Genomic DNA, 65,071 nt, shown 5'->3' on the forward strand with positions numbered 1-65,071 from the left:
TGAACCACCATAACGGCTTTAACTTCTCTCTCTCTCTCTCTAAAACTGTTTGTATGCACTTTTGCTGTCAATGGGGTATTCACCCTGATTCTGAACTCTGTATTGGTGAAGTTGTGCTGCCTGTGATCCCTGACAAAGTTCTTGGGGCTTATCTTTGGTTGTAAGTTGACATTTATACCATACATCAAGCAGCTTGGAGAGCGAATCGATGTTCTATGCTAAAGATATATCATGCTCTTATTCGATCGAAACTCGACTATGGATTACTGGTCTATGGCTCTGTCAGACCATTGGCCCTAAAGATGTTGGTCCCTATTGATCATCAAGGACTTCGGCCCTGCACTTGGGCTTTCTGCACTTTCTCAGTTCAGAGCTTATACATAGTCTCATGAAACTTCTTTGCATCTCCACCATTTGCAACTGTCTTTACTATATGCTTCAAAACTTCGTTCCTTACCAAAGTATCCCACCTGGGGTTGTGTTTTCCTTTCTCGGTGGGCCATACTTTTTCAGAAAAGACGATCTGTCATTGCTCGTTTTGGTCTTCGTATCCAGGTGGAGTTGGATGAATTGGGTCTGTCCTTGGATAACATTGCTGTATCCCCTGGTCAGCCCATCTTACCATGGCTTATTACAGTCCCCAATTGTGACCTATTTTTAAGTCATCTGAGAAAAGTAGACACTCCTGATTGGAAATACTGTCTGCTATTTGCTGAACATCTTTCAAACCATCCTTCCATTCCTATTTATACATATGGTTCGAAATCAGGTGACCGTGTGGGCTCTGCCATGGTTTGTTGTGATTCGGTGGTTGCGCATAGAATTCCCTCTACAGCTTCTTTGTTCACTGCCATGGATCACATAGAAGCTAAGCAGTACTCAAATTGCACTATTTATACTGACTCTCTTAGTTCTCTACTGTCCCTGAAATCGCTTTATGTTAGTTCTCGCCGATATTCAAAACCGACTGGCCCATTTCTCTTTAACATCTACTTCTATCCAGTTTTTCTAGATTCTAGGCCACGTTGGTATTCACGGGAACGAGCTCGCCAACACCTCAGCTAAATCTATCTGCTCTGGCACTATCACCGCTGTGCCTGTTCCATACCTGAACTATGGTCCTGTATTCAAGGCTCGGTTCCGTGCCAGTTGGCAGTCGACTTGGAGTGAGCAACGTGAAAACAGGCTTTTTCCAAATAAAACCCTATATTGGATTTTGGCCGTCTTGCTTCCGTGAGGATCGGATAGAAAAAGTTCTAACTAGACTACGCATTGGTCACAGTTTTTTGTCCGTAACGTTAGACCGTGTTATTGGCGATGGTGACACTTCTCGTACTTCAGTGGTTGGGATTTCTGTAAAGAAGAATATGAAATCGAAACTGGCCATTAAGGCTTTATGATTAAGTTGATTAAGGTTAGATTTGAAATTAAAGGCATCTTTGATGAAATGTAAGCATTGTTGTTTTATTTAGGCGATGGTGACACTGTACACTTTAGAAATGTTTTTAGTTTCTTAAAGGCCGTTAATCTTTTTAATGCTATTTATGTTTTTTAATTCAAAAATTAAACTTTGTTTTATTTTACCTTAATTTCATTTTATGAAATTTAGTAATTTTACTTTAATTTTAACTTTTTACCGGATGTTTGGCGCAGATTGCCTAGTTGCTTTGCGCCATAAAATTTCAAACCAACCAATTAATCTGTTGTTTCATAAAAAAATAGAAAGTCTAGAAAACGTTAAATACCATAATCAGCTGCGCTGTAACTATGTAACCGTAGTTTTTACATCATAAAAATAGAGGGTTTAGACTAGTTCATTTTTAAACATTACATTCTTAATCTACACTGCGGAATTTTCAAAAACTAAAACACAGTAATAATAATAATAATATTCCAACCACGCTATTTATTGTGTACATTGTCGAGTTTCGGGCAACCCTGAGCTGTTCAGGCTAGCTGGAACACAACAAACATACAAATGTGATGTGATTGGCATTCTGATATTATGATACTATTTTTTTTGTAATTATTGAAGGCCCCTTGAGGCTTATGTTAAGAATGTAATGCTTAAAAAGTGAATGATGCCTGATACTAATGTCTTGTTAAAAAAAAACAGTTGTAATCATTCTTGGTCATCGTGTGAAATGCGTACACACTATAACAATTGTTATTGATTGATTATAATGGCTCTTATAAAACGTTTATTTGTTTGCTTTTTGCGCAAAGCTATTCGAGGGCTATCTGCGCTAGCCGTCCCTAATTTATCAGTGTGAGAATAGAGGGAAGGCAGCTAATCATCACTACCCGGTGTTAACGAATAATGGGATTGACCGTATAATTATAACGTCCCCACGGCTGAAAGGGCGAGCATTTTGGATGCAAGTGGGATTTGAACTCGCGACTCTCGGATGACTAGAGGAACGCCTTTATACGTTTGTCTATGCCGGGCCCACTTATAAAACAGTGTACCAGTCACTTCTGTGCTTTGTATCATAATAACCTGAAGAGCTCGTTGTCAATGGATGTGGCAAATTTTGTGTGGTTAGTATACGGTTAAAGACAGTCTTCAAATACTTAAGAAACTGATATACCAGATTAAGAATGTGATATTAAACAGTGTAATATACCTAATACTAATGTATTTTGACAATTGTAATCATAGTTAATCGGCTTGTATAACAAGCAAAAACACCGAAACAACTCGAAGTTTGTTCGAATCAGTAATTTGTATTATTATTTTACAAATAAAATTTATTAATATCTTTATATATTGAATTGTTTCTGGAAGCTTAACTAAATTTCCAGGTGGAATAGAAGGAGTAAAGGAATGTAAAACGTTATTTTATAATAACAATATTCCATTAATAACATTTCAACAAATATGAGTGTCGTATACACTTTTAAATATATTGGTTATATTTTGTCTTTGTTCTTGGTCGAAACATATTTTTGTTCAAATGCTATTGAATACCAACGTTTATAGAAGATTTATCATGCATTAAATGTTAAAAGTGAAAATTATTTACTTTTCTCAGGTATGGTATACATAAATTTAAAATTACTTCTGTTTTCCTATTATTTATGTCATAATAGGCCCAGCATGGCTAGGTGGTTAAGGTACTCAACTCGTAATCTGAAGGTCGCGGGTTCGTATCCTCGCCACGCCAAATATGCTCGCCCTTTCAGCCATGGGGGCGTTATAGGGTTACGGTCAATCCCACTATTCATTGGTAAAAGAGTTAGCGGTGGGTGGTGATGACACTATACCAGTGTCAGTTAAAGTAGTTCACGATGTTGACTGTGAGTGGTGTTCACTATCTGTCTTCCCTTTAGTCTATCGCTTCAATATTAAGAATAGCGCATGAGTAGGTTCGGGGAAAATCAACAACCCAAACCTCCATTAGTACCAACAATAATACAGAGGAAAGGTGAAACGGAAATTAAATGGCTACATAATTTAGGAACAAGACAATACGTGAACCAAGTTACTTTAGGAAAATATAATGATGTATGCGACAGCTAATTTTATCACTGATTGATTTCAGGGGAGGATTAAAGGTTAAATTTATGTGCGTCAATACTTTGTAGAAGAGGTAATGTCAACGCTTTTCAAGCGGGTTACCGAAGCAAGAGAAAGGATAACGGGAGAAAAAAAAGAGAGTATTTTAGACTGTCGTAAGGTTTAAAATACACATATACAAGGGTTCTACTCTATAACTGTAAATATGATCATAACTTCGTTATTATAGTGACCAATGGTGAAAATAAAGAATATTATGTCATTATGTTCCTTAACTAAATATTATATTACGCATTATAATTTATCTCGGACGAGTCTCCAATTTATTATATTAAGTACGTTAGATATTATGATTTCAAATAGCCGGAAATTTTAATTTCAATTTAGAAGTTAATTGAATATCAACTTATATCAAGTTTAAGAAATTTGCCAACAAAATTGATACAAAAAAGTTTCTTTCTTAACACAAATATATTATTTTTATATTATTATTATATTATATTATTAAATTATATTATAGTATGTTATTAAATGTACAAACAACAATACAATTTAAAACAACGGTTATTACCAATATTTATTACAAATAATGATTTACACACAAAAGTTTTCCAAACTTACAAATAATACTGAGTCTTCTATCTGGTCTGGAACTAAATATTTTATCGACGTTTCACAAGAAGCGAATTAATCTTACGTACATATGTACAATTCACTTAACGGGGAAGCTTGCTAGATGCTTCACAGGTACACGCAAGATTTTCATCACCGAAGTTTTACATGTCTTCGTAGAAATCTTAACATTCGTTGTTAATTCTCTGAAGTTAAATGGTTTATAATGTTTGAAATGTATAAACGTTTCTGGTCATATATCTGCATCTTCCCGATTAATAAGCGTTTATCACGATTATAGCTTGCGAGGTTTATAGTAGACTGGCAGTAGCGATCCAACAATATTAAATTGTCTCTTCGCTTTTAATTTCTGAACTTTAAGGAGATGTTCTCGAAAGTTCACTTGACAACAACTAGTATTATATACACATACCTTTACATTGTTTATTGTTTTGTTGGAGGGTCTATTACAAATTTAGATAACAGGTGGGACTTTCGCAATACACATTTAACAGTGTAAGTTACATGCATTTAAAATATATATTTAACTACAACAAACATTAAAATAATCACATAGTAATAAATGTGTTACGCTAACACATATGAAACATAATACTTTCTAATAAGGATATATCAGAGGCGGAATTATCTAATTTTAAGTACATTATTTTTTTAGAGTAATCAGTTTAGGCGTGACCCCTACTTTTTGGGCATTCTTTGGCTTACTAGTAGAAATTGATGCAAATAAGTCCTAAAATTAAGATTTCTTTTTACGAATTTCAACATTAAATATTTCTAAATAACATAGAGAAATAGTATAATATCATCGTAAGTAACTTTCTACAAACACAAAGATCATAGATAATCACACTGTAGGGCAGCTCTACTAATACGTCATCTTTTGTGTGGTAATGTGGTTGAATGGACAGCGAAATATGTACGATTACAAAAATTAAGGAACAGATGAAGTTCACGGATTGTGAAAAATACAGTCGTTTGATATGAAAAATAGCATTTCAGGGCCTAAAACGGCAACATTATATTAACATAAAAATCATAGTTTAAAAACACAAAAAAACAAACAATGTTATCCAAAAATCTGAAACGGTAGAAGCTGACATAAGTTGAAAAATTATACTTGGAATCTCTCAATTACTATATTTTATTAAGTTTAAAAATTTACTCTTCTTGAAAAACAAAGGCTCTTCATTCTTTCGAAATAAAGAAATGCCGTTTCTTGACTCACAGATGCTTTAATGTAATTATCTACAATTACTTTTATTGTAACTTCAATGTTGGTCCGAAACAACTCGTTAGAACAGTCACCCGTGCCAACTTTGCAATCACTAGCTTGTGGGGATATGAATAGAGTTTCGAAAGTGGTATTCCCGGGATTCCGGGGAAGGCCAAAAACACAAATTTCGATGCTATGGAAAACATTCTGGAATCGTTTTAGTGCCCTTTTTTCGGAGGATACGCCAATCTGTTTACCAAATCTGATCTTGCTTGCTCCAAAATTATTGGATACAAACAAACAAGCTCACAGCGTGATTAAATAGGATTTCAAGCGTGAATGATGTTTCTTAGGATTTTAACAATGTGTAAAGTACGTTCATGAACAAAAATATACTTAAATTAAGAGTACTCAAGCGTATAACGATGAGAAAAGAGGCACATTTTGTTTGCTTTAGACAAACCTGATCCAGCATGTTAAGTACGTTAAATATCGGGAAGTTCTCATTGACTTGTAATATCTTATATGAGTTACTGGACTTTTTTTTATTTAGCAATGAAAACTAAAACGACTAGTTACGTCAAGTTATTTGGTTCGCGTGTGTAATTGTAGAATTACAACTACACTTGTGGGTGGTATCTAGTAAGGAAAATGGACAGCAACGGGAATGGTACGAATAGTACTAGAAGCGACACAAGACTGTACATTAACCTCTAAACAGCAGTAAAAGAACTCGGCAATACTGCGGAGCTTACTTGAAGTATTTTTAAACTTAATTACCTTCAATGTTGAATAATATAAAGATGAAAACTTGCTTATTTTTCATTTCTTTAAGTGTTTCAGTTGTGGTATGGGGTGATTACACAGGTAAGTTCTATTCAACATCGAGTAAAATGTTATTACTCCTCTTAACATTTCTTTTTGGGGCTTGGCAGAGTATGAAGGTTTATATGCTCGACTCGCAATTTGCAGGTCGCGGGTTCGGATCCCCACACCGAATATGATTACCCTTTAAGCTGCCAAAGCGATATAACGCGACGGTCAATCTCTTTTTTTAATGCTAAAGAAGAGCCCAAGAGTTGGCTGTGAGTGGTGTTGACTAGCTACCTTATCTCCTTTCTGTAACTTCAAAATTATGAATGACCAGAGCAGGTGGCTCTCGAGTAGTGTGCGTAAATTCAACAACAAAAAATTTAAAGGTTAGAAACATTTGTGGTGGATTTAATATTAGTGATAATTTGATTTTATCATTTGCTGTATACTGATTACGAGCCTCAGATCGTACATAGTAATAAACAAGCCCATTGTCTGCTGTTTACGAATTACAGTTCGTTTCTTCAACAATAACGTATTTTTATGTTCAGTTGTAGTGTTTCGAACGTTGGATTGGTTTGTTTTGTTTTGAATTTTGCGCAAAGCTACACGAGCGCTGTCTGCGCTAGCCGTCCCTAATTTAGCAGTGTGAGACAAGAGGGAAGATAGCTAGTCATCACCACCAACCGCTAACTCTTGGGCTACTCTTTTACCAACGAATAGTGGGATTAACTGTAACATTATAACACCCTCACGGCTGAAAGGGCAAGCATGTTTGGTATGACAGGGATTCGAACCCGCGACCCTCGGATTGCGAGTTGAGTGCCCTAACCACCTGGCCATGCTGGGCCTCGAGAGGAATCGAACTCCTGATATTAGCGTTGTAAATTCGTAGACTTATCGCTGTACTAGCGGGTGGCAAACATTGTTGATTCTAACATTACATTCAACTTTGTAGAATAAAAACTAGGTGCTATGTCACAGACAATAATTTATTATTTTTTTTACGATTGATCATAATAGGTTAATTCGTTTTAGACTGAAGGGAAATACCAATGCCACTCACATGGTATTTTTAATGTGAAAATTAAATTTTTTAAGACATTGTAACATGATTTCTAGGGTCATAAGACTATTTATTACTCGAACTATGAGTTAACTAACTCCTAATTCAAAATGTTCTTTGTGAGTTGTTTAATGATATCATGTGTCTTTCTGTTAAGTCATTACGACAATGTAAACAGAAACTCGATTGTAATATCTTCGTTTCACACTGTGGTAAAAAGAAGTAGAAAAGATAAATCCTAATTATTATTGTTTTACGGCATGAATATGTAGTAAATCAAAATTGTTTGCAGATGAAATACAATTTATAAAAATTAAATATCAATACATTATAGGCATGGTACCAAGAAATTATTTTAACAAATCTATTAACTTCTAACTTTTATAGATTTGAAACTTCTAGCATGGTGTTCTAATTTAGCGTCATTTTCTTAGCTCTTTTAGTAGTTCTAGACTCCTCTCTTTCTGATTTAATTGTAAACAATTTTGAAACATAATCGACCGACATCTTTTAAAAGCATAACTTGCATTTTCTACCCAATGATACAATTATTATAGAGTGCTGATTTTAACAAGGAAGAAGTTTAGAAAGGTATGAATTACGTAATAACTATTTAAATAGTGTTTGTAGTTCTATTTAAGATAATTCTATTGAAAACTGTTTAGTTTTGTTTAATTTCATGTGTAAGGGCGGAACTTGGGAATTTTACATGGCAGAAATTTTAGGGTAGTTTGATTTCTACTTTAAGATGGCTTAGTAACGTCGAAACGTTGTTCTCTGCTAATCAATAAAAGTATTAATACTCATACCAGCCGTTTTGAGATATATTTTTATTTCAAGTGTGTTTCTCGTCATCAAAAAATAGATGTTTGTATACGGTGAATAACGATAAGTTAGGTTAAATTTGGCTGACCTGTATCGCACTATTTCACAAAGAACTAACCCACACTATGTTAACAGATATCACAAGAAAAACTCATATGTGGTACATATTTAATAATAAATATTTTTCAAGTAAAACTAACTTTAAGGAGGCGCTTTATGATCTTTATAGTTTTATTAATACTACCTTTTTAAGCAACGTTTGTTTGCTTGTTTTTTTGAATTTCGCACAAAGCTACTCGAGGGCTATCTGTGCTAGCCGTCTCTAATTTAGCAGTGTAAGACTAGAGGGAAGGCAGCTAATCATCACCACCCACCGCCGACTCTTGGGCTACTCTTTTACCAACGAATAGTGGGATCGACCGTCACATTATAATGCCCCCACGGCTGAAAGGGCGATCATGTTTGGCGCGACGGGGATGCGAATCCGCGACCCTCAGATTACGAGTCGCACGCCTTAACACGCATGGCCATGCCGGGCCCAAGCAACGTTTGTCTCGTCTGTTCAGTTTACATTTAATGCTGTGTTTTCTCTTGTTTTACTTCTATTAGATGAACAACGGCTTCGTGAGAATATTTTGAAAGACTATAATAAATATGTCCGTCCTGTTCGCAATGAGAATGAAAGTATTCAGACGTACGTTAGTTTCATTCCAAGGCATATTTTGCAATTGGTAAGTTTGATAATGTAATCTCCCTTCGAACTATTTATATTTGAAAGTACAAGATACAACGTTTAAAATTCATCACTGCAAATTCTTAATTAAAAGAGCGGTAAAACTGAGACCTTTTCACGTCTTATTCTTTAATAATTATTTCCATTAATCTAAAGATGAAAATCATATTTAGTGTGTCTTAAGCTTAACTTGGTTTTGACGATATTATTATAACAAAAACCTTTCTTAAAAGGTTGAAAGTACCGGAATTAACTGTGTTCAACTGGTGACTGTATATCTCAGTTTGACCTTACAACAATTTCCCTGGTTTCCTTATTATTGTAATGCAACTTTTCTTCCTAAACCTTGATTAATCGTTTTGTAAATGCTCTATTTTTATATTCAAGGATTTCTCTACGTTATGATATTTCAAGTTTTATTGTATTGCGTACATCTAAGAATTTAATATAATGAGTATTAAATTTTGTGCTTGTTGCTTAGATTTCTCGCGTAAGAATAGATTTAAAAACTCGATATTAAATTAGATTTATGCTTTTTTGTTAGATTTCTCCCATACATCTAAGTGCAAAAACTGGAAACTGGAAATTTGTATGATTTGTTTGTTAATTTCCCATATAAGATTAAGTGTCAGTAAATAGGATTTATGCCATGCTTGTTAGATTTCTTAAAGAGTACAAACTCACAACGCATAATGTTTATGTTTTGTTTGTTACATTTCCCACATAAAACTGAATACAAAACCCATTAAAAATATATCTTCGGTATAGTATGAAAAAACGAAAACACTGAAATCTTAATTGGCAGTTTATCATGTTGTGGTATTCGTTCAAAAAACATTAAAATGGACACTTGAGTTATCTCATTCTGAGTAAGAAAACCTTTAGTTTAGTTGAAACCACATTAACTTTAATTCGTAAAATATCCTTCCTAACCTCCAGGTTTCTTCAGTCTAATATGTTGGTCAATTCCATAGGTTTAAATTTAGCTCTCAAAGCGAACACATAATCTTAAAATGGCGGTGTTTGTCAAGTACGAACAGCGCATGTGTTTCTAATGTTGTTTAATGCCATGAGTGGTGTTTAAGGCAAGTAAATCGTAACGAATCAAAATTATATAAACCGAAAACAGACTAGAGAAGATTTTTCTATACATGAAATTGTCGTCTGTGATTGACTATTAATATTTTTCTTTTTCTTTGTCAGGACGAGAGGACTCAAGTTCTTACGGTTGAGGGAACATTGGTTATGGTACGTTTCTCACAGCAATGTTTTGTTTCTAGATTTTACAATTTAAAGTACTTTGCACACAAAAGTAAAAAGTTGAATTTGAACATTGTATAAAATATTATAGATATTATATTATATGATTTCACCTCAACCATTACATTTCTTTTAAATGGTTTGGTTTGATTTGTTTTGAATTTCGCGCAAAGCTACACGAAGGCTATCAGCGCTAGCCGTCATTAATTTAGTATTGTAAGACTAGAGGGAAGGCAGTTAGTCATCACCACCCACCGCCAACTATTGGGCTACTCTTTTACCAACGAATAGTGGGATTGACCATCACATTATAACGCCCCCACGGCTGAAAGGGCGAGCATGTTTGGAACGACGGGGATTCGAACCCACGACCCTCTGATTATTTTAAGTGTAGGAAACGTTTTGTGTTTTACATGTAAATGAAGAAGGTACTAGTTAACACATTGTCGATTAAGTGTGCTTTTAGAAAGGAGTAATTATAGAATATGTTAGTAATATGTGTATCTTAGTTTCTATTTCTTTATACATAAACGTAAGGCCCGGCATGGTAAGGTGGTTAAGGCACCCGACTCATAATCCGAGGGTCGCGGGTTCGAATCCCCGTCACACGAAATATGCTCGCCCTTTCAGCCGCGTGACGGCCAATCCCATTATTCGTTGGTAAAAGAGTAGCCCAAAAGTTGGCGTGGGTGGTGATGACTAGTTACCTTCCCTCTAGTCTTACATTGCTAAATTAGGGACGACTAGCGCAGATAGCCCTCGTGTAGCTTTGCGCGAAATTCAAAACAAACCAAACGTAAATTTGATCTGGCATTGAAATAACTCTGTTTTAAATAAAATCAGTATCATTTTATTGACATCCACTGCTCTGTTTCCACTTTTACTTCTAAAAGATGTTAACATTTGAAAAGTGGTCTATCATTAAATTTTACTGAAACGCTTTGAGTTTTTGATACCACATGGTACATACAGGACTACTGTTTGTAAGTTCAATAAGAAACGCTATGAGTTTATGATGCCATATGGTGTATATAAGATTACCATTAGTTAGTACAAAAGGGTAAGTATGAGCTTATGATAAGATATGGTCATGGCCGGATTATTTATCAGGCAAAATAGGCAAAGTGACTACGGCCTACGAAAATTATGAGTCCATGAAAAATTTTCTTAAAAGATAATCTTTAGAGGGCCAAAAAATAATAACCATAAAAACATGAAATACAAATTTTATTGTAAAAACTTTACTACATCTTTAAGTTATAATATATTTTTGTATATACGCATTAGTTTGTCTACTCACATTCACATAAGTATACAACCGATATTTAACTACAGTGTATTAACACTGTAAATAGTTAAACAGCAAGTATACATTATACGGATATAAATACTTAAATTTGAAACCAGAATTTACAATTTATGTATTTATAATTTACCTAACTTTTGGTTTAACTTATACGGCTGGTAGGGCCTACGAACAGGAGGTGCTTCGGCCGTACGATCATCTTAATTCGGCACTACATATGGTAATACAAGACTACCCTGAATTAATACAAAATTAAACACATAGAGATTTAGTGCCAATTTCTTTAAGAAACTTATACTTTTATTTTCACGTGTATTTCTTATATTCTGTTATATCGCTTTGAATCAATTACTCTCTTAAACGAGTTCACGTATTTATCACTGAACCATATGAATTGTTTCAAGAGAATAACCTAACAGGAGGTGTTTAAAATTAAAGTATAATAACAAATATTACTAAAACACAATCAAAAGTTCCCGTTTCCAGTGATGGTAAAATTTTAAGTTAACCAATACATATAAATTCTTTCATGGCTTTTAAGAAAGGTTAATTGTGTTGTATTATTGGTTTCACTCATGTCCAAAGCACTGAACTACTGAGAAGTAATTGTTGAGAATTTCAGTCACGCTAAGAGGCGTTCAACAACAACATATGGTAAATCTTCATTATTTGTGTGTGTGTAAATTACATCATATTTTGAAATGTGAATGACAGTGTATATAATTCCTAACAATTTATTGTAGAATATCCTATTTGTGAAATAAATGTGGTATCAATATTATTCTCGTCTGTTCTGCTGTCATTTCAAAAGTGTACAACTTTTGAAACAGGAGACAGACGAATGCTCTGACGATCTCACGGTTCGTTATATACATAAGAGTGGTCCTCCTGGTGAGACAACGGTAAGTCTCCAGACATGTATCGCTAAAAGCAGAGGTTTAGTTCCCATCGGTGGACAGAGAAGATAGTCCAGTGTGGCTTTGCTCTAAAACATAACACACACACATTCAGTAACGAATATTAATGCATTAACCTGTTTGTTCACTTAAATGAAAAATGGATTTAATTTGAATCGGAGTTTTGTCTTCAATACATTAGAAAACCATGAAAACAGTAAGTATTAAACCTGGTAAGAATTCAGGTAGTAAAGAAACAAGTGTGGATTTTAAAGTACTTGCTTCTAAAATATGCCATAGAAGTTAAGATTATAAAGTGTTAAAATGAACAGACAATTCTTGTCTCCTTCAGCTAAAATCACTGTTTGACATAGACAGCGAAGAATGATTTGCAATATTACTGAAAATAATGGGATAAATATGACAGTAGTTAGTACTCCTCGTTTGTATTCAGTTTTTGTGTTAGAACCATGTGAAATTTTGTGATGCTGATCATGAATTAACAGCCACCATGTGAGAAAGATAAGAATTAGACTACATGTCTGCAGTCTTACTAGCTGGCTGTCCGCTCAGTAACTCACACCTGACACGAATAAAAAATGCCTAATTATTGTCTACATAATAATTTCTTTGGCATTCTATCCGTTTAAAGCGCATATTATTTCACAAGTAATCATATTATATATTAGTAAAATGAAACGCTTTCTATATTTCAGGAGTGGAGAGATCAATTTTTAACTTGGAAGCCAAAGGATTACGGATCTATTCAAGTATTCCATCTGCCAGACCATAACATTTGGCAACCAGATATATTTTTATATAACAGGTTAGATTTATCTCATGTTAGCCTAGTGAGATTAGTTTAATGCTTTTGTTTCTATAGAAACAAAGCGGTAAATATAGAGGTAAGCGTTTATACACAACACATTTATGTTTGTTGATATTAACGTTGCCTTGTGTGCTCTTGTATAATACAAGTACAGGAATGTTTGTAACACTGTTAATAAAAATACATTTACAAACAAGTTACGAGTTAATATACTGAAACTATAAACTTTCATTTCTTAGATTCCTTTTGAAGAAAGGTTTTTACCACGAAATTATAATTTTAATTATAATTTTCAATGCGGTTATTTTCATTCTTTTCGAAGCGTTAGAACAGAAGACTATTTGTAGGGTTTTTGAGTCCTTTTAATTAACCATATAGTAAACCTTAGTTAATTTAGGTAAGTTAAAAAGGCTCAAAAACCCCATAGATATTATACATGCATCTCCGTTATAAGAGGCCTAACTGTATTTCTTTTGTTTGCTGACTCAAACTACGCTGATGAGCCTTGGATATACGAAACTGGAGTCCGCACAAAAGGTGCGACCACACGAAAAATGCCTTAAGCCTTTACGTCGCAGATTCTATCTTTAGTCTTTCCTTTGGTGTAAATGTGAATAAATCTGTAACACACAAACACACACATATATAATCAGAAAACGACTTAGTTTTATGTGTTTATGATAAATTTTGTTAGTATAAACTACACTTAAATGTTTCAAAGTTTATAAGACGTTTCATTACTGCTGGTATGTTGAGAAATATGGGAAAAATAATGCCTCAAAACAAGACTAAACATTTGCTTACAATAAAGACTGAAACATTGTAACAATAATATATTTATCTGTCTCCAATGTTACGGAGTCATACGTTTTTAAACATGATAATAATAGTTCCTGATAAAATAAACAACATATGAACTACATGTTTGGCCGGCATGGCCAAGCGTGTTAAGGCGTGCGATTCGTAATCCGAGGGTCGCGGGTTCGCATCCCCTCGCGCCAAACATGCTCGCCCTTTCAACCGTGGGGGCGTATATATAATGTGACGGTCAATCCCACTATTCGTTGGTAAAAGAGTATCCCAAGAGTTGGCGGTGGGTGGTGATGACTAGCTGCCTTCCCTCTAGTCTTACACTGCTAAATTAGGGACGGTTAGCACAGATAGCCCTCGAGTAGCTTTGTGCGAAATTCAAAAAACAAACAAACAAACTACATGTTTTTACCGTAATGGGTGACCAAGGAAACATTTATACTACGAACGTATTTATGTTGCTGGCTGTAGGTTCTCCAAGTTCGTTGACTACAACCAGATTTATATTGCTGTAGGTTCTCCAAGTTCGTTGACTACAACCAGATTTATATTGCTGTAGGTTCTCATGTTAATTGATTACGACCTGATTTATGCTGCTGGCTGCAGGTTTTCCATGTTGGTTGACTACATCCAGATTTATCCTACTGGCTACAAGTTTCACCATGTTAGATGAATGATTGGTCCATAACTTCGTCAGCTTGTCTATCAAATCTTTATCACCTCCACCCGTTCATTTACGTCAGTTACGGTAATGGAAAAAAATAGAAAGAAGTCTTCCATGAATGATAAAAGGGTTTCAACCAGTGAGTTAAATTTCGTTAGTACAATGCTATGATTAATGAGTTTGCTGCGACGAAGACATGAAGTTAGCAAACGTATGTAGTTAATATGTGAGATTAGACCTATTGTTGAATTTTGGCTAGACTGATGTGGGATATGAAGTAATAAATCATTTTTTTTTATTATTAAATAGACTAGGCTTAGCGTTATTTTTTGATTTTTGGATAATACAAAATAACTTAGCCAATAGCAGAAGCCGTTACAATAATACATGTTTTCAGTTTTGTAATGACTTCTGTTATTGGCTACAATGTATTCAGTTTATATTTTTGGAATGTTCTATTTTTATAGTGCAGATGTAGGTTCGAATGTTGATCCTAGAGGAGACACAAATGTTCTCGTTTCTTATGAAGGATTGGTAAAGTGGAATCCACCTGTTACCTTTAAAGTGTACTGTCCAACTAGTCTTAGAAGCTACCCCTTCGATAAACATACTTGCAACATGAAGCTCGGTTCGTGGACTTTAGACTCTAAAAAGCTCAATGTATCTTCTTTGGAAAGGTAAGAGCTTATATGATCACGTATATGATCTAGTAAAACTGAAATTATTAATAAGAACAATAACGATGGTTATATCATGTAACATTCACGGCATTAATTAAGTTTACAACAGTAATGTTCTTTGATCATAAAACAAAACAACTATTTTGTAGCCAATAACTTTGTTCATTTTCTCTCTCATGTTGAAGGTAGCGCATGAAAAAGGAAAATTCGTCTTCGAGTCACCCTATTTACTGCACAATTCCTCATTATTAACAACGATTTTAAATTACTATAAATTATAAACGGAAATGTGTTTCATTTCCTAAGTGTGTTCTTTTAATATTAACAGTCTAAGAATTGTCAGTGTCACACAATTTTATCATTATAGTCTATTGTGGCCAAATAATAAACAAAGTGTCCAACATGAATATCATACACATATTAGGGTATTCAACCTGTATGTTTTTTTACAACTTCATTATTAATATCAGATATTTTATCAATAAAGGAAATAATTAATAACATTATTTGTGTAAAACAAAATGATATTGTTTTAAAACCTTGTGATGTAACACCAAAATATCAACGTTATTTTAAGCATATTTTCAGCTTTCTCATGCGGACTACTTTTAGACAATAAGACATATTCACGTGTACCCCGCTAGTACCGCGGTAAGTCTACGGACTTACAACGCTAAAATCAGGAGTTCGATTCCCTTCGGTGGGCTCAGCAAATAGCCAGATGTGGCTTTGCTATAAGAAAATACACACACACATATTCAGGCAAGTTATCATTAAATAAATTAGACTTTGAGCAAATTTATCTTCAAAAGAATCATTTCTAGATACTAGCAAACGGGGCCCGATTGTATTTGACAGAGCTCTGAATTCCAAATTGGTGTCTTGAAAATTCAGAATAGAAAACAATATTCGATATCATTTTGAAACGCTGAAAAGTTTCACGCCTATGAGCCGGAGCTTCGAATCTTTTAAATACCTAGCGACATCTATGACCTCAATAAATTTTGTTGTAAAAGAATGATATTGGATATGTTTTATTTAGGTCAAACATGTCTACAGAGGATTTCTGTTTGTTTGTTTGTTTTGGGAATTTCGCACAAAGCTACTCGAGGGCTATCTGTGCTAGCCGTCCCTAATTTAGCAGTGTAAGACTAGAGGGAAGGCAGCTAGTCATCACCACCCACCGCCAACTCTTGGGCTACTCTTTACCAACGAATAGTGGGATTGACCGTCACATTATACACCCCCACGGCTGGGAGGGCGAGCATGTTTAGCGCGACGCGGGTGCGAACCCGCAACCCTCGAATTACGAGTCGCACGCCTTACGCGCTAGGCATGCCGGGCCCCAGAGGATTTCTAGGTTATATAATAAACGAAACTATTTACTAAAAGACGCACTTTAATTGAATGTACAAATAATAATCGGATATTTAATTACCTTACGAGGAATATCTGACTAATAAAATCTATAAAACCATAAGAATTAGTTGAAAAATTGTGTTCTCGATTGGAAAACGCAATGAAGATAGTACATTTTATTACTCTTTTAATCCGATGGTTGCGGGTTCGCATCCTCGTCGCACCAAACATGCTCGCCTTTTTAGCCGTGGGGCGTAATAATGTGACGGTCAATCCCACTATTCGTTGGTAAAAGAGTAGCCCAAGAGTTAGCGGTGGGTAATGATGACTAGCTGCCTCCCCTCTAGTCTTACACTGCTAAATTAGGGACGGCTAGCACAGATAGCCCTCTTGTGGCTTTGTGCGAAATTAAAAAACAAAACAAAACTCTTTTTAAAGTTTCATTTAATGCTAGACAAACAAATTTAACTTTTCTATGTTTCATTTAAAAAGAGAACGTTGTGAACCGGAAAGATGATGTTCTAAAAACATTTGTCTTTGGGTCGATTTTAATCCATAATCAAAATAATCATCGTAATCACGCGCTTACGCGGAAGGGGGGATATTTGAGGAGGATTCGGCCGAATTCCCTACTTTTGTAACGTAAAACATTATTCTTATATGGTTACAGCGCCAGGTATTTGATGTTTTTTACCTAGTTTACATTATTTTGATGAAGCATTAGCATTACTTCACTTGAAATAGTTGCATGCTATCCAACATCCGTAACATTAATATGCTTTGCACGCTGATATGTTGGTTTTTGATTTCACAAAATTGAACATTCTGCGGCGTACAGACCCGGTAATACTGAGGGAATACTGAGATGTAACACATTCGTTATTAGAGTTAGGAAATACTGGTGTGTAGCAGATCGGTCAATAGATTTAGGATGTATTGAAGTGTAACAGGTTTATCATTAGAGTTAGGATGTATTGAAGTGTAATAGGTTTATCATTAGAGTTTTGATGTATTGAAGTGTAACAGGTTATCATTAGAGTTTAGGGTATACTGAGGTGTAACACATTCGTTATTAGAGTTAGGAAATACTGGTGTGTAGCAGATCGGTCAATAGATTTAGGATGTATTGAAGTGTAATAGGTTTATCATTAGAGTTTTGATGTATTGAAGTGTAATAGGTTTATCATTAGAGTTTGATGTATTGAAGTGTAATAGGTTTATCATTAGAGTTTTGATGTATTGAAGTGTAACAGGTTATCATTAGAGTTAGGGTATACTGAGGTGTAACACATTCGTTATTAGAGTTAGGAAATACTGGTGTGTAGCAGATCGGTCAATAGATTTAGGATGTATTGAAGTGTAACAGGTTTATCATTAGGGTTAGGATATATTGAAGTGTAATAGGTTTATCATTAGAGTTAGGATGTATTGAAGTGTAATAGGTTTATCATTAGAGTTTTGATGTATTGAAGTGTAACAGGTTATCATTAGAGTTAGGGTGTATTGAGGTGTACATATCCATCATGAGAACTAAGACATACTGAGGTGTGACAATTAGCGCAAAGAGTGTATAGGAATCAAGTTGTATATATTTTAAATCAGCGTTTAAAAAACTATTTATTGAAGTTTGATATACTACTTTACATTTTTCAGGGTTGTTGTAAAACCTTCTGAGGTCACAAGTGTTCACTGGAAAGTTGAACAAGTTTCCCAGTTTTGGGAAAGTGTCGTCTTCGTACCCGATTCCTACAACGTTGTTCACGTTTCTTTGGTTATTCAGAGAGTGGCGCCCTTATATCATCTGACCTGTGTGATGCCTGCAGTTCTAAGTGTTATTCTTACAGCATCAGGTCAGTGGTTCACAACCGAAACATGTTCGTTAATCTTAAGAATTACATTAACTAATTAATACAATTAAAACACTGTTCAAACACTCAACTGCATTAAGTTTCTTTTATTATTTAGCTACGGAGGCTAAAAACAAGGAATAGTTAAAGAAATCATACACATCTAATATACGGCCTGTGGATGCCTCAGAAAGCGTTAAAATGTGGAATATATGAGATTATCAGTTTTTCAGTGTGTTATACTAATGTAACTAGTGTAAAGTTAAAGGTTTTTCAGAGGAAATGAATGTGTTGAACTTGACGTCCCTTTTCTCTGTTTACACTTGAAAACTATTTCTCCAAAGATAATCAGCAATGTCCGTTGATTCAACACAGTTTTCTCTTTTTTCTCCATTATTTTATAATCATACCCATATTTGTTGGTTTAGATAAGAACTCTGGGATGAGTTCAACAGTGAATTTTTGCAGTAGTAAGTGTTACGTTTCTGACTTATTAATGTTTTCAAAATAACATTTCCCTGAAGCGAGAATGAGTCTCTAATCAATGGAGGCAGGATCTCTTTTCCTCTTTTTATAAATTTTTACCATTTCAGTTACTGGATACTTTAATTAAAGAAAAGACAATATAATAAAAGCGCTTATAACTAATTCTTAATGGTCTGGAAACCAAATAAAAGATAAAATCGGCCATTTCAAATGAACTGAAAGACACAGAGTACCATCTTACCTTAATACCACGTGGAAAAGTAATATAAAGATTGCGCGTAACTTGTTTGCTTACTAAATAATGTACAAAAACTTCAAGTCATGGGTCTTAAGTGAAAAATTTCTACAAAAGTAACATAAAAATCTCTACAAAAACTAAATTATTTCAATGTATAACAATAGTTATTATATCTCCGTTGTTATTATCATAGTTTAAGGAATGATTATTTTCGTTTAAGCTACCATAGAAACAATGATATATATTTTTTTAATTCTGAACTCTTTTATATATAGAACCAATGTACACTGCGAAAATAATTTCAAGAGTTTGGTAGCAACTGGGCGTTAGTCAAGTCGGTTACAGGACAAATTGATGATAGTAAATTATGTCGAAAGACAGGTCGTCGACTGGACAAAAGTCGGAATACAACTTGTTGAGCAATCAATCTGTCAGCAATTGCGTCATGAAATGTGCGTGTTTTTTTAGAACAAAGCCACATCAGGTCATCTGTTGAGTCCACCGAGGGGAATCGAAACTTATTTTAGCATTTTTAATTCGTGAACTTACCTAGGAAGGTCGAAACGTTGTTCTCTGCTTAGTAAAAGTGTTAATACCCGTACCAACCATTCTGAGATGCATTTTTACTTCAAGTGGGTTTCTCGTCATCAAGGTGTGTAACCACATTCCGTATTCGTTCATTTCTTGTCACAACCTTTTTACATAAGTTTTTCCGGTTGTTTCGCTGGTCAGTATTTATCCGTATCAAAGCAGCTTCATTGTCGTGCTGCTACTTTCTTATTTCGTTCAGCAAAGAAAACATCAACATTCTTCTCTTGTTTACCATTTTGTTATATTTGTTATGGCATCCCTCTGCAATATTACTCCTAATAAGGATTTATACAGTAAAAATAGCTCCAGTCTTGCCAAAAATTCGAGCTAATTATTTTATTTCGATAGCCATAAGCACTCACCTAGTCCACTATCGGCAATACTACCGGTGCATTCGAAATATTGGTATGTGAACGAGTCTGTATGCAAGTAATAATATTGTCAGCAAATGTCGACGAATTGAGTGTCGCCAATTTGTCCTGTCGCCGTTTAGCTATCGCTCAGTTGACTCTGAACCACTTGAAGTTTATTGTGATTTTTACATTCTATATACGACAACCCACAACTACTGTTGTTGAATACCAGTGGCTCCTGACACAACTACTGCTATTAAATAGTATCAATGGATACCATACAACTACTGTTATTAAAGTACATAAGCAGAGAAAGATAATCACTACAGACCATGCCTAAGCCTAAAAATGTAACGGAAACAGTATTTTTCTTAAGTTAGCAGCTTGAGCAATACTGTAAATTATATAGAAATCAGGTTGATGTGAAACATGCCGAGATCACTTGAACAATTTCATTGCTCAAAAAGCAAAAAACTGACTAAACTTATCAAACAAAAGGAGTCCATGCTGAGTAACTTACAACGGTATTGACGTCTTCAGACCTTTAACGACAACCTTGCAAGACAACTGGCGAGCGTCCGTTTCACAACTAAATTGAAAGTTCAGAAGATTAAGTGAACGACATGTCAGAAGACACACAAATTTCACGGTTAGGTTGACTGTGTTCCTCTAACCCGCCATCTGAAAATGAATCGTTTCAAAATGATGGGGACATCGCACTGATTGTTTAGTGAATGTCTTGTTCACAACGAATCACGTCTCAAACGGAAACGAAACTCAGTTGCAGGTGGCGACCCCCAATTTTACAAACGGAAGACACCATATTACGTCTTCAATGGACGGGTCCAGGTAGAAATCAGCATTAACGAGACCAGTGTGATATCTATGGAATTCGAGGTGACACCATGAAAGCATACGGTTTAAGGATGAAGACAAACGGCCATCGGTGTTGCTATATGCAGATTGTCAGAACCTTTGCCTAATGGAAAATAACACTCTGTAACGACACTTGACAGCACGAGATACACTTCCAAGCAGTGTTGAAATGAAAAAACTTTGGAGTAAAAATGGGCTGTATTTCATTGATTCACACAATTTGAACAGGCCAGTAATTATATACGATTTTCAGTAGTTTCTGAGGTGCTAATACTTCTTACTAACAGATATGTTTTGGTTATTTTAATTTTTTAAAAAATTAGCACCAAATATGCATTGGTGAACATAAGCTCCAATGTAAGGTATTTTAATATAGATTACATAACTGAATATGTGACAATTATTTTAGATACAAAAATAACCAGGAGATGTCGCTAATATCAGGTACTATAACAGTAGCGGTGCTTTTATGAAATAAGTGAGAACGTCAACATTTAAAAATGTGCAATAATTTATTGTATGGAGTTAAAAGTAAAACATACAACTGAAAACTCTATGTGTTTCGGTGGATCATTTGTTTGTTTTTTGAATTTCGCACAAAACTACTCGAGGGCTATCTGTGCTAGCTGTCCATAATTTAGCAGTGTAAGACTAGAGGGAAGGCAGCTAGTCATCACCACCCACCGCCAACTCTTGGGATACTCTTTTACCAACGAATAGTGGGATTGACCGTAACATTATATCGCCCCCACGGCTGAAAGGGCGAGCATGTTTGGCGCGACGGGGTGCGAATCCGCGACCCTCAGATTACGAGTCGCACGCCTTAACACGCTTGGCCATACCGGGCCAGTAAATGGTTCCCCAGGTGTTTCGGTGGATAAAAATCCCACCATTTTCAGGAGACCAGAAGAAACACGGGAAGTTTTATTTCTACACAATTTCCTGCGTTTTTTCACTTCTTCTGAAATTGTGAAAATTGTTTTCATTGAAACATGTAGAAGTTTAACTGTATAAAGTTTTCAGTTGTGTATTTTACTTTTAACTTGATACAGTAAATTAATGTACATTTGAAACGTTGGAGTTCTTAGTTATTTTATGAAATATGTGCACAAGAATGACCACAAAATATACTGAGTAATTGTAATTTCATAGCGAAATTATAACGTAGTTAATGGCTTCATTTTAGTTTAATTAATGAAATATTATATATATGTATATATATTGTATGTTTTGGGGTCCAGGGTTCTTCTTTGATTCTCGTCATGCCAGCCGTTACATTGTTGGCCTAGTAAATTTTGGAATAGTGACGTTTTTGCTACTTCATCTAAGTGTAGCCCTACCTGCCGGTTCAGAAGTACCAATTATTGGTAAGTTTGTTATTTTGTTGTTATCCACAAAGATACCTAATTGACTTCCTGTTCTTTGTCCACTGCAGAGATCAAATTCAGAATTTTAGAACCATAAACTCTCAGCCTAATTGCTGTTTTTTTTTGTTTGTTTGTTTGTCGTCAAGTGCAAAGCTAACACAATGGGCTCTCTGTGCTGTGCCCACAACTGTTATTGAAAGCTGTTTTAGCGTTATAAACCCGCAGTGTTACTTGTGGGAAATTATTGGTGAGAATTATATATGCCCATTAACTCATTGAATATTAGAATATTTAAATACATGTATATAATATTATTGCTTAGCATTTTAATATATTTATTTTATAACTTATAAAGCCGTAACGAAAGCTTTTAACGAACTATTGATGAAAAACCTCTCTCTTTTAATACAAATTAAAATACTTTTGTTTCACCACTTGGATTCACGACCTAAAGTTAACTTTCGTCGATTACGAAGAAAATAGTACACAAAATAAAAAGTGAAACATACCAATCAACTGCATTATATGACAACCATAAGTCTTATTAAATCAGTACTGTTAACATTTTCAACGTTTTAATTTTTATATCTTGTAATGTATATCAAACCTTCTATCAGTGCCTAAAGTAAAGCCCCACGCTAGTACAGCGGTATGTCTCCGGATTTACAACGCTAAAATCAGGGGTTCGATTACCCTCGGTGGGCTGAGCAGATAGCCCTTTGTGGCTTTGCTATAAGAAAACACAAACACAGTGTTGATTTTTATAATTAATTCAAACGCGTCTATGAAATTCAGATATCATTTTGATAGGTACTAAAAAGGAATGTTTTATTTTCTCCATGTTAATTGGTATTAGAAATTTATCTCGAAAATACACCCTGGCAGTATAAAATACAACAAGAATAAGAAAATATCAAATATTGAACTAACATTTTATTCAAAACTTTTATATTTTTAGTACGATTCTGTGGAGCGTGTAACATCATGGCTGTAGCTTTCTTGGTTGTTACGGTTATCGTCAACTCCGTGGGACGAAGAAATGGAACACCACCTACACAACTCGTCCGTTTATTTAGGGGGGCCTTAAGTAAACCACTGTGTCTTCATGTGTTTTCCAGAGACGACTTTTCTTCCGAGAGAAAAAATTATGCTGAATCGAGCGATGGAACCAATGAGATAGTGGATGATAAGTCCCAGCCTCATCTACGTCAAGACTGGTTGTTACTGGCTGACGGTCTTGATCGTGTATTTTTCTTGTTGTTTAGCGTAGTGTATGTAATCATATTAGCTGCAACTCTAGCAGCTTGAGTGGTGTTGAAGTATATCTACATCACGTAGTATAGACATGTATTTAAGACGTAAGAAATATATTTTTTTTTGTAACGACAATTATCCTAGGACTAAAATTATATCAATTTATTGTAGAAATTTGAAAGCGAAAAATAATAAGATGATTTTCACAATAAAATATTTAATTTATTTAATTTCTCTTTATACGTAATTTAAATGTTATTTAGGATCAGTCCAACAATGCTTTGTTTTACAGTTTTAAATTTTTAATTAAGAAACAGCTTTCTACGGGGATGCTATCTTCAGCTATGTTTAGAAATTCTTTTAGTGATGCTAGAAAAACACGCAAATTCAAGAAATCAACTTTACACAAAAATATACCTATAACCCGAGCACTTTCCAAAGGTGTTTTTCTTTTTCTTTAGGGGAAACTTGAGAAAGAAGGTGCACTTTTAGAAATTCTCTTGTTGACCTTTCTCTTGTAACATTTTGTGCAATTATAGAATTAAACTTGAAGCAATATTCGTTGCTTCAAACACGCCATGTTTTCGTTACATTATCCGCGCAACTCTAATAAACAATTTCTATGAAAATCTTGACAGTGGGTGGTGATGACTAGCTGCTTTCCATCAAGTCTTGCACTGCTAAATTAGGGACGGCTAGCACAGATAGCCCTCGAGTAGCTTTGTGCGAAATTCAAAAACAAACAAACAATTTTATGAAAAATCCTACAGTTGCCTTAGTGTCAGTTCATCTAAAGTTCGTTTTGTAAAGTATATAAAACACCTGAAAAAGAAGAAAAAATGGTGGTAATTTTGTACTTCTGCCACTGTGCGTATTTATGTGTTGGTCAGTAAGATTTCTCGGAAAAGACTAAGTGGAGTTGGAAGAAAGCTAGTATACATTTGATGTTTGATCTAACTTAGAAATAATTAGTTTTTTTGGGACTAAGGTCCAGGTCATAGCAAAATGAAAATTGTTTTGATTGTTTTGAATTTCGCGCAAAGCTACACAAGGGCTATCTGCGCTAGCTGTCCCTAATTTAGCAGTGTAAGACTAGAGGGAAAGCAATTAGTCATCACCACCCACCGCCAATCCTTGGGCTACTCTTTTACCAACCAATAGTGGGATTGACCATTACATTATAACGCCCCCACGGCTGAAAGGGCGAACATGTTTGGTGCGACAAAGGTTTGAATCCCCGTCACTCCAAACATGCTCGTCCTTTCAAACCTTTCAGCCCTTTCACTGCTAAATTAAGGGCAGCTAGCGCAGATAGCCCTCGAGTAGCTTTTCGCGAAATTCAAAACAAACAAACAAAACAAATACATGTTTACCATACACACAACACGTGATTATTGTTTTGATTGTTTTGAATTTCGCGCAAAGCTACACAAAGACTATCTGCGCTAGCTGTCCCTAATTTAGCAGTGTAAGACTAGAGGGAAAGCAATTAGTCATCACCACCCACCGCCAACCCTTGGGCTACTCTTTTACCAACCAATAGTGGGATTGACCATTACATTATAACGCCCCCACGGCTGAAAGGGCGAACATGTTTGGTGCGACAAAGGTTCGAATCCCCGTCACTCCAAACATGCTCGTCCTTTCAAACCTTTCAGCCCTTTCACTGCTAAATTAAGGGCAGCTAGCGCAGATAGCCCTCGAGTAGCTTTTCGCGAAATTCAAAACAAACAAACAAAACAAATACATGTTTACCATACACACAACACGTGATTATTGTTTTGATTGTTTTGAATTTCGCAGTGTAAGACTAGAGGGAAAGCTCACCACCCAAAATCCTTGGGCTATCTGCGCTAGCTGTGCGACCTGAATCCCCGTCACTCCAAACAGTGTAAGACTAGAGGGAAAGCAATTAGTCATCACCACCCACCGCCAACCTTTGGGCTACTCTTTTACCAACCAATAGTGGGATTGACCATTACATTATAACGTCCTTTCAAACCTTTCAGCCCCCACGGCTGAAAGGGCGAACATGTTTGGTGCGACAAAGGTTCGAATCCCCGTCACTAACGCCCCCACGGCAAACATGCTCGTCCTTTGAAACCTTTCAGCCCTTTCACTGCTAAATTAAGGGCAGCTAGCGCAGATAGCCCTCGAGTAGCTTTTCGCGAAATTCAAAACAAACAAACAAAACAAATACATTTTTACCATACACACAACACGTGATTATAGGTTCAACTTGCTCTAAAAAAGGCAGTATCACAAAATGATTAAAACTTATACTTTATAGAAGATTTTACTTCCTAAACAAAACATTTCTCTAATTTGACTTTATGCAACAAAATAATTTACACATATGTTACTTTATCTCATGTTTTACAAAGGTGGAGCCCTAAAACGGACATTACATTTCCTTATCGTTAATTAGAACTACGAGGACATTTCGATAATTAAAACTTACTTAATCAAGAGACTGAATGTTTTCAGTACTAAATTATTATAATTCCTGTCCTAAAAAGGACTGTATCTTACTCAATCAGACGCACACAATATATCAATATATGTTTACAATATCATACAGTAATTAGAACTTTCACTTTGATTTTACACTATATTTTATATTGTTATTAAAACGCTTATTATACAATAACATGTTTGCTAATTTGTAACAAAATAATTTACACATATACTTAATTACTATTATTACCAAAGGATTTTAACAAATATTCTGTAACAGAATTCTTAAAATATTTGCCACTTCACAGTGGCACAACGCTATGTCTGCGGAGTTAAAACATTAGAAACTGGGTTTCAATGCCTTTGGTGGACACAGCACAGATAACCCATTATGTAGTTTTATTCTTAATTTCAAGTACTATTAAAGTTAAAACTTTCATTGAAGATATTCATAAAAGAGTTGCATAACAGCGGAAGCCTCCATGTTGTGTATAACACGATAACACTGAAGCCATTATGAAAATAACGTTTAACTTTATAAAAATCACATGTCTCTAATGTGCGTTAAATCTATCTTCTTTAAAATAATCCGGTTCGTGAAATGTAAAGATTAGGAAGGACTTCACAGATGTAGTTATTGGAGTTTCAAGGTTAAAAAGGACTTTAAAGAGACAGCTGTTGGGGTTTAAATATTAAGAACGATTTTAAAGAGACAACTGTTGGAATTTCAATATTAGGAATAATTTTAAAAAGACAACTGTCCATAAGAAGAATTTTATGGAGATATTGTTTGAGTTTCAAGATTAGTAATGACTTTACAGAGACAACGGTTGGAGTTGCAACATTGGGAAAGCTTTCATTGGAGAAATTGTTAGAGCTTGGATATTAGAAAGGACTTCATAGGGGTAATTGCTGGTTTTCGTCAGACAGAGGTCAGTCAGTGGTGCAACAACTTTAACTTAGTTTGGGGTGAACTTTCTGCTAACCATACGAGGGATCTGATTTCCTGTTTTGTTGTTGGTGTTGGCGAATCTTCTGTGCAGGTTACATTCTCCTTTTTCATGGCTATCTGTTGGTCCTCTACCTTGTGTCCAACAAACTCCAGCACAGAATAGCCTATGTTGCACTTAGATAGCCTGATAGTCAGATCTGATGTCCTCAGTCATTTGAAAAGCTAAGTTTCTTTATGTGGTCCTAACATCTGGACGTGTAAGAGGGGATGTCAAAAATATACTATTTGACGTTGTTACTAAACCTAATGGCATTCTCTTAAATTGGTAACATCCATTCAGTATCACAAATACTGTTTTTTCTTTACATTCTTTCTTCATTGGGATTTTCAGTAACATTTACTGAGGTCAATGTTTGAAAATAACTTGGCACTGTCTAGTTTTGCTATGATAGCCTTTGGGTTACACAGAAGTTTGGAGTCATATTTCGTCGCTATGTTTTCAATTTCTGAAAGCCTGTGCAGAAATGGTTTTAGCCATCAATGATGAACAATAAGCTGAATTCAAAGGCATAATGCTTCCAGTTTCTAACATTGCCTCAACTTCCTGCTTTATCAGGTTTCTCAAGACATAGACTCATAGAGCAACTGATAGAGCATTGTTTTGATAGGATCCTTAGTAATAGTCTCGATCTTGTGTTGCACAAGGTCTGTTTTGCCTGTAAATACATTTGCATACTGGCACAGTAGATCTTGTAGTTCCTTCTTCTGCTTGCCATTCAGTTTTTCACTTATGTTCATATTTCTGTACGTGTCATATCCACCCAATGGTCTTAGGTCTAGTCGGTGTTCATCTTCTACAACAAAATCATCATCTTCTGGTCCTGCATCTATGACAGCACCACCTGTCCCTCAATAGCAGCACCAATTAGATCTTCTTCTCACTCGAAGTACCTCTTCAACAGATTGACTTGGCATATCTTAGTCTTTCCAGCCACTTTTACGTTTCAGTCAGTTTTGTTGAGAACTTCTTGCACTTCAAAAGGTTCGTCCTTTTCACTGCAGGATGGTTTGTTGTTGTCTATAAGAATTACAACCAAGACCTCCTCTTCGACCTGTTAACAGCATAAAAGTATTCCTGACTGTCTTGAGATGCAAATAAACTATCTTGAGAGAGTTGATAAATTTTCTCCATCCAATTTCTGAGATATTTTTCTCACTTCTGACTTTTCTCTTGTCTATAACTCTTTCAAGATTTGCATTGGACAACATACTGTTCTTTTATACAGTAACTCAAAGGGTGAAATCCCTTTAATCAGTTGTGGATTTAGCAAACAAATAATAGTGCTTGCAGTCACGTGGTATCTCCTAGTACATCTTCTTCAACATGCCTTTTGAGACTCCAATGATTCTCTCACAACGTTCAATACATTTAGTGCTCTACAGTGGAGTAAAGTCTTTCCTAATGTTTACGAGTCTGTGTACCTCTTGTAGCAGTTTTCTCTGTTTGCCTTTCAGAAAGCTCAATTTGCAGAATACTTCTTTGGTATGTTCTTTAAACCTTTATTGACAGTTTTACAAAGGTTGTACAGGGTTATTATTGTCTACACTGTTATCACATTACAATATACGATTATTGCACTTTAAATGTCACCATACTATATGGATAAATTCAAGATTACCTAGTATGTATCTTTCTCTTTTCGTTTCACTTAGCTTCCTATCATATTTTGTTCACGTATTTGTAAATAGCTCAACTGAGGCCTAGAACTTTCTCCACTCTAGTAGATATGTGATGTAACAATACTTACTTAGCAACGAGAAAAATGGACCCGGCATGGCCAGGTTGTTAAGACGTTCGAGGGTCGCGAGTTCGAATCCCTGTCACACCAAACATGCTCGCCCTTTCAGCTGTGGGGGCATTATATGTGAGGGTCAATCCCACTCTTCGTTGGTAAAAGAGTAGCCCAAGAGTTGGCGGTGGGTGGTGATGACTAGCTGTCTTACACTACTAAATTAGGGATGGCTACCTCAGATAGCTCTCGTGTAGCTTTGCGTGAAATTCAAAAACAAACAAACAAACAAACGAGAAAAAGAAAATCAAAAGGTTCGAGTAGCTTGAACTCAATTTACAACAACTGAATTACACAAGAAGTAAATTTACGTATACAAACTTGCCACCACTGTCGCTTCTAAAATAACTTTAACGTTTGGGCTTTATAAACTAAATAATACTATCGTATTAAAGTTAAAATGAATAGTCATGTATATCTAACAGAATTGATATATATGGTTTGTAAAATATATATTTAAATCTGTGAATATAACTATTATAATCATTAAATAATTAATTAAGTATATTTTATTTGGGATAATTAATTGAAATATATACATATATATATCTTATTTTTTAATGTGTTACTTATATAATTTTGTACAAAAGGTGAAACTTTTAAATATAATAAATTATGCACATAATAACAGACTATGTGTGACGGAAGTTAATTGTATTTTAGGAACTGTATAATTAATCTTTTTAGTTGTTTGTCTCGTACCTCGTTGGGACGGCGGTAAGTTTTCGGATTTACAATGCCACCATCAGGGGGTTCGATTCCCATCGTTGGACAAACCGGATAGTCCGATGTGGATTTGCTATAAGAAAACACACACCCATTCTTGTTTGCTCTTTCAATATTCTCAAATGACTGAAGAAATGAAGGTGTTATGAGCCAAAATTTTATACTTGAAAAAACATACACACAATAATTCAAAACCATTCTATGAGATTCTATGCCGCAGCTGAAAAATACAAAGAGTAAGCACTTAGTGTCCAAGAATCCAAATTACAAGTATTATTAATTTTTTAATATATGGAAAATACTATGCCTAATAGAACAATTAGAAATAGAAATCTTAATATGAAGAAAATTAGGGTGAAAACTAAATTTACTTTCAACTTTGTGTTGAAGAAATATTTAATAAAAATTGTTTGCGTGTCATAGTGATACTTTGAGTCGGCGCATGATTTTCTTCAATGGAGGTAGGTAGGTAGGTACTCAATATTTATCGGCACAAGATGTGGTACAGTATAGGTATAGGGAAATTAAGGTAAAAAGTAAAATATGTAAAATAAGGAACTGCCAGGAAGACTGAAGCAAGAAATATACCCTTGCTGTCAGTCACCTGAAGTTGGCTTTTCCAGTCCTGGGCTCAGTTTGAAAGAAAAATAAAAACTAAAATGTGTAAAATTAAGACCTGCCAGGAAGACTGAAGCATCAAGGTCGAATTTGCAGTCAGTCACCCGAAGTTGGCCTTTCCAGTCCCGGGTTCAAGTCAAAATAAAAATTAAAATGTGTAAAAGAAATCATGTTAAAACATTAAAATGTGTAAAAAAAATCATGCTAAAACACTATATAGTCCGATAAAAACCTTAAATTAAGTGTAAAAGACCAATGGCTCTTAAAAATGTAAAAACATGAGTGGAATGTGCAGTATCACCTATAACATGGCCAAGGTCAAGGGCAAACCCGCCTTACAAATATCTTTAAAATTGTGTCGTCGTTCTAGGTTGTAACGACGGCATGATAATAAAATGTGGATGATTGTGATCTGAGTGCCACATAGACCACACATTGGTGTAACAGTACCAGATAAAAAGAAGTGGTGGGTTAAAAAAACTGTGACCAATGCGTAGCCTAGTCAAAACAACCTCCTCTCTTCGATCCTTACAGAAGCAAGAGGGCCAAAGACCTAGAAAAGGTTTGATTTGATAAAGCTTGTTATTTTGTTGCACAATCCAGGTTGCCTGTCATCTGGTGTACAGTCTGGATTTAATAACTGGACCATAGTCCATGTATGGGATGGGTACTGGGATGATAGATCCAGAACAGACAGACTTTGCTGCTCTGTCGGCCAGCTCATTTCCACAAATACCAACATGACCTGGTATCCAAAAGGATGACAAATGAGAGAGAAATATGGGCCAGTTTGTTTTCGATATTAATGAGAAGAGGATGGTGACTATCATGGAATAATTCCAGGGCCAATAGACAGCTGAGTGAGTCTGTATATATTGTACAATTTGTATATCGCATTATTTCAATATGATTTAGGGCGAGAGAGATGGCATACAATTCGGCAGTGAAAACAAAAACTGTAGGGGGGAGCCTGTGTGCCACAATCAAACTGTCACAAACCATGGCAGAGCCCACTGAGTCACCCGATTTGGAACCATCTGTATATATAGGAATGGATGGATCATATGAAAGAAGTTCAGCAAAGAAAGAGCGATATTACCAATCGGGTGTATCTGCTTTCCTCAGATGACTCAAAGATAGGTTACAATTAGGTGCAGTAATTTGCCATGGTGGAATAGGCTGATTTGAAGAAACTGCAATGTTATTCGAGGATCGAGGATAAATCCAATTCTTCTAGTTGTGCCTGGATACAGAGACTAAAAGGAACAATAGCAGATTTTCTGTTATTAAAATGCGTGGTCCATTGTGGTTGGAAAACACAACTCCAGGTAAGATTCTGTGGTGAGGATGGAAGTTTGAAAACATACATTAGAGACAGTTGCAAATGGCGAATATATAGAGGGGGCTCATGAGATTCCACATACAGACTTTGCACTGGAGAAGTACGAAAAGATTCAATGTAAGATCGAAGCCCCTGGTGCTGGACAGGATCCAACATTTTCAGTGCTGAGGTTCTGGCAGAACCATAAACCAAAGACCCATAGTCAAGTTTGGATCGGACGAGGGCACGATAAATTTTGAGCACGGAGTGTCGATCTGCTCTCCAAGAAGTAGAAGAGAGTATCAATGCTCTTAGACATTTGATACGAAGTTGCTTGATATGCGATATAAAATTTAACTTACAATCAAATATAAGACCTAAGACCTTTGCCTCAGGGACGACAGGAAGTACAACATCATCAAGACGGAGTTCTGGATCTGGATGGATTCCTCGTTTGCGACAGAAATGCATATAAACGGTTTTGGAGGGTGAAAATTTAAAACCATTTGCCGTGGTCCACTTCAGTATCTGATTGTTCATTAATGGATCTTATCTGAAGGAAATCTAGTGCAAAGAAAAATATTTTAATACAGTTTTAAAATAAATCGTAATGTTTTTAGACATTTTACGTATGAAAAATTTAATATTTGGCCATAACTTGTAAATTTATACGAAAAAGTAAAATATCTGATTTAACAAACTTCTTTTCAACCTTAATTCTCATCAAAAAACTGTTAAAATTTGTATGACATCTGGTAAATGGAACAGATTTGGTCTTACAAATATGCCACTGTCTTCGGTTTTCGAAAAAGACGTACAAACAAAGATAAATTTCACATTTAGATTAATGGTTCTTATAAGGTGCAAGTACAGGAGATCTTGCATTTGGTAAATGTGTTTAAAATTTCAAAACGATTTCAAACAGATGTTTCGCTATCTGAGTTTTGAAAATACAAAGCAAGTAGAAAAAGAAATTAGTGAGAGTTGTTTTCAAATTATAAGACAAGGCTAAGTGTTACATTAATCTCAGGTAGCATACTTTATAACTTTTCTTTCAGTAAAGTCATGAACACGTAAATTTAAGAGCAAATCATTTCAAAAAATTAAATGTTACATTTCGTATGCTACTATTAACAAAATAATGTGACTGAAATTAAATTTGATGTTGCAGAAGGAATTTAAAATGAGCAGTTAAATTCGAGACCACATAATATGTTCTCAAATTCTTAAATGTAAATTTTAAGAATAATTTGTTTTTCCCTTATCATGCGAATAATGGTCACAATATTTTTAAGCCAAAGGACTGAGAAAAATAAAACAAGAAATTAGAAGAAATTATATTCTTTAGAATTTAAAAAAGTAATAAAAATTATAGCTTTAGAGTCATCAGAACCACCGAAACAGTCACTTTTAACAACAGATTGAAAATTCATCTTGATAATTCTAATCTCTGTTCAAAATCCCAAATGTAATAGCAGACACTCAATTAAATTTTTTATAATTCTTCTGGATTTTTCTTGGTTAAATTTCTCCACCAAATATGTTTCATTAACTTTGCTGTTTCATTCATGCGTTGCACGATGGAACGTTGTACTCTAAAATAAATTAAATATTACTTTATTTAACAGTATATTTAATTTTATTTAACATACTTCACATTTTGCTATATTTCTTCAAATTCCACGAAGTGTAAATTTCAGACGTAAGATTTCGCAGTGTTCTTAAACTATTAATATTTGTTTCTTTGATGTTAAGCGAAATAAATATGAAATTTTAGTTTTTATTACTAAATGACTTAAGAGTAGGTAAGCTCTAAATAATTATTACAGCAGACAATATTTCTTTTTTCTGAAAATAACAGAATGTTATTCTACAATGATTTAAAATTCTTGTAATCAGTCAGGTTTATTTATTTAAATCTAAAACGTTCTAGACATGTTTTGTATTTTTATCCTTCACTTGTTCTTCATTGAGGAACACAACGACAACAAGAACAACAAAAATCCATGTAGTTATAACAGCATTTTGTTTCAAAGAGTGCATGTGTGTAAAATGATATAAAGAAATGTAGAAGTGGGCGGATGATAAAACCGACAAGTGAGAAATGTTCCAGTCGAAACCGATACCATCTTATGGTTAGGTTTGTTTATTTGACGTGTTAATGTCGTGATACGATACCAGAGAGCAACAAGGTCGAGGATTTGCTATTTCGCGTATTACTATCGCTTATAACAAATTTCCTTCCTGTATTATACCAACGTAAAAACAAATACTTAAAAATAAAAAAAATATATATACACAGACTTTTGTGCGTGTGTAGAGTGAAAAAACATTTATTAATTAAACTCATTACCGTGTAGATTATGTGGAAAAGCACCAATACCAAGCAAAGTGAAAAGTTTAAAACACAAAATAATGAAAATACAAAACTTAAAAGCAAAATAAGTTTGTTTGGGAATTTCACACAAAGCTACTCGAGGGCTATCTGTGCTAGCCGTCCCTAATTTAGCAGTGTAAGACTAGAGGGAAGGCAGCTAGTCATCACCACCCACCGCCAACTCTTGGGCTACTCTTTTACCAACGAATAGTGGGGTTGACCGTCACATTATACACCCCCACGGCTGGGAGGGCGAGCATGTTTAGCGCGACGCGGGCACGAACCCGCGACCCTCGGATTACGAGTCGCACGCCTTACGCGCTAGGCCATGCCGGGCCCAGCAAAATAAGAGAAGTAACTTTTCACGTAACCGTGATTAAGAAGTATTTCAGCTCTTATTTTTAAATATTGAATTTTCTATTAATCATCATTTGAGAAATTGGGTTTCAAAGTGAGATAGAGAAGTAATGAACTACATAGTATAAATTGTACATGATAGTTTAAACTGATTTAAGTTTATGATACAGTCTACGCCATTTATATTTAGACTTTAACCCTTAAACAGCGGGAATGTTGCAGGTAGCAGCATCAATTGATCATGGCCGCCATTTAATGGTTAAAGTTGTACTTTATTGTTGTCAAACAGATTACCACCCTTCTGTGGTACAGCGATACGTCTACTGGCTTACAATGCTAGAAATCTGGTTTCGATACTCATGGTTGGCAGAATATAGATTGTGTAGCTTTGTTCGTAACTACAAACAAACAGATACATGAAGAACTACTTTCTAAAACGCATTACCTGTTGCAACTCATTTTTGATACAAAAACTTTCAAGTTGAAAACACAATTCAAATCTGGGAAATCTAAACACATTAAAGTTACTCAGAAGCACTTCTATGATAAAAAGATCAAGGGTCAAGATTTCAATGTCAGACAGAAGGAGTTAATTTTGCTTCCTCTAGACAACAGCAAAAGTTAAAAGGACTATTGATGTGCAGAAAGTGGTCGCCAGAAAGTGAAAGTAAATTAGAATACCAAAATCTGTCATGTCAATATGCTGAAGTGATACTTCGAGATGGAAGAAAACCCAATAGGTGCAGCTTTTGAAGCAAATATGGATATTGCAGGTGTGGCTGTCATTGATGCAGACCTTGAAGACAGTGGATTTCTTATAGAAAATGAACATTTGCTAGACCCAAAGCCATTGAATGCAGATGAGATGTACAAGGACATCAACATAAGTGAAGAACTGACCGGCAAGAAGAAGAAAGAGGAACAAGATTTATTGTGTCAGTATACAGATATATTACGATAATTTATTTGTATTGGAATTTTGCGAAAAACTACACTAGGGCTATTTGCGCTAGACGTCTCTAATTTAGTAGTGTAAGACTAGAGAGAAAGCATCTAGTCACCACCCACCGCCAACTCTTGGGCTACTATTTTACCGACGAATAGTGGAATTGACCGTCACATTATAACGCCCCCACGGCTGAAAAAGCGAGCATGTTTGATGCGACGGGGATCCGAACCCGAGACACTCAGATTACCAGTCGAACGCCCTAACCATTTGGCTATGTTGAGCCATATTAGGAAAGACATCTCCGTTAATTCAAGATCAAAATGAAGACAAGTTATCTTGTCAGGATGTTACCTTACCAGAGGCCTTATGAAAAGAGGGACCAATAAAGGAGCTGCAAATGTTGGTTCAAATCATTATTTAGCTTATTTAGTTATTTAGCATTTAGTAATTACTTAATTTTCATTACAAACGTCTTAAAGTAATTAATTTAAAGGCGACAGTTATATCAAATTTTGTTACATAACTCTCTAACAGTCGTACATTGTCTTTTGCTCATTGCCTTAAGTGGTTATTGTAATATAAAATCGTTTAGCAGTTTGTAGAAAGTTTTAGGTGTCAGGATAGCAATGTATATATATATGTAGGCAATTAAGCGAGTGCAAGGACAGTCACACCAGTTAGACTGTAATTTTTAAAGTGAGTTTCACAATGATACTATAATAACAGAAATAAAGGAGCATAATTTCTCTTTTCAAAGAGTGTCTTAAAGTAATTTAACTCTCCTGTCTTGACTTTGATTAAAATGAGATAATTATTTAAATTTCTGGATATAAATATAGTAACAGTAACCAATGAGGTTACGTAAGTGAAATTATCGCAGACTGTATAGTGAAAAGAGTTGTTGTCAATTGAGCTCTAAGTTACTAAACTAGTTTGTGTAGACGTCTAGCAAGAAAGAGAAATAATTATTTAAGGCTTTAGATATAGCTCTGATATTCAATAGTGAAACAAGTTTTAATCCACACGTTTGACTTGTTTTGAATATATTATTTTAAAACACATTAATTGTGTACTGTCCCTTTATTATTCGGATTTATCGCCAAGAAGTTTCAGACACCTACTGTAAAGGAATCCTAGCCCACAAGTTTAAAACCCAGTGTGTGCGCGCGGAAATGCGTGAGTTGTTGAGTTTATATGTATATGGTTTCTTTTTGTCTATATGCGTTATTCCCGAACGCAGGTTCTGTCTATGTTAGAACACCTCATACCCATTCAAAACACATCTAATATTGTACATCACTTTGTAGACATGTCTTGGAAATTTGTGTGTATTATTTATCATGGTTTTCAAAAGCAAAACACATACTGAGGTTTAGTTTCTTTCACCTTAGTTTTTAGTCGCGATCCTAATAGACCCTTACTTTAATTAGGTACATATAACATTAATATAGAGTTTCAACATTTTATTTACAAAGTGGCACGGAACATTTTATTTCAGAAATTCTTATATTGTAAGTTATAAGAATGTTGGTGTGGATAAATATGTAGAGTTCGAATGTTTTTATGAAAATATGCCCCTTGCAGGTCTAGATTGTAAAATAAATTTGTCTTGGCATAAAACATTGAAGTGGAAGAATAAAGTTAGCCATAATAATAATACAGAAATTAACCTCATGTTACGAACTATAGCAGTAATTTTGTAAAATATATTGCAGTTGGACAAGCAGCAAGAGAAATTCTCACGGTTCTCTCGCGAGCCATGGTACAAACAATCATCCTGTGCCATGTAGATGATGATTTCGTATCTCACCCCTATTGACACACATTGGAACTATCTTCAACACACTTTGGAACAAGCCAAGCATGAGCAAGTGGTTAAGGTTTATTTTTTTGAATTTCACACAAAGCTACTCGAGGGCTATCTGTGCTAGCCGTCCCTAATTTTGCAGTGTAAGACTAGAGGGAAGGCAGCTAGTCATCGCCACCCACCGCCAACTCTTGGGCTACTCTTTTACCAACGAATAGTGGGATTGACTGTCACATTATAACGCCCCACGGCTGAAAAGGCGAGCATGTTTGGCGCGACGGGGATGCGAACCCGCGACCCTTGGATTACGAGTCGCACGCCTTAACGCGCTTGGCCATGCCGGGCCACGTGTGGTTAAGACACTTGACTCGTAATATGAGGGTCACGGGCTCGAGTCCCCTTCGCACTAAACATGCTCGCCCTTTCAACAGTGGGAGCATTATAATGTTACGATCAATTCCACTATTCGTTGGTAAAAGAGTAGCCCAAGAGGTGGCGGTTGGTGGTGGTAACTAGATGACTTCCCTCTAGTCTTACACTGCTAAATTAGGGACGGCTAGTGCAGATGAGGCCCGACATGGCCAAGCGTGTTAAGGCGTGCGACTCGTAATCTGAGGGTCGCGGGTACGCATCTACATCGCGCCAAACATGCTCGCCCTTTCAGCCGTGGGGCGTTATAATGTGACGGTCAATCCCACTATACTCTTGGTAAAATAGTAGCCCAAGAGTTGGCGGTGGGTGGTGATGACTAGCTGCCTTCCCTTTAGTCTTACACTGCTAAATTATGGACGGCTAGCACAGACAGCCCTCGAGTAGCTTTGTGCGAAATTCAAAAACAAACAAACAGAAACAAACGGCTAGCGCAGATAGTTCTCGTGTAGCTTTGCGCGAAATTAAAAACAAACTTTGGAACATGTCGCCACCTTGTCTTTCTCACTAAAAGGCGGGGCAGTTGTTACACTTTATTTTGTAAATGTTTTTTGGCAGGATGCATTCGTTATATAATTTGCTTAACATGTTTAATTTTCCATTCTAAAGCGAAAAATGATTCTTATCGTGATGTTAAGGTTATATTTATATGTTTGTTTTTAAATATATAGAATAGCTCAAGTGGTTAGGTTTCATTTTAGTTTTGTAAAGTGTTTGTTTGTTTGCTAAACGTTTCTCTCTTTGTGCTTTTTCAGTTCGTTAACAGTTTATGTAACTACTGTGATAGGGAATCGATTTAGGTTAGTGAAGCAGTGGAATAAGTGTACGATATCTTCATCAGTGTACAATATAACTAGTCCTCTGCAGAAATTACTAAAACAAAAAACAAACCAGTTTTGCTGTAATAATGTTTATGAACAATCGTTTAACAAAGTGCGAATAGAACTCACTGAGCTCCTGTATTTGTATACCTAGTTACTGAAGACCCACTTATAATAAATAAATATGCAACATAACTTCAAAATCTTTATTGAAGGAGCTCATAAATGAAGTTGTTTCAAGATCTGATATATTTATAGAATTTCACTCGTATTGGAAATAAATCAATATTATTTGTGGTAATGTGTAGCGTGAATGATGTATAAAAAGAAGGGAATACTGGACTTAATAAGACTAGTGTAATTACTTTAAAACTGAAAATACCACGTTTGCCATTTAAAATTATAGGAATAGGAATTAAAATATATACATAGCATCAGTGAGTAAAGTGAAAATATGGAAATAGAGGAAGAGTACCCAGGATCCAATTTCCCTCTCCTGTAGAAAACTTCTAAAAATGAGCTATAATGTACAACATTTTATTAAGTATATACTTGAATGACTGACTGTGAAAAGGGAAGACGTTGACCTTACCTGTCGCACCCTGTTCCAAATAATGTGAACAATTAGTAGCAATTGGATTCTTGCTCAGTAAAGATAAATGAAAACATATGAACTTATCTGCTTTCTTTTAGATCCTCCACAAATATTCAGTTATACTATAATATTGTTTTAACATTTCTTCTCCTATGCAGTCGAGGATCCTCTCCTTAATAATTTAGTTATGTGGACGATGTGACTGACTTGTGTCTTTTTAGCCCAAAGCTATCGGGCTACTGCATATGAAATGTCAGATTTTCATACGCAAATTTGAAACTCGATTTTCAGTGGCTGAAAAACAAGCGTTACCATAAATTAGAACAACATAATATACTGTCTAGTTTTTTTCGAGCTCAATTTTTCTAATTTCAGAAACTAAGTAATATTTATATTGACTTTTGTTAAAATTTGGATAAAATTGATATACGAGTTTAAGTTTGATCACAATGTGGTGACACCAGCTCGTAATATAAATCACACATTTGGTGATGGTACAGTTAATGAATGCACAGTACAACGCTGGTTTAAAAGACTTATCTCTGGTGGCCAAGCCTTGAAAATGTACCTCGGGCCCGCCCTGAGACAGTCCTTAATGAGGAAGGATAGAAGACCTTAGTTAAATCACATACTTTGCAAACCGTTATAGAACTTGCCAACAAAATGAATGTTCATTATTCAATAATTGAAGCAATTGGTGTGTTTGTATGTTTTATTATAGCAAAGCCACATCAGACTATCTGCTGAGTCCACCGAGAGGAATCGAACCCCTGATTTTAGCGTTGTACGTCCGTAGACTTACCGCTGTACCAGCAATTGGTAAGGTGAAAAAGTTTGATAAATAGATACCTCACGAACTGACTGTAAACTATCAAACAAGTTGAAATTTGTTCCTTACTCCTTACACGCAACAAAAACGACTCGTTTCTCCATAGAATTGTCATCTGTGATGAAAAATTGATTCTTTACGACAATCAACGACGATACGGACAGTGGTTTGACTACGAAAAAGCACCAAAAGCAGCTCTTCCTCCTAAGATGTTATGATCAGTGTTTGGTGGTCGCCAAAAGATGTGATTGAAGGATTCGTTGCATCACAGGACGTCCAGTTCTATATAGATGACATTTATAAACTTACAACTCGTTGACATTTTAGTCTAAAAGAGTTTATTCTGATTAAATAAATTAAAAAAACAAAACTATGTACTTATTTCACATTTTCCTTTAAAAATCCTCGTTGCACCAAATTGCTCGTTATGGGGTTGTTATAATGTAACTCTGAATCCCACTATTCGTCGGTAAAAGAGTAGCCCAAGAGTTTGAGGTGGGTGGTGATGACTAGCTGTCTTCCCTCTAGTTTTACACTGCTAAATTAGGGACGGCTAGCGCAGATAGCTCTTGTCTAGCTTTGCGCAAAATTCAGAAATCAAACCAATCCTTTAAAAATCCGTCATTTCATATGCAACAGCCTCGCTGTCCACCGCGAAAAATCGAACTTCTGATTTTAGCGTTGTAACGTACCGCTGACCCAATTTGGACTCTTCATAGCGTTATTAAATTAGATATGTGATCAGCATTCCCTGTTAATTATTTTTCAGTGTTGAATTTTAAAAATGGCAATGGTTAACTGAGATTCATAAAGCCGTTGTTAAAATAATTTTGTTTACGAATTTATAATAGATCACAAAACCTATATGGTTAAAATGAGACAAACATGAGATCGGACTTTTTTCCATAATTTTCATCACTTCAAGCTATCTTTTTGTTGATTGCATTGCGTGTTGTAACTTCGTATTACACAACTTTTAGCAATGTATAACATGTATACTATGAGTAAATTTTAAAAGTGACCTGAAACTGCTTTATTTGGTAACTACTAAAGGGCTAATCGAATTGTGCAGTGTACATAGGACTCTAGTAAAACTCAAAAGTTACATTTACAGGTAAGCAAGTTATTAAATGAGTTATTGATTGATAAATACATTTTAAATATAAGTTTTCTTAAAGTTTAACAAGTTGTGAATACTCGCTTATCAGCTTATAACCGTACTATGTTACTAATATTACATGATTATTAGGATTTTCAAATATTACTGTATTAAACAACAAATTATACAAGAAAAAACTGTATTTAATGTCACAAGTGAGGTACCTTTAACTTAAGCACAATGTTAGTATTTTTATCTCATTTGGTAAACCGAGGAAAGGAATGGTCAGTAAATAACTTAATTTTCTGTTGCTATATTAGTATTTAATATTGGTGTCATCTCGTATTGGTACAGCTATTATCATCAAGGTATTGGGTGTTGTTGACGTTATGGTTATAACAGTATTACGGTAATGCTACTTTACAAAAGAATATTTCGATTGTTTGTTGAGTTTGGAAGAAATGAGAGATTGCTTTTAAGTTTAAGTATAATAAATACAAGGTAATGCGTCAGAGTTATTAACATTTAAATTATAACTGAGTCGTACAATTTTTATGGAAGAAAAGGATCTTGAGGTTTTAGTCGATCAAGTTATTGAACTGTTTTTAGCAGTAGGGCAAAAATGATATTAATTTTAATGTTACTTGTAAGGTGTATGCATTTACAGAAACATTGATATGGTTATAACTCTAAAGAGGCTGAATACAGTTTTCTATCGACTTTTTGTTTATATTTTAATTAATGTTAAAGGTCATAACATTTCAATTAATCTCATTTTAATTCTTTTACTTTAGGCTTGATAATAATAATATACCATAATCTTAAGTATAGAGTACATAACATTATATGAAAATGGTTTCTCAAAAGAAATCTTGATTCCCAGCAAAAAAACTCTTGGAACATTTGTATAAAACGTAAGTTTATTTTAAAGAAGATTAATCTTTTCAATTTAAGTCAATAATTTATTTTCAACTGAGACTACAATATACATGTAAACCAAAACATTCAGGATCCCATTTTATGTGTTTCATCTCTTTTTGACTTGTTACAAGAACAGTAATGTATCATGTTTTATTACAGTAGTTTATCAAATAACCAGGAATATTTTAAGAGAGTTTTAAGTTCTGTTTATGATGTATCTTTGATTATTTTCCAAAAGCACTAAAGTTATAGCTCTTCAATTCTGAGTAATTTGAAAGGTAGTTGTGTTTTTTTAGACAATGGAAATAACCATATTTTGCCAGTGTTGTGTAACTGTTACATAACTTTTGTTTTTGATTTCTTTTTCAGGGATATTTTGAACATGGCAGAAGCTGTTTCAGTATTATCTTACAATAATTTTGAGATGGAACCTGAAAATGCAACTAAAATTCCACCTATTATTAAAGAAGAATTCCCTGATAAAGAAGTTTGTGTCTTTTACCTTGCGGGCAAATGTCGATTTGGTACAGAGTGTAGAAACAAACACGAAGACTCGTGTAGTGATTTGACTAATAACTATGTATCTTCCAAACCAAGACAAACAACTCAAAGACCTCAAGATAGATTATCAAAGAAGCAAAAATTGAAATTATTAAAGCAATCTGTAGAAGATGCAGAAACACATACAACAAAGAAACCTTCCATGAAAACAGCCACTGATGTTATTTCCAGAATCCAGTGGGATGATTTGCTGTGTAAAGAATACTTTAAAGTAGGATATCTAGATAGGTTTCTTGGAATAGTTGAGAAACCTTTTCTTGCCTTTGACTGGAGTGACCCTTCCATTGTAGATAACTACACCTTGGCAATTCCGAAACATCGAATACATTATTTTAAATATAAGCATAAAAAAGTATGGGACAAAAATGAACGCCTGGATATAATTTTTGGTTCAACAGGAAGTGAAATCAGCATTAGTGACTTAATAAAAAAAGTTGATGAAGAAGAGAAGATAATGAAGAAGGAAGGAGTAGAAGTTGAGGAGAGAGAAACTGGAGATGATCTATCCAGTATTTACTCAGATGACAGTAACAGTGATGATTCTTTTGAGATCCATATTCAAGAAAGAGCAGAAACAGGTGATCCAGTGACCTCATTTTACACCCATGTCTCTCAAGTGGAAGAGTACAACTATCAAAGCAGAGCAAAAAGTCAGTTTGAATCTTACCACGATTATATTCAACCAAATTTCTTCATTGCAGTAAGACTTACAGAACCAGATGTATTGGACAAAATTATGGAGGTGCGTGATCATATTCAGTCTATTGAGCCAGTACTGAAAGAGTGTTTCATGAATCGAGAAACTTTTCATCTCACTCTTTCCATGGTATGTCTAGAATCTGTAGCAGAAATAGATCAAGCGTCAAGGGCCATCCACCTTATAAAAGATGAGTTACATGATTTTATAAGCCCCCATATAAAGCTTCAGTTACAAGGGCTTAATAACTTTGAGCAGAGAGTTGTTTATGTCTGTGTAGAAAATCAACCTTCCTTCATTACTTTTGTTGAAAAAGTGCAACAACTTTTAGAGCGTGAAGGTGTCACTTTGGCAAATAATTATAGTTTTGTTCCTCATGTGACACTGTTAAAAGTCAATAGACCTGTTTCGAGATTAAGACATACCAAATACATAGACCCTTCTCTTTATATGAAATTTGCACAAAACTACTTTGGTTCCATGAAAATTGGTAATATTCATCTTTGTGAAATTGGAGATCACAGAAGAGAAGATGGATTCTATCAATGTGTCACCCAGTTAATTTTATAGAAACATTTTCTTTTAAAGCAGTTTAAATGTTGTTCATGATATTTGGAAAACTTGTTTTACATAAATAGTGGTTCCCAAACCTTTTTGCATAAAGACCATCTGTTTTTTTTTGTTTTGAGAGTTGGGGATTTGGCAGACCATATAATAACAGTATAATTTAACAAAATGAACTAAGCACTGAAGATCACTTTGTCATTAATATTAATCACATATTTTTGTAAGTTTTAATGCTATTGCTATGCATGTTTTTTATGAGCAAAGTTTTATAACATTCATCAGGTTTATCCTCGGGTCACATTCAGTATTTATCCTGCTTTTGTATGTAGACTTTAAGGCTGCAAATGATGCAAATCCTATAATAGCAAATGGCATCAGAAAATCATTTGTCTGCAGGTTCTGGATACTCTCCATTTCTCTGAAACCAAACCTTAATAATGTTTTATTCTAAAACTATGAATTTAATTTTCCATTAAAAGAAAACTCCAACAAGCATTTTTTTTCTTTCATAGAGATACCAGGAAACAGGCCATTATTTTACAATGTACTCAAAGTCCCAAGTAAGTAAAATGTTTTTACATTTTAACTCTCAAATAATATAAATAAGATTTTGACTTTTCCATTTAATTTATATAAATTTTTACTGTGCATGTAGCTGAATTTTTAAGGCTTCAAGTATCAAGTTTGCTCCAGGATCTATAAATCTCTCCATAATTATGAAAACTTTCCTTGAACCATTCAAATGGAGTCCAGAGATCATATTTTGAAAATCTTTGTCTCAAACCAAATTCATATTAGCACCATTTTGCCAAATATCTTTTTGGAAATCAGTTTCTTTAATCTATTACTGTAGATTTCACATGCACATATCAAACTTTAATGAATACATTTCCTAGCAGATCAAAAGGCCCATTAAGACCTTGTGGTTAGTGTGCTTGACTCTCAATCTGCAGGCTGTGGGTTCTAACAAATCTTGATACCAAATTTGATGAGAATTCAACAGGAGGGCAGAGTAGTGGTGAAACATGCTCATAAAAGCTGCAAAACACAAAACTGATAATTTGTATGTAACCCTGGATGGACCTAATGAACCTCAATACCAATTTTAATGAAGATTCATCCACACCTTGCAAAGTAGTTAATGGACAGATAATACTATTAAATTTATATATATTACAATAATTTTGGAGATGCTCAATCTTAAAACTGACATTAACCAAGCACATCAGTCATTTCTAACTGCTTTCCATAATACATTTAGTTTATCAGCACCAATTTTAACAGTCCAGTCAAACAATTCTAATGGCCATATGTTTGATTAATTCACTAATACATCTTCACGTGTAGTAGCATAAATACTTCTTTCATTTCCCAGTAGCTTGAAGTATGATATAGTAGAATAGAAACAACCTGAGTCGTGTGTCTTGTGACATTTTCCATATGGAGATTCCTTTTGATTATGTTGATAGAATACCTCAAGAAATGGCTAGTGTAGCTAACTCAATCAGTAACTTTGCAAAAACATTCAACCAACAAACAAGTAGATTAGTATATTTTCTCCAAGCAAGCCATAACTGCTGGATAGAGATGATGGAAATATCAAACCCAGAGTGAGCACACACGTCTATATATGTATATATAATGCACAAGTCTAGATTGAGACTAGAACTCCATTATCCATTATTGATTTGTTAGCATGAAAGCAATATTTATTATGAAGGTTATTCTTGACTACAAATTTTTATGCACGTGTTTACTACATTGTTTACAAATACTGATTTAAACACATGATGTGATTAAGATGAGAGGTTTTCTAAACAATTAGTTTCATCTACTGTCTTCAAGTATATTAGCCTACCAACCATTACCGAGGTCCTGAACTTTAGTTAGAGGATTATTGATATCACCATCAATATGGGATAGTGAACTTTAAGGTTTTAGAAGTGACCTTGTATGCAGATATTTACATGTAAGGATATAATTATATCTTCAAATATGTCACAGTAGTCTCTGTTGTAGTTTTTGGGTGTTGAAATTACATACTGAAACTTTAAATTAGCAATTTCTTGGGACTATTTAAGATAACTTTGTGAACCAACATATAATTAGATTACCAACAAATTCAAAATAAGTTTCTATTAATCCTGAAATATTTTTTGTGAGATGTTATATTCAGTGTTTCAATAAGGTTAGTAAATAATTTTATTTCAAATTTTGGGTTGTTAAAAAAAATCTTAATTTATGGTGAGTAATATACAGTGACATTAAGATCTTTTTAAAATTTTTTTAATACAATGCAGTTTTGATTCATTTATAACTTCTAAGTTTGTGGAAACTTTGAGACATAATATATGAAAATTATTATTCTCAGTAGTGTATATGGGCATGAAACCAATTGGGACTATCCACAAAAGTGTGACATCAACAGATTATAATGAACCATATAATTATATTTTGTGTTTTTATCACATGATATTACATCATTCTGATCATTATGGTATGAAAAAGCAAGGTTAATTATTTTTGTAAAGTTAACATCTTTATGAATGTATATTGCATTAGTGGCGGTGAAGAAGAAAACCATGAACATGAAATGTTGAAATATATATATATATATATATATATATATATATGCTTGAATAATCTGTACTTTTTTAAGACAGAAAGAAAAACTTTTCTGTTTATAGTCACTACATGTGATATGTAAACAATGTTATTGTATATTGTACAGACTGTATAATTGTTTTTTCTTTAAGAGCTCACTAATTTTGAGTCCTTAATTGGGATCTACCAACCAACCTGTTCAGTATGTGAATATATTTTTACAGTACCCAATTGTTTTTGTTACATCCCTTTTTATTTGAAGAAATTAAACTCAGAATTACTTACAGTATTAAATTTTGTATTGTTTTAAATTTTAATTCAGTATTTTGATGTTGAAATTTAAAAATTTATTCAACTAAAGTATACACATACAATTAGAAAAACAATATCAAACAAATTACTTGTATTGCTGGCATTGGAGGATACAAGAGAAAGTAATTTACAAAATTGGACACTGGGGCTGAAGATGATACATCAATGAGTAGAAAGTAATTTCTTTAATGTACAAAACAGTTTTGTGTTATTTCATGATAATAATGACATTTTTCAAAATGCAGTTCAAAATTATTTAAGCTTTATATATTAGAATGAAATGTGTAAAATAGTTTATTACAATTTGTTAATTGGCCTGTCCTACAGTACATACTTTTTCATAACAATTCAGTACAATGTTTACTGTCTCTAAGGGTAAAATTATATTGCATTGCAGTTGCCAAACCTGTTATGCAAATTCATAAATTTGCTTATACAGAAACTATGTTATGTTACCTGGAGTACACACCTGTTGATGGAAACTATGTAAACTTGTGATTAATGAAAGATTATCTTATGACATGAGAAGTTGCTTCCCTTGTATGTAATTTTAAAAAAAACATAAAAACTATAAAACACAATGTGAAACTGCAAATTTGCTTGTATTTCTGCATAGACTCAACAAATCTTGATACCAAATTTGATGAGAATTCATCAACAGGAGGGCAGAGTAGTGGTGAAACATGCCCATAAAAGCTGCAAAACACAAAACTGATAATTTGTATGTAACCCTGGATGGACCTAATGAACCTCAATACCAATTTTAATGAAGATCCATCCACACCCTGCAAAGTAGTTAATGGACAGATAATACTATTAAATTTATATATATTACAATAATTTTGGAGATGCTCAATCTTAAAACTGACATTAACCAAGCACATCAGTCATTTCTAACTGCTTTCCATAATACATTTAGTTTATCAGCACCAATTTTAACAGTCCAGTCAAACAATTCTAATGGCCATATGTTTGATTAATTCACTAATACATCTTCACGTGTAGTAGGATAAATACTTCTTTCATTTCCCAGTAGCTTGAAGTATGATATAGTAGAATAGAAACAACCTGAGTCGTGTGTCTTGTGACATTTTCCATATGGAGATTCCTTTTGATTATGTTGCATACTGTTGACTTTTGTATTTGTGGATTATTACTTATTAGATGACACTGCAATGTGCTGACACATATCACTCCATCTCAGTAATATTGGTTATGATTATCACATGATTTGCTCACTTTTTATATTCCAAATGGTTTTAATATAATATATTTAATCTTCAGTCTATATACTAAAATCTTTAATTTGGTCTAGAAGCCAGTGAAATTTAATTCATATTTATAATATCAGTATGACTGTGACCAGATGCATAAGAAATTCTTCTCTGATAAACTGTTTAATTTATATGTTAATGATACAACCAACTAGGATGCAGAAGTTGATACATCAATGCATATTACAACTCTCAACATTCTTTCACCATAACTAAACATGTACTACATAACTACATGGAAATGAAATCAACCTGGTTCTAAGTTAATTTAGACCTATTATCAAAAGCTTGGCCCAGCATAGCCAGGTGGCTAAGGCACTCGACTCATAATCTGAGAGTTGTGGGTTCGAATTCCTATCACACCAAACATGCTTGCCCTTTCAGCTGTGGGGGCATTACAACATTATGGTCAACCTTACTGTTTGTTGGTAAAAGAGTAGCTCAAGAGTTGGCAGTGGGTGCTGATGACTAGCTGCCCTCCTTCTAGTCTTACATTGTTAAATTAGGAATGGCTAGTGCAGATAGCTCTTGTGTAACTTCGTGCAAAATTCAAATCAAACCAATCAAAGATCATCATTAAATTTTTAAAAATTTGTCAATTTCTTTCAGTAAATCCAAAACAAAGAAATATAGTGAAAATGTTATTATTTGAAACTTCTATTTGAATAAAGCATTATAAAAGCAACAAGCAAAATTGAGAATACTATTTCTGGTGTTCAATTCCATATTGAGATAATTTCTGTCAGTATAATTAAAGCTGAACAGGATCTAATTGCCAACCAAATGTTCACTCATTAGATCTCTCCTTTGTACCAATGCAGGTGAAGTTCTTTTTTGCTTCATTACTGTTCATTATTATACTAATAACACATTGAAATACATGGAGTTGACCTGCAACAGATGTCTTTCACATTGCCTAACTACATACATTAATAAAATGTTCAACTGTGTTTACAGTGGTTCATTTAATAACAGATATTGATATATTTTGAAATCAAATGTTTCGTGATGGTAATATAAGGCATGTCAATATATGGAATGTATTCCAGAAAGGTTAATTCTCCTGACTGGGGAAATAACTTCTTAATATATCCTGGAAATCTAGATCAACATTCTTATTTCGAGTGTGTTTTTCTGATAGTAAAACCACATTGAGTTATCTGTCATGTCCACTAAGGATTATTGAACACCTGACTTTGGCATCATAAATTGATAGACTTACCACTGTTCCAGCGGGAGATCCGTATTTTGAAAATTGCATGAAATATATACATGTTAGTAACATTTTCAATGTGCTAAAATGCAACACCTATACTGTTTAAAACTGTATTTAACACAGAATACTGACTATATATAATACAGTGCTGACTATAGGAAAGCACTACAAGCATTCAATACTTAAATGTGGTAAATAACAATGCTGAAAGAAATGTTACTTTTATTGGGGAATATGATTCCAAAGTAACAAAGCTGGAAGAACAGAGATAACTCATGTTTCAAGTTGTGCAGGATCTCAGAAGGCACTTTCCTAACAGTAACAAAAGGAAACAATAACAAAGTAAATATGACACCACACTTAAATCATACAAAAGTTATAGAATTAAACTGTTTTATGTGTAATAAAATAATATTTTAAATAACTCATTTGTAATACATAATAATTTGTTTTATATCACACTAATATATACTGTACCATGCCACTGCAGTTTATAACTTCAACCTTATTTAGCAAATATGGCCTAAAAAGGGTGAAATTTGACACTTAATGTACATTGGAACACACTTGAGATGTGAGTTTTAGAATTTTTAACCTGAAATAACTTTCAAATTTAAACATCATCAACTGCTTACTTAAAAATCACATATTGTACATTTACAAATAAGTGTTAAACAGAGAGCACCCTTTCTTGAAAATCTTTTTGTTTTTATTGCATTTTTGATTTAAAGTTCCATTGCTAATTGAACAATAATGTTATGCCTTCCTGTACATCAGTTCACGTGACTGTATATTGTGGCTTCCTCAAGTGCAATAAGGAAGTTGTGCTCTAACACAGCAGGAGAAAGTGATATAAATTTTACAAATATAAGGAATTTTGTATCGTGTTGCTAGATTTGTGACAGTTAATTTTTGTGTTTATCAGGTGTAATAGTTTTTCACTTTCCCCTAGATGGAATCACAAGGATACAAAAAAATCTGGTGATTCGTGATTGGTCGCTTTGCTTACGGAAGCAATTTTGCATATTACATTGGATTCTTGATTATCAGTTTATGTTGTATTTTAGGACACTAGATGTAATCTGTCTGCATGATTATGGCAGGAGTAAACCTATTTTATTTTCATTATTTTTCTCCATGATTCTTTTTTACTATTATTGTGATATTGTTCGAGTTGATACAGTCAATCATATTAATTGAAGTTTAATGCTTTACACTTGAAAACACATTAATTGTTAAACAACAGCATTTTGTGTTCCAAGTACATGTGACGACGAATGCAGGTGTGTAACAGTATATATATTTTTACCATTATCTATGTGAACCAGTTTGTTTAATTTCCCCGAAAGCGGGTTCCGATGGCTGCCTGGAGAGGTGAACTATTTTAACCAGTTGCATGATTATTATACAGTAAAGCATTGTCTGTCAGTCAGTCAGTAGACACTAAAAAGAGACGCTTGACGTCGCAGTTTATGCTATAGTGACGCCTGTAAAACGTACACATGCCAGAAATCACGAGAAGTATTATGCATTCTGTAGACTACAACACAACATGACATATAAACTTGAAAAGCGAGAAATATTTGCTAATCTTTATTGTGACTTTATTTAAAAGCAGAACATTTTCGGCGACCTTGCGCAAGTGCACATAGTATGATATATATACATATAAAGTAAAAGTTGGTCAAAATACTGAGAGTTCTTACGTTTTATTAAGAGTTATAGTACTTAGTAAAGATCACATTAAGATGGAAACATTATCTTTCTGTGATTTCCTAATTCAAGTGTAGAATCTGTATTGTTAGATCCTAAACTGAAATATTCGTTTGTTTTTAGAAGATTCAGGCTGGAATAATAGCCACTAACAGAAAGGAAACAGTTACCCTTGGGAATTTTCAGAAGACAATAGCAGGTTATCAACCAAAATACAGGAAAAAACAACAAGTTAATAATTAGTATTTAGGAGTTAAAGCACAATATTGATATCTGAAAACTTACATAATCGTATTGGCTATGACTACATACAATTGCCACAACCATATCAAGAGTAAACATTTAGTGTCTTTTTCAACAAATAACGACAGAAAATTACTTTCACCAGAAAAGCACTTACTGCACCGATATATCCATGTTTAGAGAGAAGAAAATTAGTTTTTCTGCTTCATATAATACACATAGTTTGAAAACTTTGACTTAACTTCAATCTTTCTTTTTATTTTTGTAAGAACACTTGTCTCCGTTTCAGAAGATATTTAAGTTTTATATTGTCATGTAGAACTATTTGTTGTGTCTCAATTCAAATTAATGTTGTAGATGTACCAAATTACTGTATATTTAATTCTGAAAGTTTAATTTTTCCTATACTGAAAATTTACTTCCAATAATATTCCTTTTCTAAAACTTTAGCATTATCTTGACGAAAGTTTCTCTTCTTTACCAATCTAAGCATTGGCATGAATTATAACTCACTTGCTCCAGCCTTTATATCCTACAATATCGTCTGTAGCGATTTTTATCTTGTTAGTTTCTCCACTTAGATCAATGCTCTCCCTCTATCTGATCTGTATATAAACTCCCTGTTATTCTTCCTCATTCAGTTATTTTTTTTAGGCTGACAAGATTATTAGACCCAAACATCAGCAATCGTTAGGAAGGGTGGATTAGTGTGAAATAAGGTAAGTATCATCAGAAATACATTTTCGGAATAGGAAACACATTTAAGCTAGAATCCTGCATTGTCAAGGCTGAGAGACCAGTGATTGCAAGATCCACACAGAAAAAGGTCTGCATAAAAGAATCAGATGTACAAAGTTGAGATATAATAAAGCACACTAGTAGAGTGTGTGCTACTTTTGGAACAGGTACATTCTTCACACAGATCCAGTGAAATTTCAATGTTGGCAGTAAAGACCAACCAGTTACAGAATCAGTATTGTTCATTATCACAAGATTCATTGAGGTCCCCGTCGCACCAAACATGCTCACCCTTTCAACCGTGGGGTGTTACAATGTGACGGTCAATCCAACTATTTGTTGGTAGAAGAGTAACCCAAGAGTTGGCAGTAGATGGTGATGACTAGCTGCCTTTCCTCTCGTCTTACACTGCTAAATTAGGGACGACTAGTGCAGATAGCTCTCATGTAGCTTTGCGCAAAATTCAAAACAAACCAATCATTGAAACTCTGACAACATAGAAAAAGTTCTACATCTCGTCTTTGAAATTATAGTGCTGCGGATGCAAAGTTAAATTGAAGATGTAGTAGCTAGGACATGTGGGGACTACAATATTACATAACTGTATAAAAAGAGATTAGCAGACTAATGCACTAGATCACAAGTGTGCTCGAAAAGTTATTACCTGCTAACTTCTGCCAGTATTAAAGAAAAAAAATTAACTTGGTTGCAAATACTTTTAAAAATATTTTATTTAAAATTTACATTCATGATTTACAGCTGATAACAGACATCGATTTATCTAGTTTTTTACATAACAACTTCATCCGTCCTCACTGTGAATGTAGTGGGTTTTGCACAGTCTGCTGCTTCACAGAAATATCCTGACAATTAGTCAGATTAGATTAATATTACAAGGCATCAGATTATTATCTTGTTACTAAACACCACCTGATGCTTGAAAACAAGTCTGAAATGCCCTTTCAGATGTTGATCTTTCAACCAGCCAACTACACTAACTAGGTAAAATTGAGTGGTTACCCCACAACATCTTCAGTGAACCACCACTGTATAGCTCATAAAACAAATAAGGCCATTGATTGTTCAATCAAGTCACTGTTCTAAGTACTGGTCAGGATTTAATCAAGGCATGAATTGGAAATTATCTTCATGACTTCAGCCAAGTATCAGAGTTGGCATGCTTCTTTTTCATTAGCATTTCTCATCTGGCCAGTCATAAATAGATGTGTTATACTTGTCTTTTTCTCATCTGATGTGAAAATCTGCAGAAATTCTTCCAAGAATAGGCAAAGAAGTGTTAAATTGTGAAATGAATTAAAAACTTGTGTATCTATGTTGAATAAATTATTAATTATGTTCCTTATTTTCCGCCCATGAAAATAAAATAATAATTACAAACAACAAAAGTTCTTCTGATTTATCTAGACCGTACCAACTCTTAAACTGAATGATTAAAAACTCACAACCATTTCTTATGGTTGAATTATCTATTAAAACTTTCCTTAGATTTAGGAAACAACTAAATTATGCTTAAATAGTAGCATGCAATGTGTACAAGTTCGCGCATTGTACAGTTCAACTTTCTCGGACTAATATACTTTATAATAACTACAGGTAAGCCTAATGTAAAAAAACAAACAAAATAGAGTGAATATCTACAATAATGAACAGTGACATCCCGAGAGGCAGAGAAATGGTCAGATTTAAGAAATAATCTACCACTATGCACCATTTGAATAACACAGACCAACAGAACGTAATACCTTTAGATAATGTTTTTAACACCAGTTCTTAAATTTCTGCTTTGCTGTTTGGAGACATGAAGTTTCGATATCTACTGAAATGATGTTTTACAAGACATTACACCTAAATCATCATTTTTATAATAATAGCAAATAATTAATCGACCACTAAAAAGCCCCACGTAATTGATTTGTATGTAAAATACATAAATACCAAAGAGAAATATAATTCACAAATTGTTTATTCTTTAAAGCATGAAACTAATTTGATGAAAATTTGGACGTCTACGTGCAGATAAGTTTATATAAAATAAAACTAACCACAGAAGGAAAGAAAATATAGAGCTGAAACCGTGTTTTATAACTTATTTACAAATAACAAAGTTCAAATGAAATATATACTCTCCAAATCGAGAAACTTAAAATAAATTGGTGAATATGGTCTGATGTAACTGTAAACTCTATAATGAAAAGAAAAACAAATCAACACTTGGTGCTAATATCATCAAAACTGAACAGTAAAGGAAAAATAAAAAGTTTGCACATAACAATAACGAAATAACTGTGTTGTTAATTTCGTATTTCGGTGTCGATAATACAAGAGATAAAACTACTTAGCACGTAAAATACAGTTAAAATTTTTGGGTAAAGTCTGATGAAAAGCATACGTTGAAATCACATTATCTATCAGTTTGAATGTGTTTTCCTTTAAAATCAGTATTAAGAATTAAAAAATTTTCCAGATAAAGGACACAAGTAACAAATTCAACTCCACGTTTAAAATCTACGTTTCTATAATTATGTAGGTTATTGAGGAGAACGAGTTGATCAGAAACAAGTTGTTTAAAGCAGCTTCTGAAGACAAATGCTAGTGGTTATTCAAACATCTAGAAATACAACGTTACAACACTGCAATGCATAGAATTTAACGAAACTATACTTAGTAAATACTAGATCTTAAAGCTGAGTCAGTTGAGCATATTTTATTGTATAATTATGAGATAAAATTTTGGCATATTAGAATTCTATTCAAACTTAATACAAGCACAAGCCATCAATAAGCACTTCAATTATTCGTAAGTTTTTACTGTCAAAATGGCGACTATACACTAAGCCGACTGAAAGGCCGGGGAAATTTTTTGAGACACAACATCCTTAGGAAACCCTGGAGAAAGCAGAGAAAGGTTACATGATAATCTTTTATCGGTCCTATAAAACTTCTAAGCGTACTTTATACAATAGTTCATTATCTTTCCGTACTTTTTCGACAAGTTATGTAAAACTATTTGTAAAAAGACCATTTCTGCGGATGAGTGTCAACAAACGTTAAATTAGATATTCTTGAATTGAAATGTAAAAGAAGGCAGTGATTTCTTTTCTATCCAATAATTATTTACGTATATCTAATCACTCTTACATCTTATCCATGACATTTTACGTACCTCTAATCTCATTTGCATGTTGTCCAATTTTATTTACATATTTCTAATCTCATTTACATGCTACCCAATTTTTCTGTAGGTGTCTCAAATTTTATTTATAATAATATCACGTTTAGCTTATATATGATAACATGCATGTTTTGTATCACTCTTTACGACCAATTAAATAGGATTCACACTTAGTCCAGAAGTCTGATATTTTAAATGGAATTTATCTTAATTACTATTCTTCACCACGACCGCTAATAGCAAAGTATCTTATTAGTTTTACGCTAGCTCTGAGAGTTGTATTTTAACTTTGATCTTTCATCATTGTTACTGAAGCTACTATTCTAACCCACTTTTAGATAAACCTCATCGCATACCGTTAAAAATCAATTTAAATATTGTGTCACCAATATTTTACGTATATGCATCGTTAGAAGTATTCTAAATATTAGGATTTATGACAAATCAGGTTCGAAACTTACACAAACTAGAAATCAAATAACGCAAGAGGATACGGCATGGTTACTACTTTGGCCTTTTAGTTGAAAGGTTTCGAGTTCGAGGCTTGTCGTTGGGTCCTTGGGTATAGTGAATACCAGGCAAAGCCGGATTAAGGGTTTTACTGGCCCTAGGCTTTTGGACTTTTAGAAGCCTCTTTGAGACAGAACCTCTACGTGTATTACATTTAGTCATAGCTTGAGGCCCTGGACTTCAGCTCGTTAAGCCCATGCTTTAATTCGAGGTTGGTACCAGGTGATAATTAGGGGGTTAACATGCGATGGACTGGCATTCTGATCATTGGGGTTTATTTGAAGTTAAGCCTAAAGCTACACGATAAGCCATTTGTACTCCGCCCATCACGGTCAGGTCAATTCTAATTCATTGGTTCCAGGGGATAACAAGTTGTACCTTTATACTCCGTCTCAACATGAAAATTGATTAGACTTTTCAGGAGATCGGCCTCCAAAATGAACGTTTGTTTCTTGTTCTGTAATTTATATATACATATATATATGTATTTCCTATGTGAATTCCTGGCATAAAAATGTTGTGACATTTTTTATATCCATGGAAATTCTCTTAGATATCAGACACTGCGAGACTTAATTATTAAGTTTTTTTCTTTTTTGCTCGTTTGATCGCAAAACCACACAATGTTATCGCTATCTGTGCTCTATCTCCAGCAGGAATTGAACTCGAAGTTAAGCCTTATAAGTATACTATTGAAAAGCCAGGGACAATTTTATAGTGTTCAATAAATCATAACTTCATGTAGTAAGTTAACAATATTGTATTTATTGGAGAATTATGCTATCATGTATTAACTGGTTTAACAGGTAAAACACAGAGAACATTAATATCCACATTCATGTGTTTGTCCACCTAAATATACATATAAAATATTTGTTTAAATATTATAGATGACCTTTTATACCAAAAGACTTATCCTATACGTCCTAAAGTGAAATAATGTAACTTATTATGAGTTGTGTTTGTACTGTTTACAACCTGATAGCTAATAAAGATGAAGACGATTGCTTTTCGTTTGAAATAAAGCACAAGACTACACTATGCGTTATCGGTGCTCTGCCCACTACGGTTATTGAAACCCCTGAGTCCGTAGACATGCCGCTGTGCAAGTGGGGGACAAGACAATTGATGACAAAAAAACAAACAAAAAAGGTTTTGATTTACAAAAGTTTCCAACGTTTCGTAGTCCACTTTTAAAGACGGAATAAATATGTTACAAAACGTTCGAAGTTTTTATAAATAAAAGTGTTTTGTGTCTCATTGACTGTCTTCATCTTAACTATTAACTAGCCTTCGTTTTTCCACATCAGGGGCCCGGCATGGCCAGGCGGCGGGTTATGTCGTTCAACGTGTAATCTGAGGGTTTCGGGTTTGAATTTCCATCGAACCAAACATGCTCGCCCTTTCAGTCGTGGGGGTGTTATAATGTGACGGTCAATCCCACTACTCATTTGTAAAAGTGTAGCCCAAGAGTTGGACGTGGGTGGTAATGACTAGCTGTCTTCCCTCTAGTTTTACACTGCAATATTAGAGATGGCTAGTGCAGATAGCCCTCGTGTAGCTATGCGCGAATTCCCCCCCCCCAAAAAAAAAAAAAAAAAAAAAAAAAAAAACAAAACAATCCCATATCAGGAATTCATCAGCAGTTTATTTTGACATGATTTATTTTTCACTTGGTGAAATTAATTTCAGTATTCCAGTAGTGATGTTTAAGTTTTTATTACAACCGAGACAAATGTCCAACATGAATATTTACAATGTTTTAGAAAATTAAAGAAAAAACATTAAGCAAAGAAGAGCTCCGTATTACAGTAAAGCGCTCTTACTTTGGTTTTTAATGGGAAGAATTGAAAAGGCAGCGCAATAACAAAAGGAAAGTGCTCTTAAAGCGTTAGAAAAGTGGATGTTGTGGAAATCAGAGAATTAACAATCCTTCGATGAGAGGTAACGTTTATGAATTTGTCTAATTGTATTCACCTCTTTATACGTCCAATCTTCAGTGCCAGCCTGCCTCCTCTTCACTGTGAACAGAAAGAATAATAATAAGGGATATATATTATACTATTAATTGTTTTCAATAGAGTTAGGTGCACCGCTAATTCATTTTATTTAAGTGTAATTAAACGAAGCGAGACATTTGTAAGCTGTTATCAAAAATATGTTTACCAAACAATGGCAAATATTTTTTTGATTTTTTTTTGAATGATTGTACCTTCGCCAGGTTTCGTTTGTGAAAACCAACCTAAAAATATATATAAAAACAAAACATTTTATATGTATGAAATCAGCCATGTTGCAATAAATATGTCATCCATGTAAGTATGTGATTTGATAAAACGAAATATTCAAATGATGTAAAATAGCAAATCACGTAAAGATGTCATGTAATATTGCATAAGTTAAAACAAGAAATAAGGAGGGGAAGGGAACTTGGATAAATATATTCAACTTACCAGTTATTTCAGTTGTCACGGAAAGGGTCAAATGTTCCCAAATGTTTCTTCGTTTATCTTACTTACCCTTTTTAGATTACATCTTTATAACTTTTGTCATACTATATAACTGGGCTCTCTCTCTCCCCCGTCCTTATTAATATAGCACCTCTATATTATTGGTCCCCTTATTTTAATTCGACTGTTTTTTTCATTATACATAAAATATTTTGATCAGATATTGGTGCTCATTTTTGTAAGACAATATCGTTAAAAAAGAAGTAAAGATTGTTCTCCATAAAACGATAATTTATAAATTTAAATATATTTAAAGTGGATACTAATGGTTGTCTATTTCCGAGTCCTATTAAACAAACTGCAAATACTTTTTCCACGCAGTTTAAAATATTAAGTCTCTTTTCTTATGGAATGGTTAGTTTTGTTTTCTTCAAATATTAAACAAGTCGTTTAATTAGAAAAACTATTTTTAAAATAAATTAATTTAGTTTTATTCTCATTAATACTTTTCGTTCATTCTTACTTTTTTTATACTTAAAAAGCCAATGAAAAGGGAATAAGGACACCAATGACTTTGCAACTCTCAATGCTTAATTCTCCAGTGATCAACATAAAGCACTTCCTTACTGGATATTTTTAATTGTTTATAATTAAGATTCCGCATGAAGTGGAAGTAAAATCCAAACTGTTAGTTGAAGCTGTCAATACAGATATAAAGTATTTAAGTCCCTACACGGGTCTGGTGGTTAGGGCACTCATTCATGATATGCGGGTCCCTGGTTCGAATTCTCTCACTGACCTTGCTTTTTTTTTTTTCCAGCCATGAAGCCATTACAATGTTACGGGTAATTTCACTATTAGTTGTTAAAAGTGTAGCCCAAAAGTTAGCGGTGGGTGTGGTTGACTAGCTGCCTTCCCCGTAGTCTATCGCTTCAAAGTTATTGACGGCTAGCGCTGATAGCCTTTTGGTAACTTTGCATCAGGTTCAATTAATAGATAAGTATGATCAATACACCATTCCTTCACTTAAGAGTTTCGACTTTCTTCCACATTATCAAAAACAAATGTTAATATACGTGGTACAATTTCAGATTAATAAGTTTAATATTAATTCATCAGCGAGATTGTTTCATGGCGGTCTTCTCTTAATTTAAAGCAGATTTTTAAAAACAGACTTCATTTTTTAATTTGATGTTTAGATCTATTTAGAGTTACAAGATCTTCGACATTCCAGTACTCGAACTAAAGATCAACCGTGTGTATAAGATGGTCACAATAGTATTACTTCTCATGCTCTTCTGATTTTGCTGTGGAGTCATTAGCGTATCTATAGTTCTTAAATAATTCAAATGAAGTCAACTTATTGTTTACAGAATATGAGCTCTTATTATATTGGCTACATGCATGTTAAATTTAAAAGCACTAAAGATGAGAGAAAATTGAACTTACTAGACAGGTACAGGCTTCTTGATGTAATGAGGTGCCTCTTTAACCAAAGGTACTACAAATGGTACCTTAACAGGCACGTGTACTGGCACCTCTTTATGTAGGGGTACAACGAAAGGCTGAGGTACCTTAACTGGGACTTTTACAGGATATGGTTTATGGACAGGGTAAGGTTGAGGTACTTTCACCACGTAAGGTTGCGGCACTTTGACCACCACGGGATGGTGTACTGGATGCGGAACGGGTACTGGCTTTTTAATGATGACCTCTTTCGGCACGTGGACGATCTTTGGAATATGCTGAACCTTGTGAATTACTTCAGGTACGTGGACAGGAACGTGGACAGGCACACGCTTGTATACAGGATAAGGCTTGGGGACAGGGATGATTTTGGGCACTGGAACAGGGTGTGGAATTGGAACTGGTTTCTTGATTTTCTTTACGATGTATTCATCCTCCCAAACTCCCAAACCATGGCCCCGTACTTGAGCCACGAAAAATAGGGCTAACCACCACAAGGCAAGACACTTCATGGCGGTTTAAAAGTTGCTAACAGAATTTGAAAACTGTGTTATTTTGGTAAATATTATTAAACGGCCACGTTTAGCGATTAAGTATGAGTAATTTGCAACTCTATTAATAAAGGACGAATTATCGAGTTCCAAATAAAAAAACAACAAGGTCATTATTTCAAGATATCGGTAAACGTCATTAGCGAAATAAAATATTTAGATAAAAAGATGGTTAAAATGAAAACATTTCACAATAGATACAATATGAAGTTGGAAGCAACAGCCGTTTGATGGACATAAATACAGACTGCTGAATGTGTTGAACTTAACACAATGTAATATCAAAAACAAATATCATTTCAGACATTTAGTAAACGTACAGATATCAATGAAAAGCTTTAGAATTACATGTTTGTTTTTGACTTTCGCGCAAAGCTACTCAAAGGCTATCTGCGCTTAGAATACTACAGTAACTACATATACACATAAAACTGCGTGACAGACAGTAAGATATATACTAGGTACATGACAAAAGAAATTTAAAACAAAGTTTTGTGAAAAAGTATAATGATTGAATAATTTAATAATAATCTGACTCTCTTGTACTTACTCTGATATTAGTAATAAATTTAAATGTTTTAGTTTTTCAAGATTAATATTTCCTGTCATATGAGAGTTAACCGTTAGACTTACAGAGCTGATATTACAGAGAAACTTTTAAATCAAAACTTTATATACTACACTGAAACTCGTCACTTACCTCACTAGAATAACTCTGGTACTCGTTCTCACTCACAGATGTCTTTATATACAACGTTTAATCACGTGCCTCGCGAGAAAAGTGGGTCAGGAGGGTGAACGTGCTGAAAGTGCATCTATCAAGGTACATTGAGCTTTACGAAGGATCGGACGTCAGAAAGAATAGTTTCACAGTTACTAACCGACCAATTGTGCCATTCACCTACATACTCTCGTTCTACAGCCTTCTGGGCTATATACACTTTCTACTGCATTCTTAAGCAACACGCGAATGAGAGGTAAACCCATATTTATAAAAATAACAGCCGAGAATACTGTTTAGCGTTTTAAACTCCTGGTGTTTGGTGAAGAAACAATTAAATCCGAATACATAAAACCATTAGTTATAAACCTATTTCGATTCAAATTACATGTAGGTTTTGTATTGTCAGAGATCACAATAATTATAAGTATTTATGAATATTAAATCACATATAGAACATAGTAATACCTTTCTTCCATTTCTAATAGCCACCAAGCGCAGTTGGAGTCTTGTCGCATAAACTATAAATATCACAAAAACAAACATTTTTGATAAACTAAGACTAAAGTGTAAGTGTTGGGCTGACGAAATAACTTATAATAAACTACATTCATACAGATTAGGTAGTCTATTTGTATTGTAACAACTTTGAAACTAACGTGTTTCGACTATCAGGATAGGAGAAGTATATGGATTTACAACATTAAAATCCTGAATTTGGATCCCGCCGTCGACTGTGAAGATAGTTCATGGGTGGTTTTATGTTAAACGCAGCATCAACTTTACTTAATATGAAAAACCGTCATTTTGTGAATGAAGGAACGACTATAATAATACAGTGGGTGAGGGCGCTCGACTCGTAATCTGAGGGTCGTGGGTTCGAATCCCCGTCCCACCAAGTATATTTGTTCTTTGAACCGTGAGGGCGTGTAATGTTTCAGTCAATGCAACTATTTGTTGGTAAAAAAAAAAAAAGTTTACGGTGGACGGTGATGACAAGCTGTCTTCCCTCTAGTCTTGTCCCCCGCTGGTACAGCGGTAAGTATTCGGATTTACAACGCTAAAATTAGGTTCGATTCCTCTCATTGGACTCAGCATATAACCGAATGTGGCTTTGCTATAAGAAGACACACACACACCCTCTAGTCTTACACTAAAACAGGACGGCTAGTAAAACAGTTAGAAGTGCATTATTCGCAATGATAATCCAGCAGAAATGAATAATTGAAAACGATTTATTTCAAACATAACTTGTAGATTTCTGTACACGTTTCGTTTTTAACTTGGTATAACAAAGTCCATCGTCTAGTGTAGAAACTGATGTAAGAACATGAAGCATCGTAATAAATAAGTAAATAATTAAAGTTTATGGTCCTTTTTTATAATTAGTGTAAAGTCCTTTTTTCTTTGATTTTTTTAATATTAAGAACTATATTTAAAAATCCAGGAAATATTTGCTGAAGCAAATTATTGTACGTATATTATTTGGACAATAGCTAAAAATCACAACTGTTTGGGGAAATCAACAACAACACAGTCATGAACACCATAATAAAACATTAGCAGCCTTAAACACATTAAGAACTAACCCATTGAAAGCCATAAACTCGTAATAGCTAAACAATTTACAGCTCATAATAATAGTAAAACTATTTAAATTAATAACTAAATATTTACAACCGTAAACACTTTGATAAAAAAAGCACAAAACTACACAATGGGCTATCTGTGATCTGCCCAGCACGGGTATCGAAACATGGTTTCTAGCTTTGTAAGGTCCGCACTCATACCTTTTTGTCACTGGAGGACGCTTACGTTTGAAAGCTAAACTTTTATACTATGTAATAAAATATTAATTTATTTTCCATATTTAAATTTATCTGCTAATTACTAATTGCTTTTAAAATAATTTGTCTTTTTATCACCTCTTTAAACTACTGTGTCTCCGACGAAAGATATATTATTTTTTATTACTGCTTTTCCTTCTTTCTTTCTTCTTCCAAATACTTTTTAACCGACTGCCATTCCTTCATTTCTAGGCGAATTGAGTTAAAGCTTGATAGCATTATACTATAGTCTAACACACCAAAAGACCTATTTTAGTTCTTTAGCTAGGCCTTTTTAAGGATTTTTATGGGTTCAAAGTTTTATGGGTTTTCAAAGATGAAAATTGGCACAAATACCAATTTGTATGCGCCCAACACGTGTGTGTGTGTTTTCTTATAGCAAAGCCACATCAGGCTATCTACGGAGCCCACCAAGGGGATTCGAGCCCCTGATTTTAGCGTTGTAAATCCGTAGACTTATCACTGTATTAGCGGGGGGTGCTTAACACATTGCCATACGTAACATTCGGTTTGCTGATTTTGAGTCTTTTTCTTTATTTTTTAATTTTTTAGACAAATACATTTTCTAGAGGTCCCACAACTGAAAAACAGAAATGTTGTACTTGATGATTTTTAGAAATTAGAGAATAGGTCAAGGGGCAAGATGCCACAAAAAGCATAATTTATAGTTCTTTTTTTGTTTTATGACAATTTCTCTGCCATTTTCGGCTAATTTTCAGGAGAGTTGATACAAAGAAACCTTTTTTTTACAAGTCCCTTACATTTGCGTTAAAAAATGTGAGATATACTCATTAGTTATCCTTGTTTCGACCAAGTTAAATGAAATTTGGTTTAAAGATATTTTTCTACAGGCAACACACAATAATTTTGATTGTAGAGTGGTCAAGGTGTCACAAAAAACATAATATTTGGGTTTTAAAATAATTACTTCTCCGTATATCGGCCAGTTCACATACAATTTGGTAGAAGGATGTTTTTTTTTTTTTAATTTTTAGAAATTCCAAACAGAGAGATAAACAATTTTTGTTTAATGTTTCAGCGAGAAAAACACAATTTGTGAGCTACTCGCGTATATGTAAACGAACTTGCATGAGATATGCTACAAAGATGACTTCTTACAGATTCTAATCAATAATACAGATATTTTTCGATTTTTTTGTTTTTTCCATGGTTTTTCTGGTGTCAAAATTGAATATGTTGGGACTGCGTAGCGGAGATATCTTGTATTCGCCCACGAAATTTGACCTTTTTAATTTATGTTTGTTTGACTGTCCATGTCGAATACACAAGTACTCATTTTACTGCGCAAATGAAATAATAAGTATTGTTTTATTTAACTACAGATATTTTATTTAAACTTATATTTATAATTCATTATGGGTTTAACTATAAGACTGTTTGTTTGTTTTGAATTTCGCACAAAGCTACACAAGGGCTATCTGCGCTAGCCGTCCCTAATTTAGTAGTGTGAGACAAGAAGGAAAGCAACTACTCATCACCACCCACCACCAACTCCTGGGCTACTCTTTTACCAACGAATACTGGGATTGACAGTCATATTATAACGCCCCCACAGCATAAACATTGAAGTGTTTATATCATTATTTAATGGCACCTATTTTCAACTGCATGACGTGTTATATAATTTACAGTATCATGTACAGTGGTTGAATAAAACAATACAAGCACCCAATAAGCTTAACACTTTACTTGTTGAAGTCATATTGATATGATGGCAGTTTTGGTTTCAATAATTGCCCAAAGATACTTGATAACATATAAGTCTGATGATTCTACTGGCTAAGTTAAATACTGAAATTCATCTTCATATTAAACAGTTTTAGCATTATGAATTCATTAGTTCTATTTGGGAATAAAGTGTTCATTATAGTGCGTTAGAATCAGTTTCCGGCAGTGAGATGTTAGGCCTTAAAATCTTGCAACAACAAACTGCCTATACAATCACACTGTTCCTATCATACTTATCAGAAACCACATCAGCTGAGCACTAAGTAGCAATCTCAGGTGTTGTGCCTCATCATATGGAGACTACCACTCTCGCAGAAGGTAAGAGAGAGTTTTTTTTACTGATGTTACCTGTGAACCCAAGGTCTTACTGATACCTCACATTTTGATATTCATCACCATATCGCAGGATACTTCCTCTTCAATCAACAAATAACGATGATGGTCTTCCATGGTTAGCTTACCAGTGCTTCCGTCATCCTGGTGGTTAGGGGTCTCGACTCGTAATCTGAGGGCCCGCATGTTTGAATCCTCGTCTCACCAAACATGTTTGCCCTTTCAACCTTTCATACCACTATTCATTTGTAAAAGAGTAACCCAAGCGTTGGCGGTGGGTGGTGATGGCTAGCTGTCTTCCCTCTAGTCTTTCACTGCTACATTTGGGATGGCTAGCACAGATAACCTTCGTCTAGCTTTACATGAAATTCAAACCAAACTAAACCTTACTAGTGCAGAGAAAGTCGATATTCTGTCAGAAGAGCTGTGCTAGATTGTAAATGTGTGAGAGCCAAACATAACTGAAAAAAAAACTCAATATCTACTACTAAGAAACATAACAACCTTAACTGTACTACTGGCCAAAATCGTAAGGCCAATAAACATAAAGAAAAAATATGCATTTTGCGCTGTTAGATTCAACCACTTATTTGAGTAG

The 65,071-nt window shown here is 34.2% G+C and overlaps 3 protein-coding genes across 9 annotated transcripts; 2 read left to right on the forward strand and 1 right to left on the reverse strand.

Annotated features, from left to right (window-relative positions):
* Positions 1-6,006: 6,006 nt before the first annotated feature.
* On the forward strand, positions 6,007-25,411 carry LOC143238353 (neuronal acetylcholine receptor subunit beta-3-like). Its single transcript, XM_076478504.1, has 8 exons — positions 6,007-6,233; positions 8,680-8,801; positions 10,007-10,051; positions 12,982-13,091; positions 15,036-15,245; positions 18,261-18,457; positions 22,240-22,365; positions 23,324-25,411. The coding sequence occupies exons 1-8, from the start codon at positions 6,152-6,154 to the stop codon at positions 23,671-23,673; spliced, it is 1,242 nt and encodes a 413-aa protein (XP_076334619.1). The 5' UTR covers positions 6,007-6,151; the 3' UTR covers positions 23,674-25,411.
* A 15,246-nt stretch (positions 25,412-40,657) lies between these two features.
* LOC143236889 (leukocyte receptor cluster member 9-like) lies at positions 40,658-53,058 on the forward strand. 7 transcript variants are annotated; one of them, XM_076475547.1, is made up of 4 exons: positions 40,658-40,821; positions 42,097-43,114; positions 44,065-44,112; positions 51,569-53,058. In XM_076475547.1, exons 2-4 carry the CDS (start codon positions 42,110-42,112, stop codon positions 51,620-51,622), a joined length of 1,107 nt encoding a protein of 368 aa, XP_076331662.1. In that variant the 5' UTR covers positions 40,658-40,821; positions 42,097-42,109; the 3' UTR covers positions 51,623-53,058. The 7 variants fall into 7 exon arrangements, with proteins under 7 accessions (XP_076331662.1, XP_076331665.1, XP_076331663.1 ...); XM_076475550.1 differs by having other exon boundaries at positions 40,685-40,821; positions 42,097-43,030; positions 51,569-51,749; XM_076475548.1 differs by lacking the exon at positions 51,569-53,058 and adding an exon at positions 50,795-51,358 and having other exon boundaries at positions 40,685-40,821; positions 42,097-43,030.
* A 3,925-nt stretch (positions 53,059-56,983) lies between these two features.
* Positions 56,984-60,712, reverse strand: LOC143238960 (uncharacterized). The gene is made up of 3 exons (XM_076479639.1): positions 60,524-60,712; positions 59,255-59,800; positions 56,984-57,376 (listed from the first exon to the last, which is right to left on the reverse strand). Exons 2-3 carry the CDS (start codon positions 59,782-59,784, stop codon positions 57,352-57,354), a joined length of 555 nt encoding a protein of 184 aa, XP_076335754.1. The 5' UTR covers positions 59,785-59,800; positions 60,524-60,712; the 3' UTR covers positions 56,984-57,351.
* Positions 60,713-65,071: the final 4,359 nt, after the last annotated feature.

This window comes from Tachypleus tridentatus, chromosome 13 (genome assembly GCF_004210375.1).
Source record: "Tachypleus tridentatus isolate NWPU-2018 chromosome 13, ASM421037v1, whole genome shotgun sequence".
Taxonomy (NCBI): Eukaryota; Metazoa; Arthropoda; class Merostomata; order Xiphosura; family Limulidae; genus Tachypleus; species Tachypleus tridentatus.

Coding starts and splice junctions, on each gene's coding strand:
- LOC143238353 (XM_076478504.1), top strand. CDS start 6,152: ATGTTGAATAATATAAAGATGAAAACTTGCTTATTTTTCATTTCTTTA. Junction 13,092..15,035: donor GATATATTTTTATATAACAG/GTTAGATTTATC, acceptor CTATTTTTATAG/TGCAGATGTAGGTTCGAATG. Junction 15,246..18,260: donor AATGTATCTTCTTTGGAAAG/GTAAGAGCTTAT, acceptor TACATTTTTCAG/GGTTGTTGTAAAACCTTCTG.
- LOC143238960 (XM_076479639.1), bottom strand. CDS start 59,784: ATGAAGTGTCTTGCCTTGTGGTGGTTAGCCCTATTTTTCGTGGCTCAA. Junction 57,377..59,254: donor AAGAAGCCTGTACCTGTCTA/GTAAGTTCAATT, acceptor TTCTGTTCACAG/TGAAGAGGAGGCAGGCTGGC.
- LOC143236889 (XM_076475545.1), top strand. CDS start 42,110: ATGGCAGAAGCTGTTTCAGTATTATCTTACAATAATTTTGAGATGGAA.